General features: G+C 43.2%; 2 protein-coding genes across 11 annotated transcripts; one reads left to right on the forward strand and one right to left on the reverse strand.

The window, feature by feature from the left end:
* Nucleotides 1-211: 211 nt before the first annotated feature.
* Nucleotides 212-26,152, reverse strand: LOC110537524 (uncharacterized). Of its 4 annotated transcripts, none has more exons than XR_016485049.1 (17): nucleotides 24,664-26,152; nucleotides 24,313-24,382; nucleotides 23,350-23,474; nucleotides 22,871-23,197; nucleotides 21,608-22,388; nucleotides 21,307-21,434; nucleotides 20,785-21,195; nucleotides 19,375-19,734; nucleotides 19,211-19,269; nucleotides 18,934-19,088; nucleotides 2,645-2,700; nucleotides 2,116-2,455; nucleotides 1,850-1,939; nucleotides 1,557-1,692; nucleotides 1,324-1,372; nucleotides 1,154-1,202; nucleotides 212-550 (listed from the first exon to the last, which is right to left on the reverse strand). XR_016485049.1 is itself a non-coding variant. In XM_021623630.3 (17 exons), the coding sequence occupies exons 1-17, from the start codon at nucleotides 24,772-24,774 to the stop codon at nucleotides 334-336; spliced, it is 3,456 nt and encodes a 1,151-aa protein (XP_021479305.3). In that variant the 5' UTR covers nucleotides 24,775-26,152; the 3' UTR covers nucleotides 212-333. The 4 variants fall into 4 exon arrangements, 2 of the variants coding, with proteins under 2 accessions (XP_021479305.3, XP_021479304.3); XR_002475643.3 differs by having other exon boundaries at nucleotides 18,922-19,088; XM_021623630.3 differs by having other exon boundaries at nucleotides 1,858-1,939.
* Nucleotides 26,153-37,432: 11,280 nt separating this feature from the next.
* On the forward strand, nucleotides 37,433-44,118 carry znf346 (zinc finger protein 346). 7 transcript variants are annotated; one of them, XR_016485050.1, is made up of 8 exons: nucleotides 37,433-37,551; nucleotides 38,412-38,515; nucleotides 38,625-38,720; nucleotides 38,854-39,001; nucleotides 39,215-39,451; nucleotides 40,280-40,379; nucleotides 40,607-42,475; nucleotides 42,508-44,118. XR_016485050.1 is itself a non-coding variant. In XM_021623631.3 (7 exons), exons 1-7 carry the CDS (start codon nucleotides 37,467-37,469, stop codon nucleotides 40,737-40,739), a joined length of 903 nt encoding a protein of 300 aa, XP_021479306.3. In that variant the 5' UTR covers nucleotides 37,433-37,466; the 3' UTR covers nucleotides 40,740-44,118. The 7 variants fall into 7 exon arrangements, 4 of the variants coding, with proteins under 4 accessions (XP_021479306.3, XP_036793376.2, XP_021479308.3 ...); XR_016485051.1 differs by having other exon boundaries at nucleotides 39,218-39,451; XR_016485052.1 differs by having other exon boundaries at nucleotides 37,454-37,819.
* The last annotated feature ends 27,971 nt before the right edge of the window (nucleotides 44,119-72,089 follow it).

Consider the following 72,089-nt stretch of genomic DNA (forward strand, 5'->3'; position numbering starts at 1 on the left):
CATACAAAAATGATAACTCGCATTATTATTATCCTGCTGTAGCAAACTGGCTCAAATTAACATCCAACATCTGCAATGTATCATGTCATTTTGGAGTCACTTATTTAAATAAGAATATAATGTGAGCCCATAGTTTGGGTCACTGTGTGCATTTTTCTAGTGTGTAAAGGTGAATCGAATCTAACAGATTTGTAAGAAAGTACACAAAATAAACATTTAGATGTATTATTTAATCACACATTAACACACATTTGTATCACTTGATTCAGTGTAACAAACAATACAAAGAAAAGATATGGGGTGGTATTAAAAAAAAGCAGTTGACAGTATTTTCTATTTTTTAGTCAATTTGAATTTCCTCCCTCTTTGTCTGGGCCTAGAGGAGGAAGAGGAGGAAGTACAGGAAGAGTACTGGCGCTTGAAGTCAATAAGGCAGTCTGTGGCTTCTGAGATAGAGGTGAAGGATCGGATGGGCGAGGTGCTCACTCTGAAACCTGAGACGGCGATGTCTCCACTTCCCCCAGACTCTCCCAGATCCTCAATAAGGCCACTGAAAGCAGCAATCACATGGTTATAAATGGCAGGGTCATGTTCATTAGAGAACACCGTAGTAAAACTTTATGCAATGAAAAAGGAAAAGTGTTTATTGGACATTTCCAGGTAGTTCCTCCCTCTTTCAGTCCATGTTGTGCCTACTGAACATGATCCAGGTGTGAGCTAGAGGTAGTACACTGATATTGTTACAGTGACACTGTCGATAGTCACCAAACAATCAGGCAAGCACTAAACTTCACGGTCTGCTTACCATCTCATATTCACAAAATATGTTAATATGCATTCATAAACTATTAAACCAGAAGAAAATACACCACTTCAAATGAATAACTACTTTACATAGGGGTACACAATAGTCTTAGTCAACAATGGACAAATATGAAGGCATAAGCATTTAATGGAGTTGCTATGATGCTTTAGAGAGTTATTCATCAGGGTGTATCCTTGACAGACATACCCAACCAGGGTCTGCTTATCAAACTTCCCTACCTATCACACACATGGAACAGCCTGTGTCACCAGAGGTGGGTACAACAGTAGCATTAGTCAAATGGAGTTTCCAAAAACAATCCATTAGTGCATTTCCTGTTTTGCTTACCTGTGTTGGCTCCTGAAGGCAGCATCACATGGTCCGGCCTCAGCAGTCCCTAAAAGGAGACAGAGCAGAGTGAAAACATTGGCTCTCTTTTTCACCCATTCAAACAAGGTGGAACGAGGCATTTTGAACATGTAAAACAACATCATCACAGTTTGAGAGAGTGAGCGTACCTAAATCTCTTTGCTCTGTCTGGTCCAAAGCACTCAGCAAGTCTCCACTCTGGAAGATCATCCATCACACAGAGGGAAGAAAGAGCAGAAGACCAATGGTGAGTGCTTCACGACAGCTAGGGAAACCACACTGTCTGCAATTAACTACCAATGGTCTACAACAGCTGGCTTGGTTTTGATAACAACTACATATACAGTGTATAATTCTGTGCAATAGTGCTAACTAGGAGTACCTTTCCGGCCCTGGATGCAGCCCTGGATGCAGCCTTGGACACTTCTTGGTTTTTGATGCAGTCCTCTACGTGCTTCTCATAGTCCCGGAGATGAAATAGCTGCTGACACAGGAAGCACTTCTCTCCCTGCACTGCCCTGCTCAGAAGACAACACAACACAGACAGGTTAAAATGTATGATCAGGTTACTCTATAGTAGGTATGTCAAAATAATTTAGCCTAAAGTGACGTTCCCTGTGAATGTAAACTAGGTATAGGAGACTAGCTGTTAGACCAAGGTCAATCCACTCATACCTACTTACTTGCCAGAGCCAGAAGAACAGGGCTGCTCCTCTCCAATTCTTTCTCCCCTTCTGGTCCTCTTCCTATGAGACTTCACTGTAACTACATATTAAGCAAGGGACTGTTTTACGCTCTGGGGTCAAACATAATATTTCACTACACATCATTGACTTGCATTGTTCCTTTGTCAACATCCTTGCATAAACAACAGAGATTACTTTAGATTGAGCTGAAGAAACGAGTGTCTGTTGTATGCGTGTCTTGCTGCGTGTTCTCACCTTGCGATTGGCTCGGAGCCATCATCTCCTCTTCCTCCATGTTAGCGGTACTACCGTCACAGTAGGCAGCGTGCAGCTCAATCTCCGTCAGGGGGAAGGGGCGCATGCACATGGGACAGTCCATGCTGGGGCTCTGAGGGGGTGCAGGTTCTGAGACCCCACCCTGTACCTCCCCAGTCTCCTCCATTTCCACCCTCACATCCTCTCCTCTAGCAGGACTCCTAACAGGGCCACTCCTCCTCTCCTCTTTCACCTCCATCCCCTCTACACGCTGCTCCAGAGGATGGGGTAATGAGAGAAAAGTCTGGATCTGAGGCAGGGACTGCCTCTCTGGTTGGGGCTAGGGGTAACAAAATCAAACCACAGACATAAAAAAAACACAACTATGATAGACATCTACAACACAACCTCACAATTCGATGAACACAGCCAAAATTTCTAGGTGTTGGATGAAAGAAGGAGAATCAGTCAGAACTGTAATCAGAATGCTCTGTTTAGGTGTGTCATTTGTAGTGCAGAAGTTACTGACCCGTGCAGGATTGGTGACCATCAGATCTTGGGTGCCATCGTCACTGAGTTGGGTCTCTGCCATCAGAATCAACAAGAAAAAATAGAGGCATGCCAATTAAAAGCTACATATTATGAAGTGAAGCTCACAACATTTAGTATTTACTTCTAAATGTAACCATATACACAAAGTAAAGCAAACAATATACATTAGGCACACCTTCCTAATATTTTTTCACCATTATTTAACCAGGTAGGCTAGTTGAAAACAAGTTCTCATTTACAACTGCGAGCTGGCCAAGAAAGCACAGCAGTTCGACACATACAACAACACAGAGTTACACATGGAATAAACAAACATAGTCAATAATACAGTAGAAAAAAATGTAAAAGTCTATATATAGTGAGTGCAAATGACGTAAGATAAGGGAGGTAAGGCAATAAATAGGCCATGGTGGCGAAGTAATTACAATATAGCAATTAAACACTGAAATGGTAGATGTTCAGAAGATGAATGTGCAAGTACTGGGGTGATACTGGGGTGCAACGGAGCAAGATAAATAAATACAGTATGGGTATGAGGTAGTTGGATGGGCTATTTACAGATGGGCTATTTACAGATGGGCTATGTACAGGTGCAGTGATCTGTGAGCTGCTCTGTGAGGGAGATTTGAGTCTCCAACTTCAGGGATTTTTGCAGTTCGTTCCAGTCATTGGCAGCAGAGAACTCGAAGGAAAGGCGGCCAAAGCAGGAATTGGCTTTGGGGGTGACCAGTGAGATTTACCTGCTGGAGAGCGTGTTACGGGTGGGTGCTGCTATGGTGACCAGTGAGCTGAGAAAAGGTGGGGCTTTACCTAGACTTGTAGATGACCTGGAGCCAGTGTGTTTGGCAACGAGTATGAAGCGATGGCCAGCCAACGAGAGCGTACAGGTCGCAGTGGTGGGTAATATATGGGGCTTTGGTGGCAAAACAGATAGACTGCATCCAATTTGTTGAGTAGAGTGTTGGAGGCTAGTTTATAAATGACATCGCCAAAGTTGAGGATCGGTAGGATGGTCAGTTTTACGAATGTTTGTTTGGCAGCATGAGTGAAGGATGCTTTGTTGCGAAATAGGAAGCCGATTCTAGATTTAATTTTGGATGGGAGATTAATGTACAGTGGGGCAAAAAAGTATTTAGTCAGCCACCAATTGTGCAAGTTCTCCCACTTAAAAAGATGAGAGAGGCCTGTAATTTTCATCATAGGTACACTTCAACTATGACAAAATCCAGAAAATCACATTGTAGGATTTTTAATGAATTTATTTGCAAATTATGGTGGAAAATATGTATTTGGTCACCTACAAACAAGCAAGATTTCTGGCTCTCACAGACCTGTAACTTCTTATTTAAGAGGCTCCTCTGTCCTCCAGTCGTTACCTGTATTAATGGCACCTGTTTGAACTTGTTATCAGTATAAAAGACACCTGTCCACAACCTCAAACAGTCACATTCCAAACTCCCCTATTATGGCCAAGACCAAAGAGCTGTCAAAGGACACCAGAAACAAAATTGTAGACCTGTGGGAGCAATTATTATTAACTGTGGGAGCAATTATTAGGAAATGGAAGACATACAAAACATACAAAACCACTGATAATCTCCCTCGGTCTGGGGCTCCATGCAAGATCTCACCCCGTGGGGTCAAAATGATCACAAGAACGGTGAGCAAAAATCCCAGAACCACACAGGGGGACTTAGTGAATGACCTGCAGAGAGCTGGGACCAACGTAACAAAGCCTACCATCAGCAAGGGCATAGAAGATGGAACGTGGCTGGGTCTTTCAGCATGACAATGATACCAAACACACCGCCCGGGCAACGAAGGAGTGGCTTCGTAAGAAGCATTTCAAGGTGCTGGAGTGGCCTAGCCAGTCTCCAGATCTCAACCCCATAGAACATCTTTGGAGGGAGTTGAAAGTCTGTGTTGCCCAGCAACAGCCCCAAAACATCACTGCGCTAGAGGAGATCTGCATGGAGGAATGGGCCAAAATACCAGCAACAGTGTGTGAAAACCTTGTGAAGACTTACAGAAAACGTTTGACCTCTGTCATTGCCAACAAAGGGTATATAACAAAGTATTGAGATAAACTTTTGTTATTGACCAAATACTTATTTTCCACCATAATTTGCAAATAAATTCATTAAAAAATCCTACAATGTGTTTTCTGGATTTATTTCTCTCATTTTGTCGGTCATAGTTGAAGTGTACCTATGATGAAAATTACAGGCCTCTCTCATATTTTTAAGTGGGAGAACTTGCACAATTGGTGGCTGACTAAATACTTTTTTGCTCCACTGTAAGTCTGGAAGGAGAGTTTACAGTCTAGCCAGACACCTAGGTATTTGTAGTTGTCCACATATTCTAAGTCAGAACCGAGTAGTGATGCTGGAAGGGCGGGCAGGTGATTGGTTGAAGAGCTTGCATTTAGTTTTACTTGCATTTAAGAGCAGTTGGAGGCCACGGAAGGAGAGTTGCATGGCATTGAAGCTCGTCTGGAGGTTAGTTAACAGTATTCAAAGAGGGGCCAGAAGTATACAGAATGGTGTCGTCTGCATAGAGGTGGATCAGAGAATCACCAGCAGCAAGAGAGACATCATTGATGTATACAGAGAAGAGAGTCGGCCCGAGAATTGAACCCTGTGGCACCCCATAGAGACTGCCAGAGGTCTGGACAACAGGCCCTCCGATTTGACACACTGAACTCTGTCTGGGAAGTAGTTGGTGAACCAGGCGAGGCAATCATTTGAGAAACCAAGGCTGTTGAGTCTGCCAATAAGAATGTGGTGATTGACAGAGTCAAAAGCCTTGGCCTGGTCGATGAATACGGCTGCACAGTAATGTCTCTTAACGATGGCGGTTATGATATCGTTTAGGACCTTGAGCGTGGCTGAGGTGTACCCATGACCAGCTCTGAAACCAGATTGCAAAGCGAAGAAGGTACGGTGGGATTCGAAATGGTCAGAAATCTGTTAACTTGGCTTTCAAAGACCTCCGAAAGGCAGGGTAGGATAGATATAGGTCTGCACTTTTGAAGAGGGGGATGACTGTGGCAGCTTTCCAATCTTAGACAATACAATACAATATGTTAAACAGGCTAGTAACAGGGGTTGCAACAATTTCAGGCAGATCATTTCAAAAAGAGAGGGCCCAGATTGTCTAGCCCAGCTGATTTGTAGGGGTCCAGATTTTGCAGCTCTTTAAGAACATCAGCTATCTTGATTTGGGTGAAGGAGGATTGGGGGGAGCTTGGGTGAGTTGCTGTGGGGAGTGCAGGGCTGTTGACCGGGGAAGGGTAGCCAGGTGGAAAGCATGGCCAGACATAGAAAAATGCTTACTGAAATTCTCAATTATAGTGGATTTATAGGTGGTGACCGTGTTTCCTAGCCTCAGTGCAGTGGGTAGCTGGGAGGAGGTGCTCTTATTCTCCATGGACTTTACTTTTTTGAGTTTGTGCAACAGGATGCAAATTTATATTTGAAAAAGCTAGCCTTAGCTTTCCTAACTGCCTGTGTATATCGGTTCCTAACTTCCCTGAAAAGTTGCATATCACGGGGGCTATTCGATGCTAATGCAGAACACCACAGAATGTTTTTGTGCTGGTCAAGGACAGTCAGATCTGGAGAGAACCAATGGCTATATCTGTTCCTGGTTCTACATTTTTTAAACGGGCATGCTTATTTAAGATGGTGAGGAAGGCACTTTTAAAGAATGACCATCCTCTACTGACGGGATGAGGTCAATATCCTTCCAGGATACCCGGGCCAGGTCGATTAGAAAGACCTTCTCACTGAAGTGTTTTAGGGAGCGTTTGACAGTGATGAGGGGTGGTTACGGATGCAGGCAATGAGGCAGTGATTGCTGAGATCTTGCTTGCAAACAGCAGAGGTACAGTGCCTTGCGAAAGTAATCGGCCCCTTGAACTTTGCGACCATTTGCCACATTTCAGGCTTCAAACATAGATATAAAACTGTATTTTTTTGTGAAAAATCAACAACAAGTGGGACACAATCATGAAGTGGAACGACATTTATTGGATATTTCAAACTTTTTTAACAAATCAAAAACTGAAAAATTGGGCGTGCAAAATTATTCAGCCCCTTTACTTTCAGTGCAGCAAACTCTCTCCAGAAGTTCAGTGAGGATCTCTGAATGATCCAATGTTGACCTAAATGACTAATGATGATAAATACAATCCACCTGTGTGTAATCAAGTCTCCGTATAAATGCACCTGCACTGTGATAGTCTCAGAGGTCCGTTAAAAGCGCAGAGAGCATCATGAAGAACAAGGAACACACCAGGCAGGTCCGAGATACTGTTGTGAAGAAGTTTAAAGCCGGATTTGGATACAAAAAGATTTCCCAAGCTTTAAACATCCCAAGGAGCACTGTGCAAGCGATAATATTGAAATGGAAGGAGTATCAGACCACTGCAAATCTACCAAGACCTGGCCGTCCCTATAAACTTTCAGCTCATACAAGAAGACTGATCAGAGATGCAGCCAAGAGGCCCATGATCACTCTGGATGAACTGCAGAGATCTGCACTGAGGTGGGATACTCTGTCCATAGGACAACAATCAGTCGTATATTGCACAAATCTGGCCTTTATGGAAGTGCCATAAAAAGAGTCCAGTGAATGGCTTCAGGCAGCTAAGGGGCTGGGGCTAGCAAGTTAACAGAAGGGCCTTGGAGGGACGTCGAGACGGAAGAAAGTCTGTTGTGGCCCCCTCGTGCTATTACGTCAGCAGACGGATCAGCAGGGCTCCGTGTGGTAAACCAGGCAATTTGGTAAAATAGGTATAGTGGCCAAAGAATTTGTCCGGTGGGCCTCTTACGCTAACAGTCCGATGTGCTCTGGACAGCTAGCGGGCCGAGGTTAGCGGATGGGCATTCAGGGGATGCCGCGATGGCGGAGCCAGTTGAGAAAACCCCATCGGGCCAATCACGGCGGTGGTCCAGTCGTGATGGGTCGGCGGGGGTCCAGGCCAGTTGGCAAAATCGGCATTGTAGCCCAAGGAGTGGCTGATGGACCTCTTTGGCTAGCCGGGAGATGGGCCTAGCAAGGCTAGCTCCAGGCTAATTGGTTCTTGCTCCGGGACAGTGACGTTAGCCAGGAGTGGCCACTCGAATAGCAGCGAGCTAGCTGCGATGATCCAGGTGAGAAAAAAAGGTTCAGTGCTTGCGGTAGGAATCTGGAGATATGGAGAAAAATAAGTCTGATTTGCTCTGGTTTGAGTCACGCTGTGCAGACTGGCGAGAGTTGTCCGTGCTACACTATACATTGCTGTCTTTTTCTCAAACTGAAATTAGGCGAACTATTAGAATATTTGCAACCAGGAAATGGTGGAGTGATTTCTGCATATGCACCTTTAATGACAGTCATTTATAATCTGTGAAATCAATTGTAATTTCGGTGACACTTTACTTGACACCCAGTGTTATAACACATTATGACAGTCATAACCATGTCAAAATGTCATGACAGCTGACAACTCGTCATAACACTTATAACTGTCATGACCCATATATTTACAATTGTTGTGACACATATTGCATTATTTTATGGTACCTACATAAGTGTCAACACACATTTATTCAAATGGTTGTTTTCCCAGCCAAGAAGTTTCCTTATGTTTGAAAGATTATTTCTTAAATCCTTTGTTGTTTGTTCTTTAGATGTTTTTTTCCATCATATTTTAAATAACTTGTAGAAGGGGGGGGATCACGTGACCCTTGAACGAGATAGCCGCATGAACTAAGAGCTCCGCACAAGTAGTTTCCAATTCCTAATCTTACCTCCACTCCAAGTTCACACTCATTTAGCTTTAGCTCATTTAGCTTTAGCAATAAAAAGTCATGGCGGCTACAAAAGGCGACACTACAGGTGACATTTTTACCCGGACTCGAGTATTAGCGACGGAAAAAGCCTCCAAGAAGAAGCTAGCTTCAGAAAAAACTAGCGCCATTAGCCAGGAGCAAGAGAAGCCGCTCCCCCACGAGGCACAACGAATGCCAACCTCGCACTCTGTCGAAGACATCCTTTCTGAGTTGAGATCCCAACGTACAGAACTAAACACTAAATTAGATGCCATTAATTCTCAGCTCAGTGCGATAGGGGGCAAGGTGACAATCCTGGAAAACGCTTTGCCTGACATCAACAACAAGATAACCATAAACGCGGGGCGCCTGGACGAGGCAGAGGGGCGAATCCTATCCATGGAAAACTTATTGACAGATGCCATGGAAAAAATAGCATATGCTAAAAAGAAAATCGAGCATCTGGAAGAGAAAACAGAGGACCTGGAAAACAGGGGGCGAAGGAATAATTGTGTTCTATTCAATCTGGGCGAAAAAGAAGAGGGAAACATGCCACTGATCCGCTACCTGCAAGACAAACTTCCCGAGTGGCTCCACCTGCCCACCGACAGGCCCATAGAACTCGAGAGAGCTCACCGAGCACTGAGGCCCCCACCAGCAGCCAGACAACCAGCGCGCCCAATCACCATACGTTTCCTGAGATTCACCGACAAGGAACGAGTCCTACAGGCGGCGAAAAACAACACCATCACAGTGGGAAACGCCAAACTCGCTTTACACCAGGACCTGTCAGCTGGAATACGCCGAAAGCGCCGAGAATTTGACGAAGTGAAGAAATACTCCATTGACCGAGGCATCTTCAGGGGATTCAAATACCCAAACGAGCTCAGGATTCTTCACCAAGGAGCCTTGCGACACTTCAAAACTCCCGAAGAGGCAAAACGTTTTTTGAAAGACAATCCTGGCCAATGGGAAACAGACCAATGACTAAATGCGATTAATGCCATTACTAAAGGAGGTAAGACGACATATAGCCGATATCCAGAGATCCACCCCCTAAATGTCATTATAGCCGTCCAATTTATACTTAGTGTCCTTTAATAACTGAGAGGGATGAGCTGTATAGCCTAACCTAGGCCTACTAATGTTTCAGCCTACTTTTATTTCCCTGTTTTTTTGTTGTTGCTATTATTACCTGGGGTTCCCTATGTCCCTTGGGGGAGGCATATGTAGGCTGGGCTATTGATTTTATTTTTCTCCCCTCTTTTACTGGGGTCTGGACGAGGGCAACTGTGTTATTTACTCAATGCGGGGTGGAGAGGATGAGGCATTTCTTTGATGGGGAGAAGGAGACGTTGTGCGTTACTAACTGTTCCCGGTTTTTGTTTTATTCGGAACACAGAATTGAGACTGAGCGGGGGGGTAATAGATCCAACGGGATGTGTCGAGTTGTTTGGGAACTCGGCTGGGGTGTTCAGAGATTATTATTTTATGTACACCATTTATTTTCCTTTTATGTGAACGCAGCTGTAATTACTATCCACTTTTACCCAGGGATGACTTGCACTAAAGTTCGATTACTGCTCGATGACGATGACTAGTACCTTAAATCTATTGACATGGAACTGCCATGGTCTAGGGCATGCAATAAAACGAAAAAAGATACTATGTGCTCTAAAAAAGGAAAAAGCAGACATTGCGCTATTACAAGAGACACACCTCTGTGATGCTGAACATGCCAAACTCCGCAGAGCTTGGGTGGGACAGGTGTATTTCTCATCTTTCAAATCAAACAGTAGAGGCACAGCCATACTTATCCATAAAAATGTTCCATTCATAATTGACAAAAACATATCTGATCCGGAGGGGAGATTTATTTTGATAACTGGGTCACTATATGGTCAACCAATTACTATATTAAACATATACGCCCCTAACACAGATACTCCTGCCTTCATGTCAAAAATTATAACCCTGTTCAATGAGCATTGTGTCTCCTTTGGCGTGGTGGCCAGAGATTTTAATTGTACCCTTAACCCAACCCTAGACAAATCATCTCAAGTCCCCACCACAAATCCTAGATCTGCAAAGATATTGAACTCTCTTACTAAAGAGATGGGACTGATAGATATCTGGAGAGAGAATAATAGCTCATCTATGGACTATACATACTACTCTAATGTCCATAACACCTACTCCCGTATAGATTACATCTTTATCCCAAAGAGTTTCATAAATTCAGCCACATGTACAATCGGACCCATAGCACTTTCAGATCACGCCTTTGTCCACCTCTGCTTTGACCTCTGCAAAAACATCCCGAGGTCAAAGAGCTGGAAATTCAACACCTCCATGCTATCAAATGACGAGTTCCATACATTGGTAACTACATGGATAGACAACTACACACAAGACAATAAAGACTCCTGTTTCTCTGGCCACAATGTGGGACGCTGCTAAAGCCACACTAAGAGGTCATCTAATTGCATATGCTTCCTCTAAGAAAAAAGCAAGGGAAGCACACAGGCTAGATCTTGAGAGGGAGCTGGAATGCTGTGAAAAAATACATAAACAATCCCTAGACAGCACCTCCTGGAGTCATCTTAAAGCAGCCAAAGCCAAACTGAATTTGGACTACACTCGGGAGATAAAAAAAAACAGTTTTCTTTACTAAATAGAAATACCATGAGTTTCCTTCTTCAAAACAACTAACCAAAGCATCACCAAATTTATATGGGGCAATAAAAAACCTAGGATCAAGTTTTCCACTTTATCAAAACCTGAATCTAAAGGTGGTCTTGCCCTTCCCTCCCTTCAACTGTACTACTGGTCTGCCAAAATCCGCAACATGCTAACATGGATCACAAACAGACGAGTCAACGTGGATTCAGATAGAATCCCAATCCTGTGGTTCATTGCCCTTAAGCTCAATTATATTCATTAATAACTTTAGTGAAGTGGGCAACATAGCCAAAACCTTTGCGATTTACAGCACCCTACTAGCGTGGAGGGACTGTAAGAAATACCTGGGCATTTCCTCCCAAATATGTTCTCACTCGCCTATAGTAGGCAACCCAGACTTGCCAAAAGCCCTGAGGGATGCCAACTTTAATCTTTGGCATACTCTAGGAATCAGGACCTTTTCAGACCTATTTCATCAGAAAACCACTACACTGAAATCCTTTCAAGAGCTCTGCAGTGAATTCGATGTGCCAAGATCCCATTTCTTTAAATATCTTCAAATTAGACATGTAATTTCCTCATTTACCTCCAAGAGGAGGTTTAGAAGGTTTAGAGACTCAGTTGAATGAAGTTGAAACCCTTCTTGTCACAGCACAATCCATTAAAGGCAAAATATCTTACATCTATAGACTCCTTTCTGAGAAAGGAAGCTCCTCCTTTACTCCTTTGAAAATAATCTGGGAAAAGGACCTTGGTCTGACTATCAGTGATGAGTTATGGGCGGAGGTTTGCGACAGGGTATACTGCTCCTCTACCAGTGTAAAAATGAAAGAATCTAATTACACATTTTTGTACAAATTTTATTATACTCCTTTGAGACTCCATAGAATGAAAACAGATATGTCTCCTAACTGTAAAAGATGTACCTCTGAAAGTGGAACCTATATGCATGTATTTTGGAGCTGTAGGGAGATTGCCAGAATCTGGCAATCTGTACATACTGCTGCACAGAAAATACTAGAGGTACAGTTTGATATGACCCCGTGTATCTATCTTCTTAATGCCCAGCAGGACTTTGTTCTTGATCCTGACAGAGAAAATTTGCTTATGACTATTACATACTTTGCTAAGAAATGTATTCTTCTATTGTGGGCCTCTAATACCCCTCCTACATTTAAAATGTGGATTGACCAGATTGTTGACTTTCTTCCTCTTGAAAAGCTCACTTATGACCTCCACAAGAGACAGCCCAAGTTTGATAGACTCTGGTCTCCACTATTCAACTATATTTCAAACTGGACAGAGTGAACGGGGTGACTAGGGAAATGCGCAGATACATGTCGTGTAAGGAGGTACTGTAAAACCTAAAAACGAATTATTGGCCCGTCGTCTCAGCGAATGCTTGAAGTAGCTGATAAGAACCTTGATAGTGCTGCTGCAAGTGTTATGTTTTTTTTTTTTTTGTGTGTGTTTTTATTTTAATTTCATTTTTGAGTGCGTGTGCGTAGGTGTGTGTGTGTATGTATATGTGCGTAGGTATGTACGTACGTATGTATGTATATATATATATATATATGTACCAAGGAAAATATATAGATTAAGAAAAATAAATGCTTTTATTTGACTTTATCATTCATTTTAATTGTATTTTTATTTTTTCAAAAGTATTATTATTATTATTATTTTATTTTTTTTATTTTTTTAAAGCCTGTCACATCTGTGAATGTGGAATGTGTTTTGTTGGTTGATTGAAAAACAAGAAAACTTAATAAAACTTTAAATTGAAAAAAAAAAATAACTTGTAGAAAATACACTATGACACTGTCATGAAACATTATGACCATCCTGAGTCACTTTACTTGGACTAAGACAAAGCACTTTATGACACTGTCATGAAGCATTATGACCATCAAAATCATATAAACAAGATAGGGCAATCACGACAATGCCCTTATATCAGACAAAAATAGGGTGTCTTGTCATGCTCCTGAAATCTGCTTCTGCATTCATTGCTGTCATCAGCAACAGAGCATTGGGTTTGGTGCATGTCTGACATCAATGTGTGCACAATTACAATGATAATTGAATATGGTCAATAAAAACTAAAAGATAACAAACATACTGCTAACAAATATGCTATGGTGTAATGGAATATCTTGCCTTTTCTGGTAGGTTTTGACACTTATCTACAGTGGTTTGTCCTTTAAAAGTTGCAGCGTACTGCGGCGCAGCTTGCATGGTGCCGCAGAATTCTATGTCACGTTATTTAAGTGTGAATCACTGGTACCATTAATGCTAGTTAGTGCTAGTTTGACCACCAGGGGGCATCTTTGAGAAGCATTTGATAGCCTTCAATAGTGGCTGTACTAGAGAATTTAAAACCTTTTTTTGTTTGAACATAGTATATGGGACTGATTAAGACATTTTCCTTAATTAATTTGATTAATATTATGGTGTTTCTATTCCAAAAAAAACGAAAAACCCTCTGGGTTTCCGTTAGGATGGAACTTAAAATATGCGCTGTATAAAGTGACGGTCGGGAGTCTACAGTACTGGGCTATTTAGCTGAAGAATCCCGGTGTCGTGCGGGCACGCGGGAGACCGGGGTTCAATTCCCTGACGGGGAGGAAGGAGTAGGCTGTCCTTGTAAATAAGAATTTGTTCTTAACTGACTTGCCTAGTTAAATAAAGGTTACACTAAGAGCATAACATTTATACAATTCTAGTCTAACCAATACCCAAACGGAGATTCAGTGAAAATAAAAATCTCATTGATTTATCAAGACCAGTCCCCATGCTTGTCTCAGAGCAGCACGAAACGGTGCTAAAATAGTTGTAGGCTATTGCTTCAAATCCTATTGCTAACGTCAATATGCTCTAGAAATAAATAGGGCCTACACCACTTTTAACAGCACATTACTCAACACTCATGTCGCCTACGGTAGGCCTACAGTATATCGAAAAATAAGATGTGACTCTCCGCCAATAATTGCATAGAGGATTGGAGGATTCTAAATTAAAACCAAAAGCCACCTCATAAGTCTCCCGGTGGAGGCCGGCACGGGTATCGACCCTGCATCTGTAGCAACGCATTTTGCACTGCGTGAGCCCCCATCCACAAAGTATCAACATACAGAAAGGTATATTGTCCTGCTAATAGCCCATAATGGGCTATTATAATACAGTACATGGTGTCCATTTCTTTATTTAAGACTATCAGAAAGAATGTTGGTACTTACTTATTTTGATGCAAAGCCATGAATGAGTGCTTTATGTAGGTGCCATGCTATATGACTGCCATCAACTTGATAATATATAACAATATTTTAGGTTATTTTGTTTTCAAAAAAACGAAAGAGAACGATTGTAATCTGAAGAGGCCAAAATAATATTTGTAAAGGCCAAAACATTTATTTCTGTTTTTAGAGGGAGACAAACGCTGGGCAAATTGTGCGCCACCCATGAAAGCCAAAATATAGCCCTGCTAATAGCCATAATGGCGCTGTACAATGTGACCGTGTGTGTTTGAAAGAGTATTTTCCAGTAAGCAACAATTTGTTTACCTTCATTAGACAACTTTGTGCCAATATTTCTGTAATTTAGTGATATTTATTCCCATAGTAATTCACTATGGATCCATAACTAAATAAACATCAGCATTTTGTAAGAATATTTTGATAATTATTTTATTAACAAAAGCATAAAGATGCCATTATTAGTTACATTGTTTTAGTTTGAATGTGCAGACTGGCACTAAGAACAGAACAGCGAGAATGTTTCCCTAGTCAGCTCCATTATTAGGGCAATGCCCCTTAAAGTGTTACCAGTGTGGCGGTCCACCTTCCCTTCCTTCCTTCCTTCCCCATGGGCTAGGTCGGTATTCTGTGCACAGCACTGCGGCCCATCCAGTGCCCCTGTGCCTTGAACCTTGCGCACTTTCAATGGATATACAGTAGTTGGAGAACTGCAAGGGAATCCCATTGTGCGCCACTCGGGGCCATGGCCAACTGATAAAATCATTTATGTTTAAAGATACTGATTAAATAATTCCACTCTGAAACCACAATTGTATGAAATTTAGTAGAATCATAAAACTATAATCTGATGATGTGTGTAGTTTTAGTCAGAATTCCTTTAGTATTGTTAGGGAATGATCAGAATTAGTTGGGTAACATTGATAAGATGTTTTATTTTCATGATATGCTTATGAGTTATTTCTCATAAGAATGTATTTTGTTGTACTATAGTGGTGGCCATTGGCAGTTATCTGTTCTATGTCAAGACTAAGTTGCATGGGCCGCAGAGAGGGGAGAGGTCAAGGGGTCATCATGTGTAAACATATCTTTTGATCTTTTGCTCCACTGTGTCTGTGCCAGTCACTCCCTACTTTTCCCATCGGGGAAAGGAGGATGGCAGTGTCTGGAATCATTCTATCCTCTCCGTGAGTTTGTCCAGGATTGGTTGTATTTAGAATTGGTTCTATCTAAATGACAATTTGATATATATCATAGGGTGGGGGTAATGTCTTGGTACCATTTTGTACCAAGGACGAGATAAGAGCTTTGTTTAGGAGACCAAACTGAACGATAATTTATAGCCAACTGTCTTCTTTGGGGATACTCCTCTGAAGTAAAGTATTTTCTTTGTGTAAGTTCCTAAGACCTGTGTTTTGTCATGTCGTCTTGAGAGGGGGTTGGATCTTTGCTATAAAGGAACCCATTTGCCATTATGTTGGGCACTCTCAACTTTTCATTAGAGATACTAAACTGTTGAAAGTCAAAATGCTATTGCAAAAGCTTAATTATTATTAAAGGTGAAGATTAAGCATAACTCTGACTCGTGTGTGATTTGCTCTCTCATCATTTGGTAATTAAGGAAATTTCCACGACAGTATGTAAGCAGGGTGCAAGTGGGAAACAAATTATAAGAGGAGCTATCGATAGACGTGGTTGTACTACTGTGTTCCTTACAGGACATTCCTCCACCCGTGGAGGGGAGAAACTGTTAGGCTTGCAGAAGATTATGAAACATGTTACAGATTAAAGAAACAATGTATCTGTGAGGTGGAAAAACACTGGCTATCTGAGCAAGGCATAGCTTAAGATTTGAACTTGTTTGAGTGTGTTATAAAGACTGTGTTTGCATTCTTGACTTTAGAACGTTCTCGTGAATAAACTGTACTAAACTTTTGCGTCTGAGTCTTTGCCTAATTACTATTATATGCATGGACTTACAAACCTCGGGGATTGGTCAAAGCTATTGAATTGTTAGTTATTATCATTGGGATTGAAAATTCTCATGACACCAATATACAGTGGGGAGAACAAGTATTTGATACACTGCCGATTTTGCAGGTTTTCCTACTTACAAAGCATGTACGGATCTGTAATTTTTATCATAGGTACACTTAAACTGTGAGAGACGGAATCTAGAAAATCACATTGTATGATTTTTAAGTAATTAATTTGCATTTTATTGCATGACATAAGTATTTGATCACCTACCAACCAGTAAGAATTCAGGCTCTCACAGACCTGTTCGTTTTTCTTTAAGAAACCCTCCTGTTCTCCACTCATTACCTGTATTAACTGCACCTGTTTGAACTCGTTACCTGTATAAAAGACACCTGTCCACACACTCAATCAAACAGACTCCAACCTCTCCACAATGGCCAAGACCAGACAGCTGTGTAAGGACATCAGGGATAGAATTGTAGACCTGCACAAGGCTGGGATGGGCTACAGGACAATAGGAAAGCAGCTTAGTGAGAAGGCAACAACTGTTGGTGTAATTATTAGAAAATGGAAGAAATTCAAGATGATAGTCAATCACCCTCGGTCTGGGGCTCCATGCAAGATCTCACCTTGTGAGGCATCAATGATCATGAGGAAGGTGAGGGAACAGCCCAGACGGCAGGACCTGGTCAATTACCTGAAGAGAGCTGGGACCACAGTCTCAAAGAAAACCATTAGTAACACACTACGCCGTCATGGATTAAAATCCTGCAACGCACGCATGGTCCCCCTGCTCAAGCCAGCGCATGTCCAGACCCATCCGAAGTTTGCCAATGACCATCTGGATGATCAAGAGGAGGAATGGGAGAAGGTCATGTGGTCTGATGAGACAAAAATAGAGCTTTTTGGTCTAAACTCCACTCGCCGTGTTTGGAGGAAGAAGGATGAGTACAACCCCAAGAACACCATTCCAACTGTGAAGCATGGAGGTGGAAACATCATTATTTGGGGATGCTTTTCTGCAAAGGGGACAGGACGACTGCACAGTATTGAGGGGAGGATGGATGGGGCCATGTATCGCGAGATCTTGGCCAACAACCTCCTTCCCTCAGCAAGAGCATGGAAGATGGGTCGTGGCTGGGTCTTCCAGCATGACAACGACCCGAAACACACAGCCAGGGCAAGTAAGGAATGGCTCTGTAAGAAGCATCTCAAGGTCCCGGAGTGGCCTAGCCAGTCTCCAGACCTGAACCCAAAAGAAAATCTTTGGAGGGAACCGAAAGTTCGTTTTGCCCAGCGACAGCCCCGAAAGCTGAAGGATCTGGAGAAGGTCTGTATGGAGGAGTGGGCCAAAATCCCTGCTGCAGTGTGTGAAAACCTGGTCAAGAACTACAGGAAACGTATAATCTCTGTAACAAAGGTTTCTGCACCAAATATTAAGTTCTGCTTTTCTGATGTATCAAATACTTATGTCATGCAATAAAATGCAAATTAATTACTTAAAAATCATACAATGTGATTTTCTGGATTTTGTTTTAGATTGCGTCTCTCATAGTTGAAGTGTACCTATGATAAAAAAAATTACAGACCTCTACATGCTTTGTAAGTAGGAAAACCTGCACAATCAGCAGTGTATCAAATACTTGTTCTCCCTACTGTATATTGTCCTGCTAATAACAGGGTTAATTATATCTATGAGAATATCCAACAGACTTTTATATAATTCTAAATGATTAATAATAAATCGCTTTGTTTAAAAATATATATTTTGGAGATGATTTTGTTTTCAAATAACGTAAATAGAGCGAGAAAAAGGCCATTCTTGGACATGGGGTGAGACATTGTTACTAATTTGTAAATAAAGCCAGTTTGTTATTTAGAATTATTTATTTCTAGTTTTAGAGGGCGAGAAACCAAATAAAATAGTAATCTCATGGGTATCCCAGTCGAGGCCGGCACAGGTATTGAACCAGCATCTGAAGCAACACAGCTTGCACAGCTATGCAGTGTTTTAGACCGTTGCACCACTCAGGCGTTGCACAACGTGACAGGTCAGGAGTGGCCTACAGTACAAGCAAAATAATCCTAATAAAATAAAATAAAACCTTAGTGTAACAACAGTTTTAGTAAGTAATACTTAAGTTGTGCACAATTATCAGTTTCTATTTAGGTTTATGTCACCCATTCAATGTCAGTTAGAGACACAGTAGGACCCAAAATCATAATCAGTGCTCTAACGCCCCCTTGCGCTGGTCTGGAGCAATGAAGTGGTGACGTGCTAAACCACAAACTATCTCTAAGTCCTGAAGCATAAGCACACAACTTTTAGTGGAGCAAGCACTGTAGGTATCATAACCAGCCATAAAAGAACACAATATATGTCACAACGGGTCTAAAAATGTGTCATGACAGTGTTATGAACATATTATGACAGACAGGTTATGACAAATTGTCTGCTGTTATTACATGGTTATGACAGTGTCACAATATGTTATGACGCTGGGTGTCAAGTAAAGTCTTACCATTTCTTATACCTGGAACTTCTAAGCCACCGACATCCACCACGTCATCCCCCATTATTTCTTCCTCCTCCCTCTTCTCTCCCTCTTTTTCATCTTCTTCCTTTTCCTTCTCCAGCGGGACAGGCAGTGGCGATGGTCTTCTCTCTTCATTTCTAAGGCCAAGACTCCTGGAAATTAGAAATCAACATGTTGTCATTCCTGTGCACATTTAAAGGACTTGTATCATTGAGATTATAGACAAGCTAGGTCCATACTGTATAATGTAGCAGTTTATGCCTCCATTTCTTACCTTCGAGGTAGAATTGGTTGTTGATTGGATTCTACATGAAATACAGGTGAGGGCGATTTCTATGGGAAGACAAAACAAAGAGATACTTTTCTGGGGGAGAGCCTTTAGAAATACATAAATGTATTGCTCCCTATAAGTATTGACAAAAGTTAAGCAATACTCACTTCGTCTTCTTCAGGAGTGGACACAAACAGTGACTGATAGTCCTTCCACTCCAGTCTTCCTCTCCTCCCTCCCTCTTCCGTCCCTCCCTGTGACCGCCGCCACTCCCTTTCCTCACCCTCCTCTTCATCATCCTCTACCACCTCCACAACCTCTTCCTGCTGGTTTCTCACTCCCTGGACTTCTTCCTCCTCTTCCTCCAGAAGTTCTGGGGCCCTGTGTCTCTTGGGGCGTCCCCTCCTGGAAAAAGGTCTCTCTGGGGGCCCAGGAAGGACAGGCTCCCCCCAGCCTGCCTTCCTCAGCAGACCCCTCTGGGCTTCCTTCAGGCTCTTCTCATACACCTCCAGCTGGGACATGATCACCTGTAAGGAAAAATCTGTTAATTGCTATCAGTTACATACTCAGTTAAAAGTCATGACATCTGACATCAGGTCAATGAAATATTACAAAATGATGGATGGAGTGTCTACAATACAGTAGCACACAGAATTTATACAATGCATTCGGGAAGTATTCAGACCCCTTGACTTTTTCTACACTGTTACATTACAGCCTGATTCTAAAATTAATAAAATAAAATGTTTTCCACAATAGACATGCAATACCCCATAATGACAAAGCAAAAAAACATTTTTTTACAAAATGTTAAATTTATTTAAAAAAAAAAAAAACCTTATGCACATTAGTACTCAGACCCTTTGCTATGAGACTCAAAAATGAGCTCAGGTTCATCCTAGTTCCCATTGATCATCCTTGAGATGTTTCTACATCCACCTGTGGTAAATTCAATTGATTGGACATGATTTGGAAAGGTGCATACCTGTTTATCTAAAGGTCCCACAGTTGACAGTGCATGTAAGAGCAAAAAGCAAGCCATGAAGCAAGCTGTTCCTAGGCCGTCATTGAAAATAAGAATTTGTTCTTAACTGACATGCCTGGTTAAACAAAAGGTACTTTAAAAAAACGTTTTTAATGAAGTTGAAGGAATTGTCTGTAGATCTCCGAGACAGGATTGTGTTCGAGGAACAGATCTGGGGAAGGGTACCACAACATTTCTTCAGCATTGAAAGTCCCCAAGAACACAGTGGCCTCCATCTTTCTTAAATGGAAGAAGTTTGGAACCACCAAGACTCTTCCTAAAGCTGGCCGCCCAGCCAAACTGAGCAATTGGGGGACAATGGCCTTGGTCAGGGAGGCGACCAAGAACCTGATGGTCACTGACAATTTTAGAATAAGGCTGTAAGATAACAAAACGTGGAAAAAGTCAAGGGGTCTGACTCGTTTTCAAATGCACTATATGCCCCTTTTTGTGTTCCCAGATGTCAGATACCCACATTGACTCCTAATCCAGAGAATGTCTATGAGAGAGAATAATAAATGAAGACTACATCAGAAGAAAGATAAAGGATAACCTGCGTGTAGGCATCTGGGTCCTGCCCTCGCGGACAGAAAGGCACCCCCCAATAGTAGCACACCACTCCCCCATCCCCCTGGCTGCCTGTGGGGGGAGAGAGGTGGCTGGAAGAGGCCTGGGGCTGGTGGGAAGAGGGGTATCTGGTTTGTGCCTCATCATGGCACCCTCTACCTGCAGCCTGTCTGGGGAGAAAGGGGGAGGGAGATCCATACATGCCCTTGAAGGTGAACTTCTTCCGGATGCGCTTGGACTGGCTCTCTCCATCCTCGCACGCGGAGTCTTCGGAGATGTGTGTGCGTTTCTTGGGGACGAGGCAGGGGCTGTGTATGTGTGGAGGGGAACAGTGGTGGTTGCTTGGTTGTGGGAGGTCATTCTCTTGTGGGAAGACTGGGCTGGGCAATTGAGCCGACTGCAAGAGAGAGAAGTTCCCACAATACACTGTAAATTAGGTTTCAGGTGAAGTCAAAGGCTAAATAACAGTACTGCTAATATACAATCTCTTGTAGTTCCTTGGCATTACCTTTGCAGGACCGTCTTCCTCTTCGTCATCATCTGACCAGCGTAGCGCCATATTACTGGTTAACTCCTGCATTGGCTGAGTCTCAAAAGCCAATGTAAGTTCCTCTGAATTAAGGTCTTCTTCTGCAGCTAAAGAGAACAATCATGCCAATACATACATAGGATCAGAACATAGAAAGCCAAAGGGCAGGAAGAGGCCATATGAACCTGCCCTACCGCTATTACTTGCTCTCATTAAAACTCAGTGTTGGTGTAACATTATTCTGTATGTATGATAGTTGTTAAAACAATAGAAAACATACCAAACTTTGCAGGCGTGCTAATCCTGTTTACAGCGCTCTGCGAGGATTCACCCTGACGTTCCTCTTGGTCAACAACTTTGTCTGCAACTCCAGCTGTCTTCCTTATAGGCATGAGTCTCTTGTTCAGGGACAGGTTTGTTCTGAGGCGTGGTGGAAGGCACTTTGAGGATTCGCTGCTCTTCACATCCTCTCTGTCTCTATCCTCATGGTCTTCTGATGTAGAGACACTTTCAATGCAGTTCTGTGGACCCTGGTCCCTTATCTGATCAGTTCTGGGGAAGACTGGGCTTCCGGGAAAGGTGGGACTTGCCGCTTTCTCTTCTTCTCCTGTATCACTACTGGAGAACATGGCACTTTTAGGAAAAGTTGGACTTGCCTCTTTTTCTTCTTTTCCTGAATCAGTCTCAGAGAACATAGGGGGACTCCCTTGGCCTGGTTCCCCACCTGCAGTTCTCTCTGTCCTGGAGAACACAGGGCTTTTGGAGAATGTAGGGCTCTTTGGCTGAAAAGACTGAGACATCTGGGACTTTGTGGAAAGAGTTACGCTTGGAGGACTCTCTTGAGAACATAGTAGGAACCCAGAGGCCTGACAGTCTACTAGGAGGTCCTGGCTGAGCTTATGCAGGCACAGGATGAGTTTACTGGCTGAGGGGACTGTAGTGGCGAGAGGGAATACAGAGGACTTCTTCCTGAGTTGGGACTCATTCTCTGTGGACTTGCATTCCTGAGATTCGACGTGGGCTGAGAGGTTTCCGAAAGGGTTCTTTAGAGAAGACCCCTCCTTAAAATGGCATAGAAAATGTGATTAAAATAACTTTTTTTTATTTTACCATTATTTAACTAGGCAAGTCAGTTAAAAAAAAAATCTTATTTTCAATGACAGCCTAAGAACAGTGGGTTAACTGCCTTGTTCAGGGCCAGAACAACAGATTTTTACCTTGTCAGCTCGGGGATTCAATCTTGCAACCTTTCAGTTACTAGTCCAACACTCTAACCACTAGGCTACCTGCTGTCCCGGTAACATCACTAGAACTAAATTGATTTGGAATGCAATCTAGACTGGTGATGATTGAAAGATGTGGCATTTAGATATAAGTAAGTAATTGGTTCTTCTAGACCTACATTAATGCTTATTAACACTAAGTTTTCAGGTTAAAGTATCAATCAGACTCATAGATAGTTAGATTTAGGCCCATAGTAGCCCCTGAAGAAAGACAGAACTACATGATTACCATGACAGACAAATAATGAGGCACCACTGACCTGTGAAGAGAGAGGCATGGAGGTGGAAGCTTGGCTGAGGGGAGAAGACTGGGAGTAGACCTTCTGGGTCTGAGACAGGTCAGGCATATCTAGTAATGGACTAGCCACTTTTTTCCCCCTCCTGCTGGTTTCTGGGTTAGCAACCCCTACACTAACACCTACACCGTGGGCTCCCTCCCTGTCAGCCACACCATGGTTGGGGTAAGAGAGCTTCCGCCTGGGGGGCTGTATGCTGCTTTCTGCCTCTGGAGGGGAACGTTGACATTTCTCGTTAGGGCTCCCGTCCACCAGCAGAGATTCTGAGTTGGGATGAGTGTGTCTGTCCGCCTGGAGGGATAGATAAACACTCATGTATCACAGGAATAGATACAATGGGAGAAACATTTGTGGTTTTATCTGAAATAATGGCGAGGACTGTGACTGTCCTAGAGGAAATGTCCAGGCAACCTTTTATATCTGTCAGTATTCTCGACACTTACGTAGAGGCTTTCAGCGATGGCCTTCCTCATGGTCTCCTCCTCCTGTCGTTGCCTGAGAGCAGTGTTGCTGGCCTCCTGTTCACTCAGCCTCATGGCCAGATCCAGCATCTCTTCCTCAGTCATCTCTGAGAAGAGAGGGGACAGCTTCAGTACAGTAGATGACAAAGTTCCAACTAGCAGTGCTTCACTGGTTACATTTTGGTGATTGATCATGACTCAGTTCCATTACAATATGTACAGTGGAGTTGTGTAAGGAGCCCCGGCACTCAGTCAGAACATTAACACGCATCACTTGACTAACGGTTTTGGGCAGCAGGTAGCCTAGCGGTTAAGAGCGTTGGGCCTGTAACCGAAAGGTTGCTGGTTTAAATCCCTGAGCCGATTAGGTAAAAAATCTGTTGATGTGCCCTAAAATGTAAACGCATAACAACCTTATCTTTCATATCAGCTAGAAATAATTATATATATATATATAAAAAAAGAAGGTTCAATTGATACACACCTTTATAGGGTTAGTGTTCTCACGCGGCAATATATCCATGTTACAGCCTATGTTTATTGGAAAACAGACAGTAGACCTGTGCTAATTAGCTACCTGCATCTAACACCTGCGTGTAAACGGAAGACAAACGTGTTGTCACAAAATACTGTTGACTGCAACTGTGTTAACACCAGTTAAAACAGTGTAGAATAAGTGTGTATTTTGCATTTGTGAAATTATTTTGATGTGATATGAAAGTAGAGATGTATGTTTCTATAACCATACTGCAATTGAGAATTGACTCAGGTTTGAGTATTTGGCCGTTTTGGCTTCCAGAGCCAAAACAGAACATGTAAGGTCCTTGGACCATAAACAATTAACGCTAGGCTCCTTTCGTCCATTATAGGGCTAATGTGCTACATGAGAATGATACGTCTAATTCGCTACGTTACAAATAAGGAGACTTATATTGGACAGTATACCGTTAGATCGTATTTTACTCTCCTTCTCCCGTTTATGCTCCTTTAATGATGTTGGTCTGAAGTCTTCATCCTGGGTTAGAAGAAAGATGAGTTGTCAATTACAGATTATTTTATATCTTGGGTCAGGTGCCTTTAAGAGACATAAAAGTGATCTGAAGCAGAAATACTACTTGGCCGACAATTATCAAGTATAGTATAGAGTTATTATTTTGTAGTTAACATTTAATGATAGGTCACTTTACACATATAGATAACCAGTAGTTAGGTAGTTCTGTATCCGTGTAGCTAGCTAGCCAGTGTGTAACCAGCTAGCTAGCTAACGAGTTAGTCAGTTCAGCTGGGTAACGTTACCTCGTCGCTGTCTGAGATGACGACTCTGTCCTCTTCATGATCAACTGCTCGTCGTCGTTTCCTGGGACCATCATCAGCGTATCTGTTCTCTCGCTTTTTTCGAGGAGGCATGTTGCTTGGTTGAATTTGGTGATTGATAACAAATATAGACGGGAAGTTAGCTTAGCTAGCTACCGTTAGCTATCCTTACGACTTGTGTCGCGGATGTCTGCACACTCATCTTCCTGAGAATTACGAAAAACCGAAAGTAGAACAGTTACTTAGCTAGCTATGTATATAACGACACATGGAATTTAAGTTACAAATCATTCAGTTAAAGACTGTTAATCACATCCAGTGTTCGTTGGTAGGATTCCTACTTTTACCAAAACATTGACAAATCTCGATTCAAGAAGCCATGTTTTCTTCGATCACGTGACTCAATAAAAGGAGGTCAAACTTTGAAGGGGATTGAAACTAATATTTTTGTAACTAAAACGTTTCATTGTTCTGTCTTTGGCTGAAATGTACGGTGCAATACAGCACTACAATTGCACATTTCAAACAGGAAGAGCAAGTTTTTTTAACGGGACCAGTTAAAAACTGTTCACAAATTAAACTACAGCAAGGTGTATTAAACGTCCCTGTGAAAATAATGTCCAAACGTGTGAGCAGAGGCCAGCAAAGTACTTTATGGTACTCTCAAAACACCCCCCTTTGTGGCTTTCTCGACCAATCCAAATATTATCAAAACACTCTTATACTCATTGACCCAGATAACATTTCTAGCTCACACACATAATATTCGTTATTTCAAACAAACTGTAGAAATCTGTAGAAAAATGTACAAAGTCAGGATTAAACCCTACTGCCAGAGAGGATGGGCCCTGCTAACGTTACCACGACCACACCATCTTTGCTGCAACTGTCTTTGGTGTAGTCTGAGCGCAAGAGGTGAAGTGAGCACCTGAAGTAAGAGGCTCCTGTCAATCTGTCTTCTTCGATGAGGTTTAAGGGAGGTTGGTATCCAATAAATGTTGCATTACTGCCACCAACTAGACTGGATTATAACTCCCCTATATTTTGCTTGGGACTTTAAAAAAAAACTACCATCTAACCCTACACTTATTAAAAACCCACAACCCTACTCCATTAAATCTGTCTAGTAGTACCTCAAGCCAACAGCCTGAAATGACAGGACACCCCCTGTAACTCTTCTGACGTCAAATCTCGTATAAAGCTGTGTATATTCCCCTTCAAGCCAAAGCCACGACAGCTTTTCAAGTAACTACACTGGAAACCACACATCCTGAGGACCAACAGAAACAAACCATTTTCACAAGACCACTCCAGGTTACCGTCACCGATTCCACAACACCTAACTCCATTTCCACTACCCTGAAACCATGGATCAGCCAAAATTAAGGGTCCACTTTTTCCCAAAATGGCAAACTCATCATTACTGTCAGATTCATCTTTATCCTGATCCTCGGTGCAAGGCTCGGGCTCCGAGAACTTCACCACACCTACCACTTTCATAACCCTACATACAGTGCCTTGCGAAAGTATCCGGCCCCCTTGAACTTTGCGACCTTTTGCCACATTTCAGGCTTCAAACATAAAGATATAAAACTGTATTTTTTTGTGAAGAATCAACAACAAGTGGGACACAATCATGAAGTGGAACGACATTTATTGGATATTTCAAACTTTTTTAACAAATCAAAAACTGAAAAATTGGGCGTGCAAAATTATTCAGCCCCCTTACTTTCAGTGCAGCAAACTCTCTCCAGAAGTTCAGTGAGGATCTCTGAATGATCCAATGTTGACCTAAATGACTAATGATGATAAATACAATCCACCTGTGTGTAATCAAGTCTCGGTATAAATGCACCTGCACTGTGATAGTCTCAGAGGTCCGTTAAAAGTGCAGAGAGCATCATGAAGAACAAGGAACACACCAGGCAGGTCCGAGATACTGTTGTGAAGAAGTTTAAAGCCGGATTTGGATACAAAAAGATTTCCCAAGCTTTAAACATCCCAATGAGCACTGTGCAAGCGATAATATTGAAATGGAAGGAGTATCAGACCACTGCAAATCTACCAAGACCTGGCCGTCCCTCTAAACTTTCAGCTCATACAAGGAGAAGACTGATCAGAGATGCAGCCAAGAGGCCCATGATCACTCTGGATGAACTGCAGAGATCTACAGCTGAGGTGGGAGACTCTGTCCATAGGGCAACAATCAGTCGTATATTGCACAAATCTGGCCTTTATGGAAGAGTGGCAAGAAGAAAGCCATTTCTTAAAGATATCCATAAAAAGTGTCGTTTAAAGTTTGCCACAAGCCACCTGGGAGACACACCAAACATGTGGAAGAAGGTGCTCTGGTCAGATGAAACCAAAATTGAACTTTTTGGCAACAATGCAAAACGTTATGTTTGGCGTAAAAGCAACACAGCTGAATACACCATCCCCACTGTCAAACATGGTGGTGGCAGCATCATGGTTTGGGCCTGCTTTTTTTCAGCAGGGACAGGGAAGATGGTTAAAATTGATGGGAAGATGGATGGAGCCAAATACAGGACCATTCTGGAAGAAAACCTGATGGAGTCTGCAAAAGACCTGAGACTGGGACGGAGATTTGTCTTCCAACAAGACAATGATCCAAAACATAAAGCAAAATCTACAATGGAATGGTTCAAAAATAAACATATCCAGGTGTTAGAATGGCCAAGTCAAAGTCCAGACCTGAATCCAATCGAGAATCTGTGGAAAGAACTGAAAACTGCTGTTCACAAATGCTCTCCATCCAACCTCACTGAGCTCAAGCTGTTTTGCAAGGAGGAATGGGAAAAATTTCAGTCTCTCGATGTGCAAAACTGATAGAGACATACCCCAAGCGACTTACAGCTGTAATCGCAGCAAAAGGTGGCGCTACAAAGTATTAACTTAAGGGGGCTGAATAATTTTGCACGCCCAATTTTTCAGTTTTTGATTTGTTAAAAAAGTTTGAAATATCCAATAAATGTCGTTCCACTTCATGATTGTGTCCCACTTGTTTTTGATTCTTCACAAAAATACAGTTTTATATCTTTATGTTTGAAGCCTGAAATGTGGCAAAACGTCGCAAAGTTCAAGGGGGCCGAATACTTTCGCAAGGCACTGTATAACCTTGACTAACCGGTGCCCCCATATATTGACTCTACTGGTACCCTCTGTATATAGCTTCGCTATGGTTATTTTACTGCTGCTCTTTAATTGTTATTTTTTAGGTATTTTTCTAAACTGCATTGTTGGTTAAGGGCTTGTAAGTAAGCGTTTCACTGTAATACCTGTTGTATTCGGTACGTGACAAATAACATTTGATTTGACCTCCGATACTTCCATTTCTCCTCCTGTCTTCGATCCGTTGTTCAGCTCACTCTGTTTACATTTTCTACCATTTTTCAACAAACCATCTCCCATTTTCCTAAGTACTTCCATTTCTCCTCCTGTCTTCGATCCATTGTTCAGCTCACTCTGTTTACATTTTCTACCATTTTTCAACAAACCATCTCCCATTTTCCTGAGTACTTAAACAATTCAAGCACACCCTCTTCCTCAACCTCCTGCCTCTCCTCCCTAATCCAAGTTTGTCTCCTGAAAATACTGCACTTGTCCTGACATCTTGTTCTTGCATGTCAGCAACTTTGTGAAAAATATTTTAAATCGGAGTTGTGTTGTTCACACGTACAGTGCATTCAGAAAGTATTCAGACCCCTTCACTTTTTCCACGTTGTTACGTTACAGGCTTATTCTAAAATGGATTAAATACATCTACACAGTTCCCCATAATGACAAAGTGAAAACAGTTTTTTAGAGATTTTTGCAAAGGTATTAAAAATAAAAAACTGATACCTTATGCACATAATTATTCAGACTCTTTGCTATGAGACAAAAAAATTGAGCTCAGGTGCATCCTGTTTCTATTGATAATCCTTGATGTTTCTCAAACTTGATTGGAGTCCATCTGTGGTAAATTCAATCGATTGGACATGATTTGGAAAGGCACACCTGTCTATATAAAGTCCCACAGTTGACAGTGTATGTCAAAGCAAAAACCAAGTCATGAGGTCGAAGGAATTGTCCGTTGAGCTCCGAGACAGGATTGTGTCGCTGCATAGATCCAGGGAAATGTACCAAAACATTTCTGCAGCATTGAAGGTCTCCAAGAACACCGTGGCCTCCATTCTTAAATGGAAGAAGTTTGGAACCACAAGAGTCTTTCTAGAGCTGGCCGCCCAGCCAAACTGAGCAGTCAGGGGAGAAGGGACTTGGTCAGGGAGGTGACCAAGAACCCAATGGTCACCCTGACAGAGCTCTTGGTTTCATCAGACCAGAGAATCTTGTTTCTCATGGTCTGAGAGTCCTTTAGGTGCCTTTTGGCAAACTCCAAGCGGGCTGTTATGTAACTTTTACTGAAGTGTAGCTTCCGTCTGGCCACTCTACCATAAATGACTGATTGGTGGAGCGCTGCAGAGATGGTTGTCTTTCTGGAAGGTTCTCCCATCTCCACAGAAGAGCTCTGTCAGTGACCATCAGGTTCTTGGTCACCTCCCTGACCTAGGCCATTGTCCTGATTGCTCAGTTTGGCCTGGCGGCCAGCTTTAGGAAGAGTCTTGGTCTGGAGGAAACCAGACACCACACATGGCTCCTCATCCTTGCAGCCCCTGGAATTCTGCCATTGCAGAAATACGTGGTTAGGAGAGGACAACAACTCAAGGCCAGCCAATCATGCCAAATAGTCATTTGTTTCGACTGCTCACACCTCCCTAGATGGACGCAGACTCGGTTCTTTGTGTGCACTATGAACCAAAGTACTTTGTACTAAAATGTAGTTTTAATCTTGTTAATAAAATATAACCTGATTCTGATGTCACTGTAATTTAGTCATTTTGGAAGTACACCACAAACAGAAGAAAGCCTTTAAAGTCTGAGGCACACAGCTCTTCTGTACATTGTCAGCACTTGATGTTCAAAGAATGCACTGAAACACCTTGTATTAAGATGAAGAAATGCAAAGAGAGCTTTTTCAGCACACATAAATAAACCTTTATTCTTGCTTCTGGGCTCTGAAAGTAAGCCACAGTACAAAAGTGTCTGCTGAGAACAGACATGTAAACAAGTGTCTATGGAAACAAATGTGTCTGACTTCTGAGATGTCTGAACAACAACCAAACTTAATTTCACTGTAGTCCCAGTAGTTCAGACTACGTCCTCCTCTTGTCTTACAGCTGGTGATCAAGTTTCTCCCAGAGTTTTGGCAAGAGTTCATCCATGAAGTCAGCTGTAGGTGCCAGGGCCCTGCGGAGAGGGAATTAAGAGTGTCTGGAGAGGTAGTGTTTGGGGCCGGTGAACAGGCAGTGCTGGGGCGCAGAGAACAAAACCAGGTGATGTCTCCATTCACTGGTGTTTGTGCCTTAAAGAAAAAAAGGGGGCTATTTAGTACACATATCCAAACCATCCAAAACGTTCGATGAACATCAAATATCATTAACCGACACTACAATAGACTTATCATTTTGCAAAGGTTTGAGCAGTTGAGCAAGACTGGAGAGCTACTCAATTCTGCTAAAACGTTTTCAACATTTTGAGTAGCTGGACCTAGCTACCAAACTTTGACTTTGGTTTTACTAATTTGGGAAGCGTATGATGTTCTTTGACAAAATTATGTTTGATCAAATGTTGTAAAGGTCTTTAGTTTAGTTGGCTTGCTTTCTCTGCACGAGTATGCTCCTAGGCTAGCTAGCCACTAGCCAGCGCTAGCAAAACATGGCTACTCTTTTCAGTGACTACAATAGAAAATACAACATACCTCTCATCCTTTGGTGAAGACATGATGTTGCTTTCAGTCTTCCCGTGCTGAACAAGCCAGCAGCAACATTTCTGTAGTAGCTTTTCCACAAGCATTTCCACTGTGGCCCTTGTTTCTTTTCTTTGCCTTGACAAACTTGTTGCGAACCATACCCCACTTTTTCCAAACAAGTGGTTGGATCGGACCCCAGCGTTTCCGCAATCACCCTCCATTAATTTACATTTACATGCTGTTCTTTATATAATGCAAGGCTATAATTGTACTGGTTAAGGTACTTCTGTACCTTCTCGGTCAATCGATGCTTGAAGTTGTTGTTGTTGTTGTTTTTTATGCTTGAAGTTGTTGTTCGCCATGTTGAATACACAATGAGTTTAGGGCTTCTTCTTCTTTAAAGTTGTATGGTAGACTACACCGGGTGTGTTGCCGCCACCTATGAGTTTCGGGCTGAAGAAGAATAAACTTACGTCACCCTTACAGTTGACCAATCAAGGACGAAGGGGCATATACTTCGGCTCCCGAACTTCGGCTGGCCTCCAGAACAAAATGTAGTGTGCACGAACAGCCGTCAAAACCCTCGCCGAACACAAATTTCACAAAATGTCGTCATAATTGTGGCCTATAGCAGGTCAGCCATCAGGGGGAGACTGGTCGAGCCCTGGTGACAGACCGAGTATACATCACGAGGCGATGGCTCCCTCTACTGGACTTGCCAGGTCTCGACGGGCTCTCCGGCCAGGACTAATTGGGGCTGATTGTGGTTGGTGAGTAATCAAGGGCTGATTGCTCACCAGCTGGACGGGTCCCATAAAGCTGCCAGAAGGGCAACACACGTATAGCTGGGGATGGTTCTGGAGGTAAAGGGAGGGAGTTCCGTTTTTGTTCCCCACAGGATACAGCAAGACCCGGAGCCCAGAAGAAGGTATCCCCGGAGAGGGTCTCATGGGGAGACCTATAATTTTCTTTTGGTTTGTTATTCAAATAAACACCCTTGAAACTGAGCTTGTCCTGCTCTCTGTGTAAACGTTTTGACCAACCCCCCTGGTCTGCCGCATAATATACGTACCAAATGTTTCGGTTGGGAAGCAACCCTGCCTATTTCAGCAATTTCTCTTTTTAAAATTAGATTTTAAACCTAACTGTAATCTTAATAACCACACTACTAACCCTATTCCTAACCTTTAAATTAAGACCAAAAAGCACATTTATGTTTTAGGGGGGAGTATAGGCTGTGGTAATTAGTGTAAACTGTTGTGCTTGTTCACATGCGTATCTGCCCTCTCATTGGCTAGAATTGTCCCACCTGATATTTCGTCCTTCTCAAAACCCATTGGATGACAGGTCAGAGGTTCCTCCCCTCTGACCTCCTTCATGGGTTTTGAGGAAGCGAGGACTCTAGGAGTATGCAATTGAGATGATCCCATTGAGATTCTTCCATTTGATGCGTTCACATGCTAGTCAGGACTGTAAACTTGTCCGACTTGCTAACAGGTTGTAGTTATACACGTGCCGCGTTCAATCAGTTAGCAAGTCAAATCAAATCAAATCAAATTTTATTTGTCACATACACACGGTTAGCAGATGTTAATGCGAGTGTAGCGAAATGCTTGTGCTTCTAGTTCCGACAATGCAGTAATAACCAACAAGTAATCTGACTAACAATTCCAAAACTACTGTCTTGTACACAGTGTAAGGGGATAAAGAATATGTACATAAGGATATATGAATGAGTGATGGTACAGAGCAGCATAGGCAAGATACAGTAGATGGTATCGAGTACAGTATGTACAAATGAGATGAGTATGTAAACAAAGTGGCATAGTTTAAAGTGGCTAGTGATACATGTATTACATAAGGATACAGTCGATGATATAGAGTACAGTATATACGTATGCATATGAGATGAATAATGTAGGGTAAGTAACATTATATATAAGGTAGCATTGTTTAAAGTGGCTAGTGATATATTTACATCATTTCCCATCAATTCCCATTATTAAAGTGGCTGGAGTTGAGTCAGTGTCAGTGTGTTGGCAGCAGCCACTCAATGTTAGTGGTGGCTGTTTAACAGTCTGATGGCCTTGAGATAGAAGCTGTTTTTCAGTCTCTCGGTCCCAGCTTTGATGCACCTGTACTGACCTCGCCTTCTGGATGATAGCAGGGTGAACAGGCAGTGGCTCGGGTGGTTGGTGTCCTTGATGATCTTTATGGCCTTCCTGTGACATCGGGTGGTGTAGGTGTCCTGGAGGGCAGGTAGTTTGCCCCCGGTGATGCGTTGTGCAGACCTCACCACCCTCTGGAGAGCCTTACGGTTGAGGGCGGAGCAGTTGCCGTACCAGGCGGTGATACAGCCCGCCAGGATGCTCTCGATTGTGCATCTGTAGAAGTTTGTGAGTGCTTTTGGTGACAAGCCAAATTTCTTCAGCCTCCTGAGGTTGAAGAGGCGCTGCTGCGCCTTCTTCACAATGCTGTCTGTGTGAGTGGACCAATTCAGTTTGTCTGTGATGTGTATGCCGAGGAACTTAAAACTTGCTACCCTCTCCACTACTGTTCCATCGATGTGGATAGGGGGGTGTTCCCTCTGCTGTTTCCTGAAGTCCACAATCATCTTCTTAGTTTTGTTGACGTTGAGTGTGAGGTTATTTTCCTGACACCACACTCCGAGGGCCCTCACCTCCTCCCTGTAGGCCGTCTCGTCGTTGTTGGTAATCAAGCCTACCACTGTTGTGTCGTCCGCAAACTTGATGATTGAGTTGGAGGCGTGCGTGGCCACGCAGTCGTGGGTGAACAGGGAGTACAGGAGAGGGCTCAGAACGCACCCTTGTGGGGCCCCAGTGTTGAGGATCAGCGGGGAGGAGATGTTGTTGCCTACCCTCACCACCTGGGGGCGGCCCGTCAGGAAGTCCAGTACCCAGTTGCACAGGGCGGGGTCGAGACCCAGGGTCTCGAGCTTGATGACGAGCTTGGAGGGTACTATGGTGTTGAATGCCGAGCTGTAGTCAATGAACAGCATTCTCACATAGGTATTCCTCTTGTCCAGATGGGTTAGGGCGGTGTGCAGTGTGGTTGAGATTGCAAGTCGGGACATTTCTGTGTTTCCTAGTTCCGACTAGCACTTGAACGCGGCAATTGACTGCCATTGTTAGGGCGGAGACAAGGGGAGAATCTTGCATCCTCCTCGTGTCGTCTCACCTCCTCAAAAACCCATCAGAGGAGAAGGACCTCTGGCTTTCTCATCCAATTGGTTTTGAGAAGGAGGCTAGGAGAGGGGATTCAAGGAGTATGCAATTGAAATTCTCTGAAGACAATCTCATAATTAAAAAGTATCTCTGTCGTCACAATTACACATGGCACTGGTCTGAAAGCTGAGGTAGAATATGCACACGGTTTTTCTGTGTGTGGCCACTGCTCATGCTGTTAAGATGTTGGTGCCCGGAGAAGACGTGTTTCTGAGGTCAGCAGGAGGATTATGAGATGGAGTTATGTCGGGATGCCACCGGGCCTCAAGCAAAGTCAGGAGAAGAGGAATGAGGTGGAAGGTGTGGTGAAGAGCTTGGAACCCGAGCCATGCTAGGATATATCAGTTATCCTTTTAGAGCTTTTGTGCCAAATCCACTGCGCTGTTTCATGTGCCAAGTTTATGGTCAAGTCACATAAGTTTGTAGGAGGGAGATTACAAGATGTGGGAAATGTGCAAGAAGGCATGGGATAGAGGATTGTGTAGTTTCAATGGATAAAGATGTGTGTGTTAACTGTAGGGGTGCCCATGTTGCTGGGGCTCGGAAGTGTCCAGTGCTAGAGAGAAAGCTTGAGGTGAGTAGACTCAGAGTATTGCAGAAGCTGTCGTATGCTAAAGCAGTGAAGAAAGTAAAGGAGGAAAGGTCAAGGGTGAGAGGATCCCTGTGAGTAGTAGATCTGTGCCAGCACAGAGGGATAGGCCAATGAGTGATATATGCTTCAGTAAGGTTAGCTGGCTTCTAAGCAATGGTTATCAACTGTACCGCAGAAATGGAAATTAAATCACAGAAAATAGATGTAGTGGTAGTTGCAGGGAAGTATTTGTGTGTACGAGATTTGACTTCAGAAGAGTTACAGGGTGTAATGAGTGGTGGTGTCCTTTCCTCCCAGGCTGTTGGCATGGTGCAGGAGCAGATAGGGTCAAAGTAGTGGAATGGGGTAGTGGGTTTTTAATCATTGTAAGGTTAGTTGGTAGGGTAATTAAATATATATTTGTTTTCAGTGGCGATCCGTCATTCAGGGCAGGTGGGGCAGAGCCACCTGTTTTGAGCCTCACATTTTTACCAAAGAAAAAATAACATGCCTGTTTTGCATGTTATTTTGGCATTAATACGTGTCACATATCAGTTTGCAAACAATGTAATAACTAAAATATATAATTGAGTTAATAAAGTCACATACAAACATGGTCTCTTTTTCTGTAGTGGTGGTGGTGGGGCAGCCAGTGGAAAATACGGAGTGTATGGGGTTGGGAATGTTCTCTAGTTGCACAGTGATTGGCTCAGTGTTCTGTCACTCATGGTGACACTATGTCACCAGCAAGTCTAAGGGTAGAGCTCGAAAATTCAAGCCACTTGGGTGCTGCTATAGATTGACATTAGAAGTGCCCATCCAATAAGACTCAAGGTCATTGGCCACAGATAAAATTACGTCAAATCACGTTATATCAACAGTAGCTTTGATTGGACTGATCATATTTTCAAAATCTTAGCAAGCAGTCATCATCATGAATAAAGTCAACAATATACTGGCAAATCCTTTTAAATCCTTGTCATATGAAGAGAAATAATGAAGAGAAATTATAGATAAAACGTATCGGTGCTCATTGGCCATTGGACATAAACATTACACAACAAGTTGGAAATGGCAAATTCAACAATGAGTGGTTTGGAAGGAATCAGTGGCCAACTGCAAGCATTGCAAAGCAATCACTGGCCTGCAATTCAGTGGAGTGGCTGTGTGGTCCAAAGTCTGGTTGTAAGGGCCTCTTTTCCAAGCTTAAAAGGATAAACATTCAACATTGGCCATGCTGTCAATCCAGCATGATTTCTTCCACGCTCAAAACAACTGTTAACTTGGAACTGGGAAATCTGATTTCAGTTAGTTCAAGACAAGCATTTCACTACACCCGCAATAACATCTGCTAATCACGTGTATTTTTTCAAATGTATTTCACCTTTATTTAACCAGGTAAGCCAGTTGAGAAAAAGTTCTCATTTACAACTGCGACCTGGCCAAGATAAAGCAAAGCAGTGCGACACAAATAACAACACAGAGTTACACATGGAATAAACAAACGCACAGTCAATAACACAATAGAAAAGTATATATACAGTGTGTGCAAATGAAGTAAGATTAGGGAGGTAAGGCAATAAATAGGCCATAGTGGCAAAATAAGTACAATTCAGCAAATAAACACTGGAGTGATAGATGTGCAGAAGATGAATGTGCAAGTAAAGATACTGGGGTGCAAAGGAGCAAAACAATTGAAATAAAATAAACAATATGGGGAGGAGGTAGTTGGATGGGCTATTTACAGATGGGCTATGTACAGGTGCAATGATCAGTAAGCTGCTCTGATAGCTGATGCTTAAAGTTAGTGAGGGAGATATGAGTCTCCAGCTTCAGTGATTTTTTGCAATTAGTTCCAGTCATCGTTCCAATATGTGACCAATAAAATGTTGTTTGATTTGAACTAGGAACTCGGGGAAAAAAACGAGCTCCGACTGGGAAAATACATTTTGAACGGTGATCCAACTCAAAATTGTATGTCAGGAACTCCGGCCTCTTTCTAGAGCTACAACCTGAAGATCACTGACGTCATCATGATTCGACCTTGTTTTTTTTCAGAGTTCCCAGTTGTCTTGAAAGCACCATAAATCCAGAGAATGCCAGACTTTGATGACAAAGTTTGATGACAAAATTTGCCTACGAAGGACCGTCACGCCACCTTCCTGCTCAAGTGAGCACAGCACAAGAAGGTGAGTCCAAAAATGTATTGTATGCTGCTGCATAAATTATGTAATATGTCAGGGGGATATGCGTACTGTAGTTAATAAAGTGTACTAGGTGTATGTTGTGTAGTAAGCTGTTCGTAGCCCATGTGCTCCACCCTAATAAGTTGGTCTATTTTCCCTTCTTAATTTTGCCTACTGTTCTGATTTGGTGGTGCACATGTAGCCTATAACCTGTTTTAGAGAAATTTAATCATTGAATATTGTAAGAGCTTTCATTGTCTGCTTATTTGCCACCTTTATTTATCATACGGTTCTGACTTGGTGTACAGGGAGAGCACTGTAAGAACAGCCCATGTTCTGAATTCTGTCGCTGTACATTTCAGAAGTGCTGAACAAATTGTTATATTGACTACGTTTGTCCTAGCTCGCTCATTAATGTCTTAAAATGATGGATTGCCTTTTATCCGCTTGTCGTCCCCTTATGCCATAGTTTGTACATATCAATTGTCAGTACAAACTACATTTGTTTAAGCAAGTCAGCCATATCAGCTATGTTTTTTTTAAGGCAGTAAATGAGGTGGAATTAACTGTTTCGCTGCCAGACAAGACTCCGCTGATAGAAAGATGTAGCAGTGGTAAGGTGTTGGAACTGGTACTGGGACAGATGTAGCAGTGGTAAGGTGTTGGGACTGGTATTGGGACAGCTTTATGTAGGCCCTAACAGATTGTGGGCACCGTTTGTCACTGTTATAGTGCAATTAATGTATTGTTTAGTGTTGTGTAGTGGCTTTGCTGGCATGCATTCCAAATATTTTTGTTTCTTTGCCCCACCAATATTTAAAATGCAAAAATCGCCACTGTTTGTATTTTTTACGTTTCCCTTTTTGTATCAGAAAGCGAAATGGATTTATACTATAGTTCAGTTGGGGGCGGTAATGCAACATATTGGATGCCAACTGCCGTTAAACTTCACCAAAGAAGAAGAACAATTACGCATGTACTCGCTGCTGCCGAAAGAAAACATGGCGCTCGAGGAACCTAATGGAGATTTTCCATATTTACCTTCAGGGGCGGTGGAGGGTAAACTCGCGTTATCCTATGCTCAATATCATTGACATCCACTTTGGTCTAGTATGGTTTATTTATTATTGCTGTGAGCAGAGCATAAACAATCAACGCTAGCTTTCAAGTAATACAATATCACTATGCTTGCTAACGGTAGCTATTTAGCCATTTGAGATTCAAGCTCCAAGGTCGATGCAAGGCATTAGTGAAGGAGTAATGTTTGTTAGTAGATGGCTTGCTATTTTCAAAGCCACCTTGGCCTTCTGAAGACTGCCTTTTATATGTGTCTACCTTTCGTCTTCTGTGTCTTTTTAAGTACATTTGCTAAATCAGTAGCTAGCTAGTAGCCGAGTTGTTCTCGTGCAGCTAGCAGACACGAGATCCACATAGCACGTTGGGAGCGATGAAACATCTGAAGTCCATTCATTTTCAGTGAAGTGGGCGGGAGGGCCTTTGGGCGATGTGAGCATGGGCAAGGGACGTGAACAGGGCGGACCAAAGTTGGGGAAAGCTGAACTTAATGCAAATACTCCGCGACATCGCGTTATTGACCAATCGAAGCTCACTATTAGTTTCCAGACCCTATTGGATTGGCTGTTGATACCTTCCACTTCCTAGTCTGTTTGCTCGCACCAACATCAGGTTGATGCAAGCTATCCGAATTGACAAGTTAAAAGAATCTCGGCCATAAGTGTTAAAAGCTAAGTGTACTAGCTAGCTACAACTATGCATAAAGCAATACTATACCTTAGCTGTGAGCTCATCACAGGCCATAGAGCATCATAGATAATGATATACCACCAATGGATAGATCTATATGAGTTGGTGATTCTGTGTTTTCTGTTTAATTAACACTAACATCCATTATTTTTCAGTAAACAGGATGATAAAGGAGAATGGTGACCTGTTTTCTGATGCCCTGTGCAAAGTCTGCAGTGCTGTCCTGAATTCTGACTCACAGAAACTTGCACATTATCAGGTCAGTGATCCCACTTGATTTTGACTCTTGTATGGTTGTTTTCTCAACCAGTATACAGAGCAGCAGCTGATGTTTTCATTATTTCGTTCTGTTTTCGCATTCTTTTCAGAGCAAAAAGCATGCCAACAAAGTCAGGCGCTACATGAGCATCCACAAAGAAGAGGAGCCCACCATCAAAAGGTTCAAGTTGCCTTCGGGAGACAGCGTAAGTTATTTCTCAGCTAGAAAATGTTTTATCCAGCACTTCTCTTCCCAGTAGAGACAGTGTTCATGGATAGAGCTCCCTTAACCTTTTGTCTTCTTCACGGTTGCTGCCCCCCCCCCCCCCCCATATTCAGGCCAACAGTAATGAAGAGACGGACCGCTCCAAAGCCTGTCTTATATGTAATATGACATTTTCCTCTCCGGTGGTGGCTGAGTCCCACTACCAGGGCAAGGTGCACACCAAGAACCTGAGACTGAAGACTTTTGGCCACCAGCCCCCAGGTAAGAGGTTGCCCACATGGATTGTATGGACATATGGAATAAGCCTGTTTTAAATTTTCCACCCCATCTGCACACATTCTTTTTCTCCTACTGTGTTATTCCTTCATCTCACATGCCTGTATTTTCCAAATGTGCAAAAATATTACGTAAACTCCTTCCTGTCTGATTAATGTGTCATATCCTGCCTTCTATATCTGCCTTCTACCTCTCCAGTAGCACTACCTCAGGCCTTGGCCCCAGTAGTGAAGAAGAAGAAGACTCAGTTAGAAGAGGCGAGCAGCGTGGCATCATCAGGCCCGGCCGAGGACGACCAGGACCACTTCTGTTCCATCTGCCACGCCTCATTCAACAACCCCCTCATGGCCAAGCAGCACTACGAAGGCAAGAAGCATAAAAAACAGCTGACCCAGCAGAAGCTGATGGAGACCTATGGGCCGTCCACAGCACCAGGTAGAACCTGGCCTCTAAAGCTTCTCACGTTCTGTTCAAAAGCCTGGGGAAGTTCTCCTCAGGAAGACGATCAAAAGGGTTGGAGTCTAGATGGAAATATTTGTATATATTTCACATGGGTATAGAGCTCCAAATAGAGGTGGTATTTGAGAAAATATTTCTAAGTTGCAACAAGCTACTAAAACTTTGTCCGACACAGTAAGATAATAGGCACGCATAAAACAAGGAAACACACTCCCTTGGGCAGGGTTTCCCAAACTCTGTACACGTTTGGTTTTTGCCCTAGCACCACACAGTTGATCCAAATAATCAACATGCTTTGATCATTTGAATCCGCTGTGTAATGTTTGGGCAAAAACCAAAACATGCACCCGTTGGGGTCCCGAGGACCGAGTTTGGGAAATGCTACCCTAAAGGAAACCTAATTTATAAGAGCCAATCAAATGTGAGCATTAACAGCCAGCACTCTCATTGAAAAGCAAAATAAATCCAATAATGAAGTTCTCCAGACCTCTAATAGACAAGACGAGATTTGGAATGAGGCCCCGCAAAACTAAGACCAGACAGCCACTGACACCCAACAGCCACTGACACCCATGTGGAAAGAAAAGCACTTGATTTAGAATTTTGTGAATATGGGCATATGATTATGTACATTTTTTTTTGAGTTTCTATCAAGTGTAAATAATTGTCTCTGGAGGGTCATATACAGTAGCAGCAAGACAGTACAGGACCTTGTGTACCAATGCCGTATTGGGTCATTGCATGTTAGTGTCATGTCTAAAATGGCATTCCTTGCTAACTAGTCCCTCCTATATGTGTCTCCAGCTTCTACAGTAAAGGGCTATCCATGCACTGTGTGCAACATTGAACTCAACTCTGTGGAACAGTATCAAGCTCATATCAGCGGCTCCAAACATAAGAACCAGTATGTGTCCTTCTTGCTCATTCCCACTCTCCCATGCCCCGTGAGCCAGTAGAAACAACAACCACTGCATGCACCCACACCAACTGGAGTATACCACACCGCACGCCCAGATAACTTCTGTTTGGAGTCCAAACAGAAGTTATCGTATTCAGAAAATACCTGTTTTTTTCCCTTCATATTTTAGTCTATAACATGGCTTTGTTGTAACACGTTTTATATATTTCCAGTGTCAGAGGGAAGAAAGGGAGCAACCCAACATTTGTCAGCCCCTCTGAAAACCAGCAGTCTGAGTACCATTATACGCCTGAAGCCGAACCTGTCCAGGAGGACTGGGGCGCTTTCAACCAGGACTACGAGTGAGAGACTCCCAGTACCCCCACCTCTCTCCAACTACCACAGTTCACCAGCTACTGGTGTCCCTCAGTTAGGGCCAGGAGGATTTCCTGACCACACCACCTGACCAGGAAAAAATCTTTGTTATAGGCTACAACTAGGCCCCAGAGTTTTCCCTGTTCATGTCACATGGTCATGTAAAATCCCTGGAAAGAGAGTGTGTCCTCCCTTCTTCTCTCTGTGGTGTCGTATCTGCCTCATAGGTGAATCCTATCTATCTACTCCAGTTCTACTTCATTCTATCTGTACTCAGAGACGGTCAGTCTCCCAGTACATGTGTTGGTTGTGTTCTCAGTCGGTCAGACCAGAGAGGTATAAAGACACTTGGACATGTTGTCTATTATTCCTTTTCAAAATTTCAAATTCCGACATAATACAGTACAATGATATGACGTTGGTGTGATGGACTTGCAGTAGTGTTCTGGTTCTATTTTTATAGAACCCCCCCCCCCCTCCCTTCTAGAGTTTTGTCCAACACCTGCAGTGGGGCAAAAAAGTATTTAGTCAGCCACCAATTGTGCAAGTTCTCCCACTTAAATTACAGGCCTCTCATCTTTTTATCATAGGTACACTTCAACTATGACAGACAAAATGAGAAAAAAATCCAGAAAATCACATTGTAGGATTTTTTTATGAATTTATTTGCAAATTATGGTGGAAAATGAGTATTTGGTCAAAAACAAAAGTTTCTCAATACTTTGTTATATACCCTTTGTTGGCAATGACAGAGGTCAAACGTTTTCTGTAAGTCTTCACAAGGTTTTCACACACTGTTGCTGTTATTTTGGCCCATTCCTCCATGCAGATCTCATCTAGAGCAGTGATGTTTTGGGGCTGTTGCTGGGCAACACAGACTTTCAACTTCCTCCAAAGATTTTCTATGGGGTGGAGATCTGGAGACTGGCTAGGCCACTCCAGGACCTTGAAATTCTTCTTATGAAGCCACTCCTTCGTTGCTCGGGCGGTGTGTTTGGGATCATTGTCATGCTGAAAGACCCAGCCACGTTTCATCTTCAATGCCCTTGCTGATGGAAGGAGGTTTTCACTCAAAATCTCACGATACATGGCCCCATTCATTCTTTCCTTTACACGGATCAGTCGTCCTGGTCCCTTTGCAGAAAAACAGCCCCAAAGCATGATGTTTCCACCCCCATGCTTCACAGTAGGTATGGTGTTCTTTGGATGCAACTCGGCATTCTTTGTCCTCCAAACACGACGAGTTGAGTTTTTACCAAAAATTTCTATTTTGGTTTCATCTGACCAAATGACATTCTCCCAATCTTCTTCTGGATCATCCAAATGGTCTCTAGCAAACTTCAGACGGGCCTGGACATGTACTGGCTTAAGCAGGGGGACACGTCTGGCACTGCATAATTTGAGTCCCTGGTGGCATAGTGTGTTACTGATGGTAGGCTTTGTTACTTTGGTCCCAGATCTCTGCATGTCATTCACTAGGTCCCCCCGTGTGGGGTGAGATCTTACGTGGAGCCCCAGATCGAGGGAGATTATCAGTGGTCTTGTATGTCTTCCATTTCCTAATAATTGCTCCCACAGTTGATTTCTTCAAACCAAGCTGCTTACCTATTGCAGATTCAGTCTTCCCAGCCTGGTGCAGGTCTACAATTTTGTTTCTGGTGTCCTTTGACAGCTCTTTGGTCTTGGCCATAGTGGAGTTTGGAGTGACTGTTTGAGGTTGTGGACAGGTGTCTTTTATACTGATAACAAGTTCAAACAGGTGCCATTAATACAGGTAACGAGTAGAGGACAGAGGAGCCTCTTAAAGAAGTTGTTACAGGTCTGTGAGAGCCAGAAATATTGCTTGTTTGTAGGTGACCAAATACTTATTTTCCACCATCATTTGCAAATAAATTAATTGAAAATCCTACAATGTGATTTTCAGGATTTTTTTTCTTCAAATTTTGTCTCTCCTAGTTGAAGTGTACCTATGATAAAAATTACAGGCCTCATCTTTTTAAGTGGGAGAACTTGCACAATTGGTGGCTGACTAAATACTTTTTTGCCCCACTGTAAATCTTTTGATCCATCTCTTTACATAATGTTTTTCTGTAACTGTCTGAGAGGAAAAACTCTCAATTACATATCCTGTAAGGAAAGTTACTTTTCTTGAACTTTTACTCGTTCTAGGTTTTTCAGCTTGCGGATAGCAACATGGAGAGTAACTTGGACTTTCTAAAAAAAATATTATATACATGTAATTTTCTGCACCCTCCAACTTCAGTGTTTGTGAGAACCTTCTAGTTTGATGTCTATTGTAAGTAAAAGACTGCCAGATGATAAGTACGTCCTATAATCGTTTTATTATATGTACATGCGTTCGTATCAATTTAAAACGGGGCTGTCACAAACTAACCATACGTTGCAGCAGATAAGCAATGTCATACTCTAACCTTACTCTGTATTAGGAATGCGCTGTCAGTACCCGGGCTTAAAATGCAATGTCATTTTGTTTTTATTCCAGTTTATTTCTGTTTTTAGTCACATGAAAAATGATATGAAGCAACTTACAATGTGAAATATGCCTTTACTAGACATCTGCTGTGGTATGTCGTAGTTGTAGAAATCATCATGTTTTACTCCATAGTTGTCCAGCTGTGCTGGTAGGGTCATGAAAGATTGTCTGAATATTGGTCAACATTCTGTCTGAGGGAGTGGTTTTTGGAATGGGATTTGACTGTGAATGTAAAGATAATCTGAGAGTGTTTCAGTGGTGATGGTGAGACTAAAATAAGCTATTTTAAAAGCTCAATGTTTGGTGTAGTAAGTGCTAAAACTTTTTATGTTTTTGCTGCATTTATTGAATGGACAAAAAATATCTACTTGGATATCGGTTGTATTAGTGAGGGATTGGATGTGCAGAATCGTCGTAGCAGTTCCGGGTGCGTTACTGACCGACAGTAAAGGATCCTAGATTTGTACTTTTTATTGTTTCAAGTGAAATACTATGTTGATCTTTAAAAGCATAAATAGATTTTGATTGGTCTTAAGATCCCATTCCCATTATTTCATTTTGTGACGAGTTGTTTGGCTATGTGAAAGTTTGTCATTTCCTAAGATTGTTTTTTTTCATCAGACATGACAAGTTGAATATCTATTACTGAATGTGTCGCCCTACCTTTTGGCTGAAGAAACGTTACATTCATTTTGGATGTAATTCATTAGAAGAGGGCTTCTAAATACATTGTAAAACAAGCAAAAATATGGCCTTTTATTTCAGACCTCATTCTTATTGTGTTGTAAGTTATCAGATTTATTTTCAATACAAACTATGTATGCCTAAAGAAGTGCTAGGGAAATGTGTATGTAGTAAAACAATGTTTTAACTAAAGTCAGATTTCCTGTATTTTTATTCATTTTACTAAATGTATTCCTCACACCCAAACATTTTGTCCGCTCTTCAAGCCCATTACTGTACATTGTCACTGGATGGCGCACTTACTCTTTTCTAGCCTGAACAATAGATACTCTGGCTCAAAATCAACGTTTATTGGTAGCATACACACATTTTCAGAAGTTTTCCCAGGTGCAGCGAAATGCTTGTTTCTAGCTCAAAAAGCACAGTAATACCTAGGAATAGTAAATACATCCCCCCTTCTAGTCATGACTAGAATACAGTATATACACACAAAGTGAGTGAAACAGTATGTAAACATTAAAGTGACCAGTTTAATGACTGTACATAGGCCAACAGTCTCTAAGGTCCAGGGTAGAGTACAGGGTGGTAGCCGGCTAGAACAGTGATTAATGTTCAGGGCAGGGTTCTGGGCATAGGTCGCCTGGTGGTGACTAACAGTCTGATGGCCTGGAGATAGAAGCTGTCTCTCGGTCCCAGCTTTGATGCACCTGTACGGTCTCCACCTTCTAGATGGTAGTGGGGTGAACAGACTGTGGATTGGGTGGCTGAGGTCCGTTGATGATCTTGGCCTTCCTGTGACATTGGGTGCTGTAGATGTCCTGGGGAGCAGGCAGTGTGCCCCCGGTGATGCGTTGGGCTGACCGCACCACCCTCTGGAGAGCCGTGTGGTTGTAGACAGTGCAATTGCCATACCAGACAATGATGCAGCCCGAAAGGATGCTCACAATGGGGCATCTGTATAAGTTTGTAAGGGTCTTGAGGGCCAAGACACATTTCTTCAGCCTCCTGAGGTTGACAAGGTGCTGTTGCGCTTTCACCACGCTGTCTGTGTGAAGGGACCCTTTCAGGTTGTCAGTGATATGTACGCAGAGGAACTTGAAGCTTTAGACCCACTCCACTTCAGCCCTGTCGATGTGGATGGGGGCGTGCTCTCTCCTATAGTCCACGATCAGCTCCTTCGTTTTTAGTTGACGTTGATGGTGAGGTTATTTTCCTGTCACCACTTCGCCAGGGCTCACCTCCCTGTAGGCTGTCTCATCGCTGTTGTACTTCATGAAGTGAGTGCTACAGGGCGATAGTCATTTAGTTCTGTTACCTTCGCTTACTTGGATACAGGTACAATGGTGGGCCGAGGCTTGCTCGGCCTAGGAAGCCTCTTGCCAGGGTTGTGCACCATACAGACAAGCAAACATCCATCGAACACAGACTCAAATTATTTCTCAAGAACAGTTAAGCTTTTCAACATGTTCTGTATTGTTATCACTATTTTATTTGTAATCACTATAATTATACACATCTGTTTGTTCATTTTATGTGGTTCTCAACTAAGATTGAACCACAAACGTCTGTATTTGGATGATGTTTTCGTTTTTTAGTTCACATTTAATTTGAGAACATCTGTGTTTTCTTATGATTGACTGTTGAGGTGTGTGTGTAGAGCTTATTCTAAAATGGGTCATTTTATTTGAGTGAAGTACACATTGATCAAACGGGGAGGAAAGTTATTAGCTGACACACAAAGGCTGCTTTTGACACGTTTCTCTCCCTGTGTCTATTCAGGACATTGCTCCTGCACCACTGCACCATAGAGGTCAATGAGCTTGATTTGGCAAAGGTACAAGTTCCATTCATAAAGTGTGTGTGTGTGAGCGTAGGAGGTAGAGGGTTCAGTCTTTTCATTGATAGCATCTATTTACTCGAATGGGGAGGTGTCTGGGTCCTCCATTCATAGAGCCAGGCCCTACTAGGCATCCGTTGGAGGCGCCAAGGTTTATAAACACTGCAGCCACACGTAGGCCAGCTCACGTCTGGAGCAGGCCAAGCACACAGCACCCTGTTGTGGAGCAGAAGATAGGATAGCAATGCTGTATCGTGAAACTTTTTCCATAAACATTCACAGGCTGCCTAGTGTGTTTACCCTCGTGCTGTCATTGTGTGTAACTGTGCAGGCTGCCTGATGTTGTCAGGAGGGGAAACGGCCATAACACAACCAGACAGGAGGATTCATCTTGGTTAGGATGAATGGGCTGCTCTTTGTTTGGAACGAGATATTCAAGCCAGCACTAACACGATAGCATCCCAAAATATACCGTTGAAATGAACAATAATCCAAATAAACCATGGTACCTTGTCATATACTTTAGAGATACTGAATTGTGAAGTTTGGAGGTTGCCAAAATGTATTTTTCAGTGTCACATACTATATATTGTAGTCTGAGCAACTGTGCCGCTATCCTTATATCGTTCTGGGCCAATATTCATAAGAGTAGGACTGCTGATCTAGGTGTTGTGTTGAAAGAAACATACTTTGTTCTTTATAAACTGTTTGGGTTTATTAGCCACAACTCTAACATCTTCACATTCGTGAGCTAGCATAACAAGGTTTAGCCAAAGTACGGTGGCCCTTCAGGATAACAATACAGTGAGTCAAAAGGAGCACACAACAAACTCACAGGGTACGCTATACAGCGGACATAACATTTACCCCCATCCTCCCAAAGTCTATGCATGAAAGATAGTGTCCTGAAAAAGAACAGGAATACAACTTTCCCGAAGCGGATCCTCTGTTTGGATGACCACCCAGGACAATGGATATAATCCCAGAAGCCGACCCAAAACAACGCGCCGCAGAAGGGACAGACGGAGCTGCTTCCTGGTCAGGCTCCGTAGACGTGCACATCACCCACTACTCCCAAGTATACTACTCGCCAATGTCCAGTCTCTTGACAACAAGGTAGAGGAAATTCGTGCAAGGGTTGCCTTCCAGAGAGACATCAGAGACTGTAACATTCTCTGTTTCACGGAAACGTGACTCTCGGGATATGTTGTCGGAGTCAGTTCAGCCACCGGGCTTCTCCATGCATCGTGCCGACAAAGATAAACACCTCTCTGGGAAAAGGAAGGGCGGGGGTGTATGCTTCATGATTAATGACTTATGGTGTAATCATAACAACATACAGGAACTCAAGTCCTTCTGCTCACCCGACCAAGAATTCATTACAATCAAATTCCGTCCACATTACCTCCCAAGAGAATTCTCGTCAGTTATCGTCACAGCTGTGTACATTTCCCCTCAAGCAGACACCAAGATGACCCTCAAGGAACTTTACTCTATGTAAACTGGAAACCATATATCCTAAGGCTATAATTTTAACAAAGCAAATTTGAGAACAAGGCTACCTGTCACGCCCTGACCTTAGAGAGCCTTTTTATTCCTCTATTTGGTTAAGTCAGAGTGTGATTTGGGTGGGCATTCTAATTTTTCTATTTCTTTGTTGGCCGGGTATGGTTCCCAATCAGAGGCAGCTGTCTATCGTTGTCTCTGATTGGGGATCATACTTAGGTAGCCTTTTTCCACCTTTAGTTTGTGGGATCTTGTTTTTGTGTAGTGCCTGTGAGCACTCCAGTCATTATGTCTCGTTTGCTGTTTATTGTTTTTGTTGGTGAGTTTCATTTTAATAAACATGTGGAACTCTATGCATGCTGTGCCTTGGTCCGCTCATTTCAACGAACGTGACACTACCTAAATTCTATCAGCATATTGATTGCACTACGAGTGGGGGTAATACACTTGATCACTGCTACTTTAACTTCCTCGATGCATGCAAAGCCCTCCCTTCGGCAAATCCAACTATCTTGCTCCTACCGTCTTATAGGCAGAAACTAAAACAGGATGTACCAGTGACTAGAACCATTCAACGCTGGGTCAAGATGGTTTTGATCACGCGGACTGGGACAGGTTCCGGTCAGCCTCAAAGAACAACATTAATCTATTCGCTGACTCTGTGAGTGAGTTTATAAAGAAGTGCATTGGAGATATTGTACCATCTGTGACTATTATAACCTACCCTAACCAGAAACTGTGGATAGATGGCGGCATTCGCGCAAAGCTGAAAGCGCAAACCACCGCATTTAACCATGGAAAGAGGTCTGGGAATATGGCTGAATATAGACATTGTAGTTATTCCCTCCGCAAGGCAATCAACAAGTGAAATGATGATACAGGGAAAAAGTGGAGTCGCAATTCAACGGCTCAGACACGAGACGTATATAGCAGGGTCTACAGGAAATCACGGACGCCAAAAAGAAAACCATCCCCGTCACGGATGCCAACGTCACGCTTCCAGACAAATTAAACACCTTCTTTGCCCACTTTGAGGATAATACAGTGCCACCGTTGCTGCCCGCTAACAAGGACTGCGCCCCCTCCCTCTTATTCTCCTTTGCCGACATGATTAAAACATTTAAACGTGTTAACCCTCGCAAGGCTGCTGGCACAGATGGCATCCCTAGCCTCATCCTCAGAGCATGCGCAGACCAGCTGGCTGGTGTGTTTAAGGATATATTCTATCTCTCCCTATCTCAGTCTGCTGTCCCCAAAGCTTCAAGATGGCCATCATTGTTCCTGTACCCAAGGTGGCAAAGATAACTGAACTAAATGACTCCAGCCCTGTAGCACTCACTTCTGTCATCATGAAGTGCTTTAAAAGACTAATCAAGGATCATATCAGCTCCACCTTACCGACCACCCTAGACCCATTTCAGTTTGCATACTGCCCCAACAGGTCCACAGACGACGTAATAGACTTTCTGATGGGCCACCCCCAGGTGGTGAAGGTAGGAAACAACATCTCCACTTCGCTGACCCTCAACAATGGGGACCCACAAGGGTGCTTGCTCAGCCCCCTCCTGTACTCCCTGTTCACCCACGACTGCGTGGCCATGCACGCCTCCAACTCAATCATCAAGTTTGCAGACGACACAACAGTACTGTGCTTGATTACCAACAACGACGAGACAGCCTACAGGGAGGAGGGGAGGGCACTTGGATTGTGGTGTCAGGAAAGCAACCTCTTACTCAAAATCAACAAACCAAAGGAGATGATCGTGGACTTCAGGAAACAGCAGAGGGAGCACCCCCCTATCCACATGGAAGGGACAGCAGTGGAGAAGGTGGAAAGTTTTAAGTTCCTCGGCGTACACATCACAGACAACTGAAACGGTCCACCCACACAGACAGTGTGGTGAAGAAGGCACAACAGCGCCTCTTCAACCTCAGGAGGCTGAAGAAATTTGGCTTGTCACCCAAAACCCTGACAAACTTTTACAGATGCACAATCGAGAGCATTCTGTCGGGCTGTATCACAGCCTGGTACGGCAACTGCACCGCCCTGAACCGCAAGGCTTTCCAGAGGGTGGTGCGTTCTGCACAACACATCACCGGGGGGCAAACTACCTGTCCTCCATGACACCTACAGCACCCGATGTCACAGGAAGGCCAAAAAGATCATCAAGGACAACAACCACCCGAGCCACTGCCTGTTCACACTGCTACCATCCAGAAGGTGAGGTCAGTACAGGTGCATCAAAGCTTGGGCCGAAAGACTGAAAAACAGCTTCTATCTCAAGGCCATCAGACTGCAAACAGCAATTATTAACTCGGAGAGGCTGCTGCCTACATTGAGACCCAGTCACTGGCCACTTTAATAAATTGATCACTAGTCACTTTAAACAATGGCACTTTGATAATGTTTACATATCTTACATTACTCATATCCTTGTTCTTCATGATGCTCTCTGTGCTTTTAACGGACCTCTGAGACTATCACAGTGCAGGTGCATTTATACGGAGACTTGATTACACACAGGTGGATTGCATTTATCATCATTAGTCTTTTAGGTCAACATTGGATCATTCAGAGATCCTCACTGAACTTCTGGAGAGAGTTTGCTGCACTGAAAGTAAAGGGGCTGAATAATTTTGCACGCCCAATTTTTCAGTTTTTGATTTGTTAAAAAAGTTTGAAATATCCAATAAATGTCGTTCCACTTCATGATTGTGTCCCACTTGTTGTTGATTCTTCACAAAAAAATACAGTTTTATATCTTTATGTTTGAAGCCTGAAATGTGGCAAAAGGTCGCAAAGTTCAAGGGGGCCGAATACTTTCGCAAGGCACTGTACAACTCTTACGTCCTCATGCTCGTGAGCTAGCATAACAACTCTGTTTAGAGAAAGTACAGTGTCCCTTCAGGATATACGTTGAGTCAAAAGGAACACACAAACTCACAGGGTAGGCTATATAGTGAACATAACACTAGGATGAATAAAGTTAGTCTTATCACATTTTAATAATTCAAGAGAGAACATTTAGAGATTTGCTGGTTTCTGATCAACAAGCTTTTGTTGTGCAAGAAAGGATATCTGGACTCTGATTTGAAATCTAGTCCTTTCGGCCATTGGGAGAGTTTCTGCTTAACATGGCTTGCAATCACTCATGCAGCAATAACACTCAAAAGAACAGGATGAACCTCAAAATCCTAATAGAAGCAACTTGAGATCTTTAAAATGTTCTCCATAATAAGATTAGTGAGATAATAAGGTTTGTAAATGAAAAAGAGACCCAAAATGTCCAGGTTTATTGAGTAAGGAGAGGATTGCCTTACTCGGCCCGGTACACCTGTTTGGGGGTCGGGATTGGGGTGTGGGGAAGGAGAGGACGCATATGCCTACATACTCTCAGCCTGTCCTGTATTACCCTCATTGCATGGAGACCATATAATTACAGATCAGATATACAGAAGCTCTGATGAAATTGTGCAATTAGGCTACTAAAACCTCAGACAACTTCCAGGCAGGTGACTTTGTGAAACCAGGCCATTACCTGGGCTGGGTCTCTTGGACTGTGGACTGGGAGCCAGGCGGTCTGGGATGTCATGGCCTGGGGCTGATGGTGGTGGGGTGTGACGAGTTACAGAATAGGTAGCTACTACCCTAAACATAACCACCATTAGCATTTTCTCTCATTAGCTTTTGACTTTGCTATGATTTCAGAGAGCCAAATACATTTAAACTCAGTTCTTCACAATTCCTGACATTTAATCCTAGTAAAAATTCCCTGTCTTAGGTCAGTGAGGATCACCACTTTATTTTAAGAATGTGAAATGTCAGAATAATAGTAGAGAGAATTATTTATTTCAGCTTTCATTTATTTCATCACATTCCCAGTGGTTCAGAAGTTTACATACACTCAATTAGTATTTGGTAGCATTGCCTTTAAATTGTTTATTTGGGTCAAACGTTTTGGGTAGCCTTCCACAAACTTCCCAGAATAAGTTGGGTGAATTTTGGCCCAGGTTCTTGGGAAGCTGGGGTGGATTGGGGAGAAATGCTTCTGGTAGCGGGGTAATTGACAGTCTGGGAGGCAGCCCTCCACTACAGTAACCCTCCCAGACTGTCAATTACCCCGCTACCAGCAGCATTTCTCCCCAATCCACGCCAGCTTCCCAAGAACCCCACTTACCTTCTCCGGGGTGCTACGCTGGAGGTCCCGGAACCTGCCGGGCGTCTGCGGAATTGCTACAGCAATGTGTTGAAGGCATGGTCCTGGCGTTTAGCCAAGGTTTTGAATCCTTCCATAAGACCTTGAAGTAACTCCTTGTGTCTTCCAATGGTGGCTCCCTGGGAGGAGACGACGTTGCGTAACTGGTCCGAGTCTGCTGGGTCAGTCATGGCCAGTTCGTACTATCACGACTCAGGATATGACCCAGATGCAGACACGGGAGGAGGATAGTACAGTTCTCAGATGATTTATTATAAACACAGGGCAGGCAGAGGTTCGTAATCAGGTCAGTCAGGCAGGTACAGGGTCAGGGTAGACAGAATGGTCAGAACCGGGAAAAACTAGGAAACAGAACTAGTGAAACAGGAAGGAGGGAAAGAACGCTGGTAAGACCTGACAAGACAAGACGAACTGACAACAGACAAACAGAGAACACAAGTATAAATACACAGGGGATAATGGGGAAGATGAACGACACCTGGAGGGGGGTGAAGACACGCACAAAGACAGGTGAAGCAGATCAGGGTGTGACAAAATTCCTTGGCCTACTTAGCCTAAACAAGAGTTTATTTGTGAATGTCTGTATATTTGATACCCAATGAAGGGAATTGTGACAGATTTACTTTCAATTTGCTCACTTTACTATTTTAACATGAATACTATCAAGAACGCTCTTGTCATTTCATTGTAGAACTAAAACCACATGTTGCTCAACTATTATAACATTAAATCCGATTTTACCCTTATAGACTTGTGGTTCAAATGACACTCATTAGTCAATAATGGGTAAATTATTTTCAGTTAGGCTCTACTTAGGGACTTAAAATGAACTGGATACATTTCCATCAAAAACTGGCACACCCTGGTCTATTGGAATTCAGTATATAGCATACAGGACAATAAATAAAAACAGGAAAGAGGAGGTCAAAACACTCAGAACCACTCCAGTACTGCTGTCAGAAGTGGGTGTGCGTGCAGTGTCCATGTCCAGGATATGGGTTGGGGGAGCTTTTAAATCTTATTTAACCTTAAACCTCCCTTGAATGCACATGACCTGAGTGAGAAAGTTTGCGCGTGTGTGTGCATGCTCTCATGCGTGCATGTATGTGTTTGTTGAGGCTGGCTGAGGGAGGGTGTTGGTGAGGACCTCATTCACACTGTTTTGTCTGTGGGGGGTCGTTTTCTGAAAATGGAGACATCCGGAGGCCCTGTGCATTGTGTTGTGAAGAGGGCACGACAACACAGATTCCCCCTCAGGAGGCTGAAATGATTTGGCATGGGTCCTCAGATCCTCGAAAAGTTCTACAACTGCACCATCGAGAGCATCCTGAATGGTTGCGTCACCGCTTGGTGTGGCAACTGCTCGGCATCCAACCGCAAGGCACTACAGAGGGCAGTGTGTACAGTCCAGTACATTACTGGGGCCAAGCTTCCTGCCATCCAGGACCTCTATACCAGGTGTAGTCAGAGGAAGGCCCTAAAAATGGTCAAAGAATCCAGCCACCCAAATCATAGACTATTTTCTCTACTACCGCATGGCAAACAGTACCAGAGCGCCAAGTCTGGCAACAAAAGGCTCCTTAACAGCTTCTACATTATTTTATTTTATTTTTATTTGCAGTGTTTGAGCAAGGAACAAAACCAAGGGTCTTTCTTCTCCCAGGAGTTGGCTGTTGGAGTGGGAGATACAGGTGTCAGGGAGGCAATCTCTATGGAAATTAGCTCTGGGCTTGGGGGGTGAAACACAATTTGGTTGTATTTCACGGATGAGCTCCCCTTGTTTGGCATTGAGGGCTGAACTTGGAGCTCACAGAAGGACATGACTGAGGGAGAGTTTAGACTAGGTAATGAAACCATGCTTAGGAGGATAAGGGAAAGTGAGTTATTTTGTTGCCCGTATGTTTTTCACCCCACGTGAGTCGGATTTGGGTCTTGCAACCAGAGCTTGGGGGATTTTGCAATTTCGGTCTGTTTTATGTCTTGTCTTCCAATGAAAACAAAATATGAGAAACATTTTGGATTTCCTCATCAGCATATTCTTTGAAAACACTGTTGTTTTTCTTTCGACAGTGTTGTCTAAACAAAAAATTGAACATTACTATGGGCTTTAGTGTGTGTCACTAATATGCAATCTGGGGTAATATTCCTTTGGGTGCACTGATAAGAACACTGAAGGTTTTGCCCTAGAAGCTGAAGGTATTGTTTGGGCTTTGGTTAATCAAATTAAATTTCAATTTAGTACAACTTAATTTATGAATCCTCTGCTCACTGTAGCTTGAATGACCGTTTACATTCTCTCTCTTTCCTGTGATTGAACACTGAGAATGGGACTGGGAATGCTGAAGGGTAATCAAATAACATTTTATTTGTCACATGCACCGAATACAACCGGTGTAGACTTTACCGGGAAATGCTTACCTTACCTTACCGTGAAATGTCTGTGGCCTGAGAAAGCTGAATGACTGATGAGAAGGGAGGAGAAAATAACAAGAGCACACTTGTGAATGATTTTCAACACCACTGTTGTTTGGACAAGGTAGCATGGGCCGGCGGATGTAGGGATGGTGGAGAGGCTGTTGTGGAGTGATAGAGTTGTTGGGATCGTGTTTACATCCTGACTGAGACTAATGTTAACACCTGTACAGCTTGGCATTCCACTGCTGCGTTGGCACATTCCCTTGTTACCGGTCCTCTGAGCTTTCAGCCAATCAGAGGGATCACAGAGGGAGGGTGGGACAAGTTGTCATCACCTCTTTCCTCTGCCACCCCTGTCTCCTATCTCGTGTCCAGTCAGTCAGTCACTCAGCTAGGGGCAATACTGGTCAGCCTGCCAGTCCAACACCTGTGTATTTTCTCAGTATTGTGTGGTCTAGGCTGTGTGAAATTTGGATGCGTTACATTTATTTTCTGTTGTGAATATTTCCCATGTACACATGTATGTAGTATATTTGGATTTGATTTGCCCCAGAGTGTTTGGTCAACCTTATATTATGCTATGAGGCTAGTTAGGCCCACTGTTGTGTTATAAGCCAAGGGATTGATTGATCCACAGGTGAAGAAGTGAGCAGAGGGTTGAGCAAGTCGCTTGTGATTAGACGCTTCATTTGATTTCACACTAATCCCTGTCAAACTTTCCCTTGACACTCGTCGCATAATGGGGGCTGGCTGCAGATATTCTGCATGTCACTCCTCCTAGCTCAGAGCGTTGCTGAGGGAATGGACCAATGGACTCCATTTCCTGGGCTCTCAGACCAGTGTAACTGTCTAGGGAGCTCAGGTTACACACCCCAGTGAAAGTTCCTCTCCAGCTCTCCTATCCCTCTGACAACCCCCTTTCCCGTTCCTCCCTCCCCTCTTCCACCCTTGCCATCCCTTCACAATCTGCAAATTCCTGCGGATTACCCCTAATTCTTCTGACAGATGGGCACACTTAATCTACCTTGGGCAGGCTGTGAATAAGTGGTACAACCTGTGAACAGGCAGCTTGGACAGCCACCTGTTAGGACCCCCTGTCACATGATGTACATGGCATGGCCACCCTATCTGGCTTAAGACTGGAGAGAGAAAACTGGCTCATCCAAATGTTTCCGCTTTCTGTTTCCTCCCTGCCTTTCGGACAGATTGCTGAGGGTGTTGAGTTAGAATAGGAGGTCTATTCTCAGAGGAAGAAATGGTTTAGAAAGGTTACAAGGGGAAAATGTCTTGGGTAAACATAATGAATTGGATTTATTTGGCACTTTTGCAAGTGCTTAAAGGGCTTTATATTGTAACTTACATTGTAACCCACCTCATTTTGGCTGCACTACGTAGGCTACATTGCAAGAGGTCTCTGCAATGAGAGGGGAGGTGGTACACAATGAAATAAAACAATCCAATCCTGTAGAGTTAACTCAAACACAATCAAGACCTTAAAACACAGATCTGTATTCAAGCTACAACATGATTTTCAAAAGGTTTTCCCCAAATCTAAAGTTTTCCACCCAAAGTCTGCGTGGCCCGCTTCCAGATGGCTGTCGTTGTTTAACTGTGAGTGTTTTGCGTGTCCAGGGAACCAGAGATATAGTTCTGTCCTGAGCCCAGGACCCTGACCAGACAACAGGTGAGCGGTTATGGTCACAAGCACATCTCATTGATATTCTAACCTATTGCACTTTCCCAGAGCACTGCTCCCCCTGTAGACACACATTATTGCATTACAGGGCCTCTCCCCCTTGACTTTGATCGGCTGAATGCAAAGCAGATCGCAGCCGCGGAGGGCTAAACGGAATCTAATGTAACCAGCATAGCCGTGAGGAGAGAGGAGAGAGTGGGGCTCAGGACCAAAACACAATGACCTCTTTCAGGGCCTGTTGATCGGGCTTAGTATAGAGGCTTGTACAGAGCAGCAGTGAAATGAGACGCTTTCTGAATCCAACACCTCTGTTTGGCAGTCCCGAGGGCGTTTAGGAGGCACGGGTCACTGCCTTATGCCCTGAACCAGAGCAGGTCAGTCAGTGTACGTCTGATCTATGGGATAGTCCCTATATCCATGCCTGGGTCTGAGGGGCTTCTTCCTCTACATGGAAGAGCAGGTTTCTTCGTGGGTCTCTCTCTCTCTGAGGGCCAGTGAAGGATTTCTACCTTGATTTAAGTATCCTACATTTTGTGGTGCACAGCAGTACTTGAATGTGACAGAACACCATGCGAATAAGTGGTACAACATGTGAACAGGCAGCTCGGCCAGCCACTTGTTAGGACCCCCTGTCACATGATACACATGGCATGGCCACACTATCTGGCTTAAGACTGGAGAGAGAAAACTGGCTCATCCAAATGTTTCCGCTTTCTGTTTCCTCCCTGCCTTTCGGACAGATTGCTGAGGGTGTTGAGTTAGAATAGGAGGTCTATTCTCAGAGGAAGAAATGGTTTAGAAAGGTTACAAGGGGAAAATGTCTTGGGTAAACATAATGAATTGGATTTATTTGGCACTTTTGCAAGTGCTTAAAGGGCTTTATATTGTAACTTACATTGTAACCCACCTCATTGTGGCTACAATTTGAAGGCTACATTGCAAGAGGTCTGTGCAATGAGAGGGGAGGTGGTACACAATGAAATAAAATAACCAAATCATGTAGAGTTAACTCAAACACAAGCAAGACCTTAAAACACACATATTTATTTGACACATTTTCCCAATAATAATCTTAAATCTGTTTTAGAATGTAGAGAACTCACTACCTACCACACATTAGTTAATCCCCCCACCAAAAATAAGCTTTTGTGTTTAAAATAAGGTGGAATAATAGACCATGTTAGACTTTTTATCCACTGTCCTTGGGTTTAAGAAGGAAGGGATATTTTCCTCTTTGCTGCTTGTGGCTTATCCTGTTTCCCCTGCACAAAGGCAGCACTGTTGGCCACACAGCCCAACAACCCTCCCTGGCCCTCCCTGCAGTCTGCTCAGCCACCAATCGGCCGGGCTGGAGCACAAACACAGCCACCCTCCGTCCCCAGTCCCTCAATTCCGGCAAGGCTACCCCATAAGAGGCTTATGTCCACGGCAAGGGGGAGAAGGAAAATAGGAAGCAGGGGATGAATGGGTAGAAGAGGGGCAGGAAGGGGACGTGATGGGCAGGAAGGATGAGGGCATCCTCAATCGACCGTTACTCAGGAGGATCACAGGATCTTTCAGAGGGACTTTCAGAAGAAAGTCTAACGTCAGATAATGGGGTGAGAGAGAAAATTGTCCTTTTAGAGTTCCTCTAGTGACGGTAGTCAAGTGTTTAGAGCCGAAAGGCTGAAATGAAGTTTATCCGAAGCTCTGCAAAACTTATGTGAAAAAACATAACACACTAATTATTGGCAAGGAGTGCAGATTCAAAGTTCAAAGAAACACTCTACCACCATCTACCAGGTGTCATCTACAACTAGCCTCCGGCATTTTGCTTTCAAGCTTTTGATGGTTTATATAAAGAAGCCTCATAATGTTTTTTTGGGATTCAAGGCATCGCCCAAACGGCCCATGATCCTCCCCTTGTGTCTGCAGTATGAAGGGGCACCAGGATGGGTCTATTAAAGGAGGCTTTGGCCAACGAATGGAGCAAAGCAGAGCACAGCACAGTGACTGACTGGATGAATGAGTCCACACATGAATACAAGGGTATTCCACCACACAAAGGGGTACAGCTGGGGATGTCTTTGAAACTTGAGGTTAATCTGGGGGAACGCCTGGCAGCAGACGCCCCTGGAAAAAAGCTCCCCCCCCAAAAAAACAGACTTCAGAAAGTTCTGGGGGCGGCTAGGGGGGAAGGGGAGGGTTGCGATGGCAGACTGGCTGGAAGTCAGCATCAGCCCATTAACTGGTCCTGACAGCTTCCATACAAGTTAAGTACCGATGAAAAGAACTCTGTGGATGGGCTTTTCCAGGGTTGCCGTTGGGCTGCATTTTATCTCGGAGCGGACGCTTTTGAAGTGCCCACCACCACATCTCTATTTGCTTTTTTAAGTCCTGTTGTGTTTGGTGGCAGTGCTGCTGCCGCTGCAGCGGACAGTTCCAGTAACTTTCCAACACAGTTTATGAGTACACCTGATAGCTCATCCATCTCCACCAACACACACATCAAAACGACATCACCAGTGTCTGTTGTTGCTTTGCAATGGGTTTCATAGATTACCCAACCCCGATTTCTGATAAAACAAGAGTTTCATTATTTATTGTGCGACAGGGTATAACTTTTTTTGTGCTGTAAGCCAGGAAATCCTGGGTTGGCGTGCCGGCTTGGCTCCCTGTCTATTGTCTGCCCCTAGCCTCACTGGCCCCATTGATGTTCTCCATCCAGCTGTAAAATTGGGCAGAAACGAAACCCCCTCTGAAAACAAGATGTTTCCCCCCTCTGCTGGGTCAGTGCAGGCTAGAATGCGTGGGGTTGTTGGACGGAAATAAAAAAACATGCCATGTTTGCGTCCTGCCTCTTCCTTCACTATCCCTATTCTTCCTGCCGGGAGCTTTTGACTTCCTGGTGCATTTCCCCAGTCCACCACAGAACATTCTGCAGCGTTTAACAAGACCAGTTTAGCATAAACGTTGCTGCACGCAGCCTGTCAGCATCCGAGACATTTCCTCAGGAAGGGATTTTCTGCATTATCAGTACCTCACACAACTCCGAAACGAATCACAAGGGGAGATAGAGAGAAAGAATTAGTAAATTACAGGAACATTTGATCTTTTGTGTAATAGTAACTAATCACAGTTGTGTAATAGTAACTAATCGCAGTTGTGTAATAGTAACTAATCACAGTTGTGTAATAGTAACTAATCACAGTTGTGTAATAGTAACTAATCACAGTTGTGTAATAGTAACTAATCACAGTTGTGTAATAATAATGGGTGAAAGGGGCCTGGAATGCTTCCGTCTTTGGATGGAATGAATTTACTAATACGTTGCCCAACACAGTGGGGTGCCACTCATAGGCACGCATTCTCAACCACATTTTAAGACGAAAACAAGTACAAAGAAAACATTAGGAATGGTAATCAAAACGCAATCTATCTTGTTACAGCATTTTCTGACTATCTAAACTCTTACTCCAGAAGTGTGTCTGGAACCAAGGCAGCACCGAGGTCCTGTTTAGATGCTACAGATGCCAAGAGTTGAGAGGAAACAGATTGAGCTGGTCCAAGAACATACTTGGTTTGTAATTTACTCTCTTGCGGATTTCGAAATACCGGATAGATTTGAATAATGCAGACTCTGGAGCCAGATTTAATTAACACATTTATCATACCAGAATATCAGGCTTGTTTTTTCACAGAGAGTTTTTGGACTATTTTATTTCTGTCATAAATGTAATGTTTCATTTTTCGAACCTGGCCTTGACTTGACCACAACACATAATTATTTATGACCATAGAATTCATCAGCGCTATGGAAGAATGTCCGTTTGTAGAAGGCCTTAGACACTAATAAGGTTACAGTTCTACAATACATTTACTTCTGTAGTAGTTATGATATGTAGACTAAGAAACAAATTTAAACACCAAATGTGAGCATGGTAAATCTTTGTCAGTCTTTTGTCATCAGTTTTTTCCAAGTCAGTCAGTGTTGATTGTGAGATGCTACGGGGAAGTGACCTCGTCATATGCACCAGTTCCCTCAGGGAGCCTCTGTCCTCTGCTCCATTGTGAGGGCTCCTGGTGGGCTCATCTGAGTCAGTGGGGTACTTCCTGCTCACCGCTACGCCTCCAGTCACAGTGTGGGGGCATTGTAACTACAGGCCTCTCATCGGCCCATGTGGTCTGATTTGGCCACCTAGGAAGTGCACCTTTAAAGTGCGTACCTTTGCCTCTCCTTTTTGAGAAGCGAAGGTCATTCACTTTACTTTGAGGATGTGCTTAAATGCAAAAGCATTTGTCATATTGTGCATTATAGAGAATAATACAGCTTTTTAACTCCTATTTAACAATTTCCTACCATCGCAAAGTGAGGTCAAGGTTCTCCAGTTCCACTGACATGACCTCCTGAAATGGCTTCTGGGGACAAGTAGCCTTTGTGGCTATTGGTGTTCAAGTGTCATGGGTGATAATGGGTCACCACTTGCCTGACACACCTTATCTTCCATCCCTGCGATGAAGGACAAACGACCACACTCAGGTTGTGCTGGTCCTGTATGGGTCCTGTATTTTCCAATATGGGTCCTGTATGTTCCTCTATATTGGTCCTATATGGTTCTTGCTTGATTCACACTATAGGGCTGACCCGAATCATACTGTGCCGGCTCTGATTTTATTTTCACATAGTTATTCTTGCACAGTTTCAGCAGTTCCAACAATTAAGGTAACCAGGCCAGTACGGAGTGAATCAGGCTATACTTATGGGTCTTGTGTGAATCCTGTATCTATGGGTCTTGTATGTATGGGTATCTATGGGTCTTGTATAGGTCGTGTAAGTATGGGTCCTGTATGTATGGATCTTGTGTGGATCCTATATCTATGGGTCTTGTATGTATGGGTATTTTATGCATCCTGTATGAATGGGTCCTGTATATATGGGTCTTGTATGTATGGGTCTTGTATCTATGGGTCTTTTATGGGTCCTGTATCTATGGATCCTGTATCTATGGGTATTGTATGGGTCATGTATGTATGGGTCCTGTATGTATGGGTCCTGTATCTATGGGTCTTGTATGTATGGGTCCTGTATGTATGGGTCCTGTATCTATGGGTCTTGTATGGGTCCTGTATGTATGGGTCTTTTATGGGTCCTGTATGTATGGGTCCTGTATATATGGGTCTTGTATGGGTTCATGTATGTATGGGTCTTGTATGTATGATTCAATTGAGATTTTGTGTCACTGGCCTACACATAATGTCAAAGTAGAATTTGCTTAGAATTAAAAATGAAAAGCTGAAATGTCTTGAATCAATAATTATTCAACCCCTGTGTTATGGCATGCCTAAATAAGTTCAGGGGTAACATTTTTATTAACAAGTTACATAATGAGTTGCATGGACTCACTCTGTGTGCAATAATAGTGTTTAACATGATTTTTGAATGACTATCTCATCTTTGTACCCCACACTACAACTATCTGTAAGGTCCCTCAGTCGAGCAGGTAATTTCAAACACAGATTCAACCACAAAGACCGAGGAGGTTTACCAATGCCTCACAAAGAAGGGCACCTATTGGTAGATGGGTAAAAAGAAAAAGTACACATTCAATATCCCTTTGAGCATGGTGAATTGCGTACAGCCCAGTACATCACTGGGGCCAAGCTTCCTGCCATCCAGGACTTATATAATAGGCGGTGTCAGAGGAAAGCCCATAAAATTGTCAGAGACTCCAGTCACCCAAGTCATAGACTGTTTTCTCTGCTACCGTATGGCAAGCGGTACTGGAGCGCCAAGTCTAGGACCAAAAGGCTCCTTAACACCTTCTACGCAAAAGCCATAAGACTGCTGAACAATTAATCAAATGGACACCGGACTATTTACATTGACCCCCCCCCCCCCCATTTGTTTTGTACACTGCTGCTACTCGTTGTTTATTATCTATGTATAGTCAATTCACCCCTACCTACATGTATAAATTACCTCAACTAACCCTCACCCCCACACTGGCTCGGTACCGGTAACCCCTGTATATAGAGTCGTTATTGTGCTACTTTTTATTTTATTTTTATTTTTTAGTTTAGTTTAGTTTATTTGGTAAATATTTTCTTAACTCTTTTTTAACTGCACTGTTGGTTAAGAGCTTGGAAGTAAGCATTTCCCGGTAAGCCCCACTTGTTGTATTCGGCGCATGTGAGAAATAAAGTTTGATTTTAAGTTATTATTTACACTTTGGATAGTGTATCTATACACCCAGTCACTACAAAGACACAGGCATCCTTCCCAGCTCAGTTGCCAGAGAGGAAGGAAACCACTCAGGGATTTCACCATGAGGCCAATGGTGACTTAAAAACAGTGACGGACTTTAATGGCTGTGATAGAAAACTGAGGATGGATCCACAACATTGTAGTTACTATACAATACTAACCTAAATGATAGACTGAAAAGAAGGAAGCCTGTACAGAATAAAAATATTACCAACATGCATCTTGTTGCAGTAAGGCACTAAAGTGAAACTGCAAAAAATGTGGCAAAGAAATTAACTGTATGTCCTGTATACAAAGCGTTATAGTGGGGCAAATCCAACACATCACATCAATGAGTAACACTCTTCATATTTTCAAGCATGGTTTTTGCTGCATCATATTATGAGTATGTCATCGGCAAGGACTAATACGTTTTTTAGGTTAAAAAGAAACAGAATAGAACTATGCACAGGCAAAATCCTAGAGGAAAATCTGCTTCAGTCTGGTTTCCACCAGACACTGGGAGACAAATTCACCTTTCAGCAGGACAATAACCTAAAACTCAAGGCCAAATATACACTGGAGTTGCTTACGAAGACGACATTGAATGTTCCTGAGTGGCCTAGTTACAGTTTAGATTTAAATCAGCTTGGAAATATATGACAAGACTTGAAAATGGCTGTCTAGCAATGAACAACAACCAACGTGACAGAGCTTTAAGAATTTTTAAAAGAATAATGTGCAAATATTGTACAATCCAGCTGTAGACTCACAGCTGCAATCACTGCCAAAGGTGATTCTAACGTATTGACTCAGGGATGTGAATACTTACAGTGGGGAGAACAAGTATTTGATACACTGCCGATTTTGCAGGTTTTCCTACTTACAAAGCATGTAGAGGTCTGTCATTTTTATCATAGGTACACTTCAACTGTGAGAGAAAATCACACTGTATGATTTTTAAGTAATTCATTTGCATTTTATTGCATGACATAAGTATTTGATCACCTATCAACCAGTAAGAATTCCGGCTCTCACGGACCTGTTAGTTTTTCTTTAAGATGCCCTCCTGTTCTCCACTCATTACCTGTATTAACTGCACCTCTTTGAACTCGTTACCTGTGTAAAAGACACCTGTCCAAACACTCAATCAAACAGACTCCAACCTCTCCACAATGGTCAAGACCAGAGAGCTGTGTAAGGACATCAGGGATAAAATTGTAGACCTGCACAAGGCTGGGATGGGCTACAGGACAATAGGCAAGCAGCTTGGTGAGAAGGCAACAACTGTTGGCGCAATTATTTGAAAATGGAAGAAGGTCAAGATGATGGTCAATCACCCTCGGTCTGGGGCTCCATGCAAGATCTCACCTCGTGGGGCATCAATGATCATGAGGAAGGTGAGGGATCAGCCCAGAACTACACGGCAGGACCTGGTCAATGACCTGAAGAGAGCTGGGACCACAGTCTCAAAGAAAACCATTAGTAACACACTACGCCGTCATGGATTAAAATCCTGCAGCGCACGCAAGGTCCCCCTGCTCAAGCCAGCGCATATCCAGGCCAGGAATGGAAGAAGGTCATGTGGTCTGATGAGACAAAAATAGAGCTTTTTGGTCTAAACTCCACTTGCCGTGTTTGGAGGAAGAAGAAGGATGAGTACAACCCCAAGAACACCATCCCAACCGTGAAGCATGGAGGTGGAAACATCATTCTTTGGGGATGCTTTTCTGCAAAGGGGACAGGACGACTGCACCGTATTGAGGGGAGGATGGATGGGGCCATGTATCGCAAGTTCTTGGCCAACAACCTCCTTCCCTCAGTAAGAGCATTGAAGATGGGTCATGGCTGGGTCTTCCAGCATGACAACGACCCGAAACACACAGCCAGAGCAACTAAGGAGTGGCTCCGTAAGAAGCATCTCAAGGTCCTGGAGTGGCCTAGCCAGTCTCCAGACCTGAACCCAATAGAAAATCTTTGGAGGGAGCTGAAAGTCCGTATTGCCCAGCGACAGCCCCGAAACCTGGAGGATCTGGAGAAGGTCTGTATGGAGGAGTGGGCCAAAATCCCTGCTGCAGTATGTGCAAACCTGGTCAAGAACTACAGGAAACGTATGATCTCTGTAATTGCAAACAAAGGTTTCTGTACCAAATATTAAGTTCTGCTTTTCTGATGTATCAAATACTTATGTCATGCAATAAAATGCAAATAAAGTACTTAAAAATCATACAATGTGATTGTTTGGATTTTTGTTTTAGATTCAGTCTCTCACAGTTGAAGTTTACCTATGATAAAAATGACAGACCTCTACATGCTTTGTAAGTAGGAAAACCTGCTAAATCGGCAGTGTATCAAATACTTGTTCTCCCCACTGTATGTAAATGAAATGTATATTTTCAATACATTTGCAAAAATATCTAAAAACATGTTTTCTCTTTGTCATTATGGGGTATTGTGTGTAGATGGGTGATAAAAAAATATATTTAATCCATTTTGAATTCAGTCTGTAATACAACAAAATGTGGCATAAGTCAAGGGGTAGGAATTCTTACTGAAGGCTCTGTATTTCTCACTCTCTCATTTTCTTCCCCTCTCTCTTGCCCACTCTCTCTCTCTCACACACACCACACACTCACACACATCCAGCTTCAGCTTAAAGATGTTTTCAGCTGTCACTGCTGGTAGTATAAGTGGTCCTTTGTTCCCTGAGAGCCATGAAAGGCCAGGCTTTAGTCCTCTCTGCTCACCCCTCATCCCCTTCCTCCCTCCTCCCTTCCTCCCCCCTGCTTCTCAGGAACACATGACACAGTAGTGTGACGTGAGGTCACTCCTTAGCCCTGTAGCTACCTGAATCCAGACCATTTGTCTCACCACCACACTTTTTGCCCCCACAAATCTCCCTTACAATCTCTGCCAGGGTGAGCCTGACATTGGATCCCTGAGTTCCTCCTGTGTTTGTTCCTCAGGGTTGTTTTCACTGTCAACATGCCACTTGAGAGAATTATGGGGCAAAGTACCTGCGCTCGCGAGGCAATAAAGCAGTCAAAGCACAATTAAAAACTTGGCAGGTTCGGGTACAGGACATTTTTGCTAGTCTGGACTCTGTGTGTACTTAGATGTCTGTTCACTGTTGATATTCCTCTAGGAGTTATTGATTACTGGCTTGATCAAATTAGCACTAAGCAGGCCTGTGGTTGAAGGCTAGATCCTGCACAGATTTTTCGCGTGAGTGCCTTCCCGCGTGCCTGCTTACATTTTAGGATGTGATTTGGGTAGGCCGTCATTGCAAATAAGAATTTGTTCTTAACTGACTTGCCTGGTTAAAGAATGGTTAAAATATGATTCAATTGAAACATTTAAAAAATATATTATTCTAGTGTGTAATCTCCTTCGCTCCTTGCTAAACCTCTGATGTTGTCTTTCACATCCATAAACGATTCATGTTGCAAGGGCCTGAGTGGTTTTGGGTGGGAACCAAATTTCACATCTAAATTATTTTGCAATGAGTGGGAGTTTTTGGAGTGGGGGTTGGAGGATGGGATAGGGAGGGCATGGAACCAGATATCATTGCATATCTTTTAATTTATTTAAAGAAATACATCTGGAGTAAGTGGGTGGATTGAAACGTGCTCATCGTACCGGAGTGTAACAATTGTCTCCCTGCAGACGCTAGCCTGAGACTACAGCAGGGCAGCATTGGGATAGACGATAACCTTGTTAAAAATTGCATATTATTTACGTTTAAAGGGGGTTGGGGCAGCAATAATATTTGTTAATGGTTTGAGGAATACGCAAAGGAAGTAATATAAAATTGCAATGTAATCAAGTATTTTCCTCCCAATAGGGAGTGAGGGTTGTAAATGATTCAAACGAAAAGAGCTGTAGGCTCTCGCTCGTTCATCTGTCATCTCAACTCAGCCAAGAACAGCTTTCGCTTCAATGTGGTTCTGGCAACATGGCAAACATCCAAACACATTGCTAAATATAAAAAAATGTGCCCTTTAACGAGCCAAATTAAGTTGTGTTTGCATCTTCAGGAAACAAGAAAACGTTGTTGTGTTGGGGAGAGGGAGCCGAGGCGGCACTCTCAGAGCCGGGGCCCATGTCTAAATGTATGGCCCCGGGGGCCACGGTGGGTGTGACATGAGTGTGCCAGTCAGGAAGAGCGACCTGAGGTGCTGACAAAAACAAACCAAGACCAGAGGTGAGAAAACACTGATTTACTCATGACAAAAATATCTGGGCCAGGGGTGTGAGAGGACAGAGAAGCCCAGAGAACATTCTGTGGTCTGGATGGAGACAGTCACAACCTGTCAGGAGCAGAGGGAGGGAGGAGGGAGCAATTGGGTGGGGCGGCAGTGGTTAGTGGAGTGTGGAGGGATGGACAATGGAGGACGATTCAGCAAGAATACAAATTAAAACAAATCTTATTCGTGAAAGATGATTTTAACCCTTTATTCTCGTGGGAATTGGTCTATATGGATAGTGTAACGTTGTGCGCTGAGAGTCGGGAAGCAAGTTCAGGGAGTGAATACATTTAATAAATAAACACAACCTAATACAAAACAAGAAACACGAACAACGCATAGACATAAGACTGGAACAGAAATAATAATGCCTGGGGAAGGAACCAAAGGGAGTGACATATGAAAGGAAGGTAATCAGGGAAGTGATGGAGTCCAGGTGAGTCTGATGACGCGCAGGTGCACGTAACGATGGTGAGAGGTGTGCGCCATAACGAGCAGCCTGGTGACCTAGAGGCCGGAGAGGGAGCACACGTGACAAATAGGGCTAAATTGAAATGTTTCTTACAGAAGAAATATGAAAAGCATATGGTAACAATTGAAAGGGAACAGTTTGGAGATTATGGGGAAATTATTAGACCAAAGTTATGGAAACAACAGTTCACCTGACACAAGACTTAATCCAAACATTACACTGCTGATTTTATGTGCTGTCACACCCTGACCATAGTTTACTTTGTATATTTATATGTTTTGGTTGGTCAGGGTGTGAGCTGAGTGGGCATTCTATGTTTCATGTCTAGTTTGTCTAGTTCTATGTTTGGCCTGATATGGTTCTCAATCAGAGGCAGGTGTTCGTCATTGTCTCTGATTGGGAACATATTTAGGTAGCCTGTTTGGTGTTGGGTTTTGTGGGTGATTGTCCTTAGTGTCCTGTTGTCCTGTGTTAGTTTACACTAGTATAGGCTGTTTCGGTTTTCGTTACGTTTATTGTTTTTGTAGTGTTTGTGTTTAGTGTGTTTTTTCATTAAACATGAATCGCAATCGACACGCTGCATTTTGGTCCGACTCTCCTTCACACCTAGAAAACCGTTACATGTGCAATATACATTAACTGTACTTTTTGCCGCAATTGTTGATAACGAAATCTTAAATACTCTGGATACATTCAGTAACATTATAAGAATATTGTGTCGCCTTCAAAGTATGTACAATTCCTTAGTCATTTCAATGGCACTTTCATGATTCAAAGAAGAGTCTTCAACAAGGTGTTTTTTTAAAGCTCTCCTAGCTGTGTCATTAAGAAACTAGAAGTAGTTGTTGTAGTTGTTTTGCTTGGAACACAACCCTGCATCACACAATTACTGTTGTTGTTTACGTAATCCAAAAACTGCCCGTTATAAATCTCAATCTGGGTCAGGTGGTCATCATTTGAAGGCTTGTTCTATTGCCAACCTGACTAGCTAAATCTTAAAAATCTAGTCTAAGTTTAATGGTCAAGTACACAATTTAGCAGGTGTTATGTTGGTGCAGCGAAACACTTATGTTACTAGCTCCTAACAATAGGATCTTACAGTGTTAGGCATTCCCAAGGCAATTCAGAGAAACAGATCGTAATTTTGGTGCTCATAGAAAGGACTCATGATTGCATTCAGCTGCGTGTTCCATGGTGAATTTTCTTCACAATAGACAAACAGGCTCCTTCTGTTCAAAACAACCCAGGGTATGATGCCATGTCATCTTGTAACTGTACATCAAACATAGTGATCATAAACCTTGATACTGTATATGATAGGAGTTTTATGACATCGAGATGTGAAGTGCACATTTGGACTCACTGTTGTCTGGCTTGCTTGTGTGACATTAAAGTGGTATTTATTATAATCCTCAACGTCTCATCTTTCAAAATACATCGAGTCCCCTTAATTTACAGCATTTCCCTCCGTCAGACAACAATAAATACGCAAAGTTCCCCAATTAGGGGAAGGGATGGGGCAACTTCTTGTCGTGTGCGGTGCTTAAGTTCAGGACATCTGTCAGTCAAAACCCATACGGTGCTGTGAGGCGCACAGCCTGAGCTCTGACGTAATTTCTAGCATGTACAGCCCCTGCGATCCAATTTAGCCACTTATCAGCACCCAAATCTGCTAGTATCAACCCGTATGTAAAGAGTGTAAAGGGCTACAATAGGTCTTTCTGGAAAGTGTTTTCTGGAAAGGAGATGTGCAGAACGGGTTTCGATAAAGAAGGTGGTGCAGTTAAAGAGGAAGAGACAGTTGGGAGTGTGGAATAGTAGAGAGAGAGCAAAAGGGAGAGAAGAGAAGAAAGTGTGAGACCAGAGAAGGCGCCTGGGGACCCAGTCCCCGGTAATGGCTTTTGACGTGCAATTTTTCCATAATTTGGCGATTAATGTGTGGCAGATGCGCGTAATGCTTCTGTGCATGGAGCCAAGCCAGCAGAGGAAGGATGGAGCGGGAGTGCTCTGAGCATGAGATAATGCCACAGAGAGGGGCCAGGGCTTTTACTGCTGCCGCTCTCTCTTTTTATGTATGTGTGTGTGTGTGTGTGCCCAACAACCATCGGATGTTTAACATCCCCTTTCCGCACAGTTATTGACTCCCAAGGTCACAGCACAGGTAGCACGGATAGCTACCTGTAGCATTTATCTTTCTGCCCTTATGTTGAGCTAGCTGCTGACTTCTAGCTATTTAAGTATGTCTAAGAAAATTGTACTCACATAAGATCCTGTTTCCTGTGTCCATAAAAGGGCATAATGACCAACTCTTTTTCATAATTACTAGCTCTAAACCCGCTCAGGTCGTAAACATCATTGTGGCATTCTTGGCTAGAGTGGGCGCTAACAGCATTGTTTTCCTTTCTCCTGGCCCCTGAAATACATCAGTGAACATTTTCTCCCTCCAGCAACACTATTTACAGAGATCTGAACCACATAACTGTGATTTGTACAACTATATGTGTGAAATGGGGCTTTGGAGGTGTTTATGCGTGTGTGTCTGTGTGCTTGGGTGCTTGTAACTAAAACAGGATGTCCTGAATGGTGTGTGTTCATGTCGTGTGCGTGCTTGCGTGCATGAGTTTGTCTCTCTCTCTGTGTGTGTGTGTGTGTGTGTGTGTGTGTGTGTGTGTGTGTGTGTGTGTGTGTGTGTGTGTGTGTGTGTGTGTGTGTGTGTGTGTGTTTGTGTACACACGGAGTGCATTCCGCTGCAGCGAGTCGCCAGTCAGGCTCCGGATCTGAGCACAGTGCAGCCCTCTAATCCAGCCTTCCTGTTTGGTGAAAGTGCTGCGCTGCAGAGGAAGAGACGGATTTATTTGATAATTAGGCAGATAATACCTTACAGTCAATTACCTGAAAGAGAGACAGGAGGGGGCAGGGAGGGAGGGGGATAGAAGGATAAGGGGGGAAGGGGGGGGGGGGGGAGAGTGTGGTTTAGATGGGCTGGCCGTTAAGGGTGGAGGGCGGGGGGGGGCTATGGGCGAAGAGGAGGAAAGGGGGGTGCACAGAGAGAGAGAGAGAGAGAGAGAGAGAGAGAGAGAGCGAGAGATTATATTTTGATTATACTGTAACTCAAAGATATTAAACACTACTTTTCATTGTCTTGAGATGTTAGATTGTTCCCTTCCATACGGCAGTGTTTGATCCAATGCATTCTGGTAAATTCATTCTGATATTTAAAACATTAAGGGAAATATAAAATGTTATAGACAACCCACAGCATGGTCTTAGAATATTTCCAGAACAGTGTAATTATTAAACATTGTTTAAGGAAAATTAGTTTTAAAAATGAAATATTTCAACCTTATGCTTCAAGGTATTGATAACCATACATCAAAATAAAGATGTATATGGTAGAATAAATAAGCCATTTCAATTTCATTGAATAAAATTATACTTCCTTTAAATCAAATGAAATTCTAATTCTGCTTCCTGTGGGGTGTGACCAATTTAAATTAAATTCAAGAATTGAATTGTAATTAAAAAGCAATTCACAACTCAAATCAGAATTGACCTGAACCCTGGTTGTGATGCTGGTGGTGCTGGTTGCTCTGTGTTCTTGACAGTAATTTGCTGTCTAATATAGAGCTGTCAACATCCAGGAGATACCAGAGACTAGAAGAGGCCCAGAGAGTCTCTGTGTCTTTCTCCATCCTGTACCCAGCCCCTGAGTCCCAGCCCACAAAGCCTCTGCAATTACAGCCCACTATCAATTATACTGCACACATATGGCAACAGGCGCCAGCAGCCCCACAAAAATACTGTCCCATGTGCACATGGTTTTCTAATGTGGTCACATGAAGCACTAGTAGACACCATGGCAGATTTTAATACCACTGAGGCATCCTTCAGGCACTCAGGCTGGAAGTCAATCGAATGAATCAGTCATTGCAAAGTCTCTTCGCAGTGAGGGGAGTCTATGTAGTTGTAGTAGTTGTAATAGCAGTGGCAGTGGCAGTAGCAGCAGCAATAGCAGTAGCAGCAGAAGTAGTACCAGCAGCAGTAGCAGCACCAGCAGCAGTAGCAGCAGCAGTAGCAGCAGCAGCAGTAGCGGTAGCGGTAGTAGAAGTAATAGCAGCAGCAGTAGCAGCGCCAGCAGTGGCAGCAGCAGCAGCAGCAGTCAGTAGCAGAGGCAGCAGCAGCAGTAGCAGTAGCAGCACAAACAATAGCAGCACCAGCAGTAGCAGCAGTAGCAGTCAGTAGCAGAGGCAGCAGCAGCAGTAGCAGTAGCAGCACCAGCAATAGCAGCACCAGCAGTAGCAGCAGTAGCAGAAGCATCAGCAGCAGTAGCTGTAGCAGTAGCAGCAGTAGCAGCAGTAGCAGAAGCAGTAGTAGTAGCATCAGCAGCAGTAGCTGTAGCAGCAGCAGCAGCAATAATAGTAGTAATAGCACCAGCAGTAGCAGCACCAGCAGTAGCAGCAGTAGCAGAAGCAGTAGCTGCAGCAGCAGTCGCAGAAGTAGCAGCACCAGCAGTAGCAGCAGCAGTAGCAGTAGCAACAGCAGTAGCAACAGCAGCAGTAGCAGTAGCAACAGCAGCAGCAGTAGCAGCACCAGCAGTATCAGTAGCAGTAGCAGCACCAGCAGTAGCAGCAGTAGTAGTAGCAGCAGCAACAGCACCAGCAGTAGCAGCAGCAGCAGCAGCAGCAGTAGCAGCAGTAGAAGTAGCAGTAGCAGTAGCAGCTGCAGCAGCATTAGCAGGGGCCGTTTTTTGGAGTACCCAACAACATAATGCAACCTATGTAATTTCATTGACCATGGAAAAATTAACTACTGTGTTAAACCGCAGACCCGTTTTGATTTAATTAATTGATCCCTTAAATAACTCTAGCCCAACGAGACTGCTATTAAATTATTTGGCTTTGGCTGTCATTAAAGTACCACAACCATAACTAAGATATCTGGCCTAAACTTGTTAAAATCCCCATCCCGATAGCAAGGTCAGAGATAGTTGATTGCATGCAAATGTTCTGCATGTAGAAGATAAGTTGTGTGATGGCCTGGGAGGAGCAGGGAGGGGCAGAGGAACCTCCTGTCTCAGTGACATTTGCTGTTTATGTTTGTTATTCGCACTTTTCATAAGAGGACTTCAGCTGGCCAGGAACCTCAGAGTTGGCTGACCTGACCACTGCCTGGCTGCATAACACATTTTCCCTCCATTTTTCTTTAATATGGCCTGAAGTTAGAGTTGCACAAAATAAAACATTAGGTTTCACTGAAATATAGTCCTAAAATTATGAATCACACTTAAATAATTCCATTGGAGCTATTTGAGTGACCACGTTTCTTGCCCTGCTTGTCCCTCCTGCTTGTTAAAGTACTGGGTTTAGTTAACCTAGTCCAACAGTTAGTAACAGATGTGCCATAAAATGGCCTGGCCCAACATTGGCATATTTATACCTCTTATAGGGGTGCTTATGTTGATATTTTAACACTGGAGTGCTCAGCTATCAGACACTGATTTGTACTGGTGGCCAAGTATATTGCCCTCTACTGTAATCTGAAACCTGGTCA

The sequence above is a fragment of the Oncorhynchus mykiss genome, chromosome 12 (assembly GCF_057628025.1).
Source record: "Oncorhynchus mykiss isolate SJ-2025 chromosome 12, ASM5762802v1, whole genome shotgun sequence".
Lineage (NCBI taxonomy): Eukaryota > Metazoa > Chordata > Actinopteri > Salmoniformes > Salmonidae > Oncorhynchus > Oncorhynchus mykiss.

Coding starts and splice junctions, on each gene's coding strand:
- LOC110537524 (XM_021623629.3), bottom strand. CDS start 24,774: ATGCCTCCTCGAAAAAAGCGAGAGAACAGATACGCTGATGATGGTCCC. Junction 24,383..24,663: donor TCATCTCAGACAGCGACGAG/GTAACGTTACCC, acceptor CTTCTAACCCAG/GATGAAGACTTCAGACCAAC. Junction 23,198..23,349: donor CCATCGCTGAAAGCCTCTAC/GTAAGTGTCGAG, acceptor CTATCCCTCCAG/GCGGACAGACACACTCATCC.
- znf346 (XM_021623631.3), top strand. CDS start 37,467: ATGTACTCGCTGCTGCCGAAAGAAAACATGGCGCTCGAGGAACCTAAT. Junction 38,721..38,853: donor AGTTGCCTTCGGGAGACAGC/GTAAGTTATTTC, acceptor CCCCATATTCAG/GCCAACAGTAATGAAGAGAC. Junction 39,002..39,214: donor TTTTGGCCACCAGCCCCCAG/GTAAGAGGTTGC, acceptor CTACCTCTCCAG/TAGCACTACCTCAGGCCTTG.